Consider the following 72,089-nt stretch of genomic DNA (forward strand, 5'->3'; position numbering starts at 1 on the left):
AAGTAACGAAAGATGGCTCAAATTTTTGGTCCCCTGCTACTTACGTGGGAGACCAAAGGAGGATCTGGCTAAGGTCTTTTTTCTGGCCCAACCCTAGCTGCTTTGGTTTTTAGGGAGTGAAACAGTGGAGACAAACCTTTGTCTCCCTCTAACTTTGCCTTTCAAATATTTAAAATAAATCCTTAAAAAAAAGAAAATATAATTTAAATGAAATTAGCCTGCCAAGGGAAAATGAAGTTGGAAATGAGGCACCTGTGTGTCTTGGTTCTTCCTCTTTGAGGATGTAATGGGAATTTGCTTAGTTTTTAAAAATTATACAGAGAAGAGAGGGCAGGAGAGAGAGAGACAGAGAGAGAGAGAGAGAGGTATCTTTATCCACTGGTTCCCTTTTCAAGTGAATGGTCAAATCCAGGAGGAGCCATAGACTTCTTCGAGGTTTCCCACAGGACTTGATCCATCATCTGTTGATTTTACCAGACCGTTAGCAGGGAGCTGGATTTGAAGTGGAATGCCACGATAGACACTGATGACCCTATGGGATGCTGGTGCTGTAAATACTAGCATATGTGGTGTGCAGTGTGACAGTTTCAGGGCAAGACCAACCACTTTGAAATTCAGTAGTAATCTAGAATTTTGTAATTTGCTCTTAGTACATTTTGTAATTTTGGGGTAATTTATACACTAATTCTCAATGTTCATTTCCTCCTAGGTGTTCTTATTGATGCTATGAGACGGGGCTACTGGATTATTTTAGATGAATTAAATTTGGCGCCTACTGATGTGCTGGAGGCACTAAATAGACTGCTGGATGATAACTGGGAATATCTAATAACGGAAACACAAGAAGTTGTCACAGCACATCCTCAGTTCATGCTTTTTGCCACTCAGAACCCCCCAGGACCTTATGGGGGTAGAAAGGCATGTGGTGCTTGTTCTGTACCTCCCATTCAGGGTCATGTAGAATGAGAAATCCCTTTTATGTGGAGTGAGCCCTTTTTGCCTCTGTGTGGTGTCCAGCAGAGCCTCTGTTTTGGAAATTGGGTGAACAAGCACCATTTACCACATCCATTCTGTGTGTTTCCTAGGTGCTTTCTAGAGCCTTCAGGAATCAGTTTGTGGAACTACACTTTGATGAATTGCCCAGCTCTGAGTTGGAAACAATCTTGCACAAACGTTGTAGTCTGCCGCCCTCCTATTGCAGCAAATTGGTTAAAGTCATGCTGGATCTCCAGGTATTCTCTTTTCACTGAATTTAGCTGTGGATGGAAACTAATGGTTGGTTTTGGTGACCAAAATCTGGCATCTTCTATAAGTAGAAACAAGAGTCTTAATCATTTATTAATTGTTACAGAGTAATAATTTTAAAGATTATTTTATGTGTTTGAAAAACAGTTGACAGAAGGATCTTGTGTTGATTGGTTTACACTCATGAAGACTGTAGCAACCAGGCCTGGGCCAGGCCAAAGGCAGACAGACACCTGGAACTCCGTTCACATCTCACGTGTTTCTGTTGCCTTGCTAGGAGCATTAGCACGAAGCTACATTGAAAGCTGAGAAGCCGGATCTCTAAGCAGTGTTCACATAGGATGCCAGCAGAGCAGCAGTGACCCGGGCAGCAGTTTGACTTGCTACACCACACTGCTGGCCCTGGATCTTGTTTTTTTTAATTCAACTATTGATTTATTCAAGATTTAAACATGTTTCTTTGCTTCCCACCTCCTATCCCTTCGTTTTAAAAGACTGGTTAATCTGAGAGAAACACCTTCTTTATGCTGATTCACTCCCCAGATAGCCTCAGCGGCCATGATTGGCCAGGTTGGTGCCAGAAGCCAGGAGTTTTCTCCTGTTCTCCCATATAAACAGACAGAGGCTCAAGTACTTGTATCATCTTTCACAGTCTTCCCAGGCATTTTCAGGTAATTAAATAGAGCAGGACATGAGCTGGTATACATAAGGGATGTCTGCATTGCAGGGTGACATTTTCATGAGTTATGCCACAACTCTAGCCCCTGGAAATTTTTTTTTTAATTTTTTTAATATTTAGGGCCCGGCGGCATGGCCTAGCGGCTAATGTCCTTGCCTTGAAAGCCCCGGGATCCCATATGGGCGCCGGTTCTAATCCCAGCAGCTCCACTTCCCATCCAGTTCCCTGCTTGTGGCATGGGAAAGCAGTTGAGGAGAGCCCAATGCATTGGGATCCTGCACCCGCGTGGGAGACCCGGAAGAGGAAGAGGTTCCCAGCTTCGGATCGGCATGCATCGGCCTGTTGCAGCTCACTTGGGGAGTGAAACATCGGACGGAAGATCTTCCTCTCTGTCTCTCCTCCTCTGTGTATATCTGGCTGTAATAAAATGAATAAATCTTTAAAAAAAGTTTTTTTTAACATTTATTTATTTTAAAGATTTATTTTTATTGGAAAGGCAGATATACAGAGAGGAGTGGAGATAGGAAGATCTTCCATCCAATGATTCACTCGCCAAGTGGCTACAATGGCTGGAGCTACACTGATCCGAAGCCAGGAGCCAGAAGCCACTTCTGGGTCCTCCACTTGGATGCAGGGTCTGAAGGCTTTGGGCTGTCCTTGACTGCTTTCCCGGGCCACAAGCGGGGGACTTGATGGGAAGTGGGGTGGCCAGGATATGTGCTAGGTCCACCTCTAGACCTTTTAGTTTATGATGGAATTTGGCATAGGCAAACTACAGTTTTTGTTTTTCAGATATTTGAAATATTATGTCCATAATAGGCCACTCAGACATGCATAAAGATACCCATTATATGCCTCTCTCCCATGTCAGCTGCAAAGCTAGAGTTGGTTTTCAGAATATACCGTAGCTTGTAGAGGTAGAATTGTTCTATAGCAGGTGCTTAGTGATGATGCTTCATGTGTGCACATCAGCTGTGAGTCCATTCCTGTGTCTAGCTTCTGAACAGTGCACACCCCGGGAAGCATGAGATGTTGGCTCAGGTACTTGGATCCCTGCCATCTGTGTTGAAAATATGAATTGAGTTACTCGTTCATGGTTTCATGATAGTCCAGCACTAGATGCTGTTTGATTTGCTGTATTGCAAAGCCCACCCCTAAAAAAGTATTTCTTGCCGTAATTAAAGCATTTTCATACTGCTGTTTGAAAAGCTAACAATAATTAACACTCACTATTATGATATCATACTGTGGGCCTAATCTTTCTCTGTATTTTGGTTAACTTTTATTACAATTTATGAGATAGAATTGTGTATTTATATTGTAATACATGAACTTGAACTTTTTTCTTTCATTAATTATATTTTATTTAGGTTAAAGAAATAATCATTGGAATGAGAGCATGTCAATCAAAAATTTTATTTGTTAAGGATTTTTAGTTCAGTTGAATTGCATACCTCTGACAGTACTGTTAACCAGGCCCTGTTCCTTTGTTTGGTATCATGAACAGTCGTATCGCAGGAGTTCTTCTGTGTTTGCTGGAAAGCAGGGCTTCATCACTCTGTGAGATCTGTTCCGCTGGGCTGAACGCTACTGGCTGGCTGAGCAGACGGACAAGGAATGTGATTGGCTACAGCATTTAGCCAATGATGGTATGTTTCTGACCAGATACCCTTCCCTTCTGAAGTTATGACTGGTGTTGAGCATTTTGTTAAAATGGATGTCATCCTGTGTTGTGGCTGATACATACTGTTTACTTGGTATATTCCACAAACAGATCTTGTCTCCGTTCAGGCCTGATTTAGTTGGGAATTCCATTTCTGCAGTTCTGAGTTTAGTGAGGGCTCGCTGCTAAGGTTTGTTCTTTGCTTCTGATCGCTGTTTGTGTAGTCAGGATATGGGCATAACCCTGTGGAAGTTGAGATGTATGGGTGGGTACAGCTTACTGAGTAAGCTTTTATTTGCAGTATGGGGAGCACACAGAAAGCGCTGACTTCAGTTGAGTATCTTGTTTTGATCCATGAAAAATCTTTTTAGTTTATTATTTGTGGCAAAATAGGTAACATTTTGAAATCTTTCCATTTGAAAGTACTGCATGAGTCATGAATGAGGTAGTTAATAATTAAGGAGAGCAAATTGAATTAGCCTGTGATAAGAATATTTTACCTGTTTTTATCTGGTAAAGAATGGGAAGAATGTGCTATTATTAGAAAGTATTTTTGTTTACATAGTATATAGAATAAAATGTTTTTGCACATGCATGTTTGTGTACATTATTATTTCTACTTTTGTGAAAATGTAAAATATTTGTGGTGTCCAAGAAATTTCCACCAAGTTTCTTAGCAGAAATCACTACTCTGACTTCATCTAACTGAGGCCCTGGTGTATTTTCTCTTTTGAGTCTGAGTTTTCCATCCATCCTGACGTGAATTTTAGTCATGCTGTCGGCATATCAGGAGCCATTCATAGTTTTTTGTTGCCTTATGTCAACTCCCAGTTTGTTTTTCTGTTCTCTCACTGAGACCTTGGAATCAATTCTGAATTGCTCTGAGCAGTCCTAACTGTGTCTTGGTGCACACCTGCTCATTTGTGGTACTGCTGGGAACAAAGCAGATACATTCTTTGTTGTGATAGTGGTCCTTCTAGATTTCCCCAGTTTCTGTTCTAGCTATGGTAGCAGCAGAGAGCTGCTGTCCATTGTCTCAGAATTTCCTTAGTGTTTCCACCAGGAGCTTGATGATTTCTGTTCTTTTCTAGGCCTTATACTTCTGGCAGGTCGAGTCAGGAAGCAGGAAGAGGTTGATGCGATTCAGCGAATCCTTGAGAAACATTTCAAGAAAAAACTATGCCCCAAGTCACTTTTCTCCAAAGGAAATGTGCTGAGATTACTGGGTGAGTAGGTCTAAAAGCTAAGAGGACTATGAATGGAGTTTAAAAATACATATTCTGGGGCCCAGTGGCGTGGCCTAGTGGTTGAAGTCCTCGCCTTGAAAGCGCCGGGATCCCATATGGGCGCCAGTTCTAATCCCGGCAGCTCCACTTCCCATCCAGCTCCCTGCTTGTGGCCTGGGAAAGCAGTCGAGGACAGCCCAAAGCTTTGGGACCCTGCACCTGCGTGGGAGACCTGGAAGAGGTTCCTGGTCCCGGCATCGGATTGGCGCGTATCGGCCCGTTGCAGCTCACTGGGGGAGTGAATCATCGGACGTGAAGATCTTCCTCTGTCTCTCCTCCTCTCTGTATATCTGGCTTTCCAATAATAATAAAATCTTTTAAAAAAAATACATATTCTGGGGCCCGGCACGCTAGTGTATTGGTTGAGTTCCTCATATTGCACTCTCCAAGATCCCATATGGTCACCGGTTCTAATTCTGACGGCCCTGCTTTCCATCCAGCTCCCTCTTTGTGGCCTAGGAAAGCAGTTGAGGATGGCCCAAAGCCTTGGGACCCTGCACCCATATGGGAGATCCAGAGGAGCTCCTGGCTCCAGCTTTGGATTGGCTCAGCTCCAGCTGTTGCGGCCACTTGGCCAGTGAACCATCAGATGGAAGATCTTCCTCTCTGTCTCTCCTCTGTGTATACCTGCCTTTCCAATAAAAATAAATCTTAAAAAAAATAATAAAATGCATGTTCTTCCCTGGTTAGGTGAATTGTCTCCGCAGTTGTCCATGTTGGAATCTAAGTTCAGCCGTGTTGTGTGGACCACGGCCATGCGGAGATTGGCCATGCTGGTGGGATGGGCATTGGAATTTGGTGAACCAGTGCTGTTGGTTGGAGACACTGGGTAAGTTCTGTAACCCTCACCATTATTTGAGATATCTCTGAAGGGGCTGATTATTGGCACATTTTGTGATTTCTTTTTTATTTTCAAAGCCCTTATGTTTTGCTTCGTTTTGTTTTTAAAAGAAGCAAACAAGAGACCTGTGATTCACTTCTTTTGTCTTCAGATAGACTACTTGCTTATGGAAAAGAATGATAGCTTGCATCTTCATCACTGTGGGCTGTTTGGTCATTCTTGATGAAGGAGGTTCTTACCTTAGGTTTCCAGAGGGAAAAATGGATGAGTGAGTTAGTCTCTTGGAAAGTTTATATGAATTGGTTCCCACCCCTCCCTCAATAGCTGTGTATACTGCTAGAAAATGATGGGATTGAAATTTGTGTCTTTCTGGATCAGAGATGTGGGAGGGGACAGTGGGCCTAGGATGGATGTTTCTTGCTGCTTGTTCTGCTGCTGTGATGAGGTTGTCACTGTGGCTGCCCTCTATGCCGATGGGGTGTTTGGATGTTTATTGGGAACTCATGCTCCTTAATTAATTTGTTGTACATCTCTAATAGGTGTGGGAAGACTACGATCTGTCAGTTGTTTGCAGCTTTAGCAAATCAGAAATTATATTGTCAACTGCCACTTATACACATGGAGACCTCGGACTTCCTGGGGGGGGGGCTGCGACCAGTGAGGCAGAAGCAAAGTGACAAGGTGTGTCCAGTGACAAATATTAATGTGTGCATTCATTTGAAGAACTGCAGTTCACTGTGTCCATGTGGAATTTTGGTCGTGGTGGGGTTTGTGGATCCAAGTTTTGATTTAATTATGGAAGCATATGTATCTTAGCAGATTTCCACTAATCTGTAATTGGCTCAGACAATCATCCTGGTTCTATCTGTGTTTTTAAGCTGTTATTTCTTCTGGAATGACCAGTTCATCCAGAGAGACAACAGCTGGCTCCTTGTGTATTATCTGTATTTTAATTACCTCACTTTTCCATACCGTAGGAAGAAGTGGACACGTCAAAGCTTTTTGAATGGCATGATGGGCCTCTGTTATGGCCATGAAAGAGGATGGTGTTTTCCTCTTGGATGAGATCTCGCTAGCGGATGACTGTTCTTGAAAGACTCAATAGGTACATGGTGAGAGTTTTGCTCTGTGTATGTGTGTTTTTGTTGATCTGCCTTTGTTTCGGTATTTAGTCTTGTGCATTATAATGTAGCTCAAAGGAATGGTCTTTTTGGCTCAGTAGGTTCAGTTGCGAAAATGAGCTATTCAAATCCCATAGCAAAGTGCCAGTTAGAGTAGCAGTTATTTAGCTTCTGATGCAGCTTCTGCGAAAGCACTTGGGTCCTTGATACCGTACGGAGTGCTTAGATCCTGGTTTCAGCCTGGCCCAGCCATTGGCTGTTCTGGGTATTTGTGAAGTGAGCGAGCAGTTCAAACCTATAAATAAATAAATAAATAAATAAATAAATAAATAAACAAACAAACAAACAAACATCAGATGGAATCTTTCTAAATAAACTATAAAAGGAAGAGTTAATACTCTTCATATAGCTGGACAGTGTATGGTGGAAATTACTGATGATTTAGTTTCTACTTGACTGTAGCACTCATGTTTTCCTTTATAAGACCTAGTTTTTTTCCTTTCTTTTTTCCCCCACTTATAAAAGATGGAATTGTGTGATAACATGGCTAAAACCAGTGAGTCAATCTTTAAAATTCTTTGGTTAAGCCACGTTGTGCATCTACTGTGAATGTTTTTGGAAGAACTAATGTTAGAATCTTATATTAGGACTCTATGGCACCACATAATTTGTACTAAAGCAAGGAACAGCTCTTCTTTTTTTTTCTTTCCCTCTTTATTATTATATTATTTACATATCAGAAAATGTATCCATTTGAAATCTGCAATCTAATGACTTAGTCAAACTCTTAAATTTGGCTACTATTATAATCCAGCTTTACAACGTTTAAAGCAGTGAGCTCCCTCGTAAGCTTCATTGCTTCCACCTCTCGCTGTAATCATTAACGAATTCTTAATCCTCTAAACTGGTCTTTTAAATTTATTTATAAAAATTCTTTTTTGGGGGAGAGGGGTTAAAACTATTTTCTCAAATTTTTTTCCTATATCTGGGGTAACGGAGGAGATAAAGGGAGAAGCCCCACCCAGTCTCTCACCCATCCCAGGTCCCCGATGTGGGGCATGCACCGGGGGTCTTGCTCAAGTGGTTTTGATAGTTCAGTGGTTATGAATTACTGCCAGTCTCACCATTCCAAGCACGATGTGGTTGCTGAAGAATCTTCTGATTGACATAGTCCACCTTAGAATCTCCATTTGCCCTGTTTTTCACTGCCAGCATATGGCTGGGGTAAAAATTCTTTTTAAAAAGAGCAATTGCTTTCCATGTTTTTTTCTTCTTTATTCATTTATTGGAAAGGCATAAAGACAAAGGAAGAGACTTACAAGACAAGCCTGAAGAAGGAATAATAGAAAAGGGACTTTTTTCTTTTCTTATTACTTTATGTTGATGATCTTTACATAGTTGATTGGGGTGTGAAAGGTCAAGGGCTTCAGGAAAGTGGGTAAAACCATTATTTCCACATTTTCTGTTTTTTTCTTCCTGTGTCTGGAAAGAGGGGAAGACATAAAGGGAGAAGCCCCACCCAGCCTCCCACCCATCCCAGGGTCTCCGATGTGGGGCATGCTCTGAGGGCACTGATCAAGTGGTTTTGATAATTCAGCAGTTCTGAATTGCTGCCAATTTTGCCATTCTAAGCACAATGAAATCTCCAGACTCCACTGGCTGACATAGTCCACCTTAGAGGGAGTTTTTTCTTGACTGAAATATTCCTCTGATTAAATGTTGCAATACTGAGTCATTTTAAACTTATGATAGGAAGCCATTCAGGAAAGAGCTGGCTTAGCAGGGGAGGTGTTTCTTTAAAGACTGTCAGAGGGGTTAGTGCTAAGGTGTGGGTGTAAGTCACTGACTGCAACACCTGCATTTCACGTGGCCATGGGTGGTTCATATCCCGGCTACTCTACTTCTGTCCCCACTCCCTGTTATCGACCCTGGGAAAACAGCACAAGATGATTTGAGTTCATGGGCCTCTAACTCAGATGGGAGCCCTGGAAGAACTCTTGGTTATGGCCTGGCACAGCCTTGGCTGTTACGGCCATTTGAAGAGTGAACCAGTGAGTGAAAGATGTACCTGTGTCTTTCTCCACCTGTATGACACTGTCTTTCAAATAAAAATAAATGTTAAGAAAAGTTGTCAAAGACTGCAAAGTACATTGTGTAAACCTTGTCTGAATTTCTTTCAGCGTCCTTGAGGTGGAGAAGCCTCTGGTGTTAGCTGAGAAAGGGAGCTCAGAGGATAAGGATAATGAAGTGGAGCTGTTGACTGCTGGGAAAAAATCCCGTATCTTAACCACCATGAACCCTGGGGGTGACTTTGGAAAAAAAGAGGTAAAACTATGTTTCCTTAAATACAATTTATTATTGCCATGCATAAATATGACCTGAAGTGTTATGTGGAGTTAGAAACTGGGTAAGAGCAAAACTGTGAAAAGACACTTTAGATTTACTATTAAATTGCAAAAATAAGTTTGATATGCACTTTCTCATTTGATGACTATCCTTGTGCATGTTCCTGAAATACCCTCTTTTCTGAGATTGCACAGTGCTTAGTGCTTTTTCCATTATTCCGACAAGTGCTCTTAAGGGCTCTGCAAAACATTAATGTTTTTGATAAGAAAAGCTGGAACTGAAATTTAAGCTCAGGCACTGTCTGTAAAGTCTACTTTCCTAAATGCTGGTCTAAAACATTTCATGAGTGTTGAAGTGGCCAAAATAATCATAGGAGCCTCTTGTTGTTTTGCAGGTGGAGCTACACGTAGATTGTGTAGGGTCAGGGTCACCGTGGTCCCAAAGTGAAGGGCATGGGGGCAGTTACCTCTGTCTGTAAGGCTCTATTGAGACACAGCTAGGAGCCAGCCACCCTGTGACTTTCAGGTGTGCAAAGTCTCTCAGTGGAGAAAAGTCATCATTATGTGCTAGATTCCAGTTGTGCTCAAGTTAGAGAGCAGTATGGTATGGTAATAGGTCAGAAATGATGACAAGGAACGGGGGGAGTTGATCTTGAATGTAGGCAGTTAAGATTCTTGCTAACTTAGTTTGTGTTTGAAATGTGAGCATGGTATTTTACACCTACTTTTTCTCAGTAGCATAGGAAGAAGGATTATTACCTGCTTCAGTGTCTGAAGAGAAAATACAGTAAGTAAAAGAGAAGGGAGAGAATAAAATAAATTGTGTGGGGTGTTTGGCCTATTGACTGAGGTGTTGTTTGGAACACCTACATGCCATATCAGCTAATGTATGCCCTAGGAAGCAGCAAGTGAAGTGGCAAATCCCTTTCACCCATGTTGGGCATCTGGATTTAATTCTTATCTTTCTATTCCTAGCATTGCCTGGCGGAACACTAGATGTTGCAGGCATTTGGGGAATGAATGTGTGGATGGAAGTTCTTTCTTTGTCTTTTCTGAGCCTTTTAAGTTTTTTCTTTTTAAGCTCAAAGTGTTTTTATTTTAAAGTTTTTTTTTTACTTGAAAGTCAGATTTACAGAGAGAAGGAGATACAGAGAGAAAGATCTTCCATCCATTAGCTCTATCCCCAGGTGGCAGCTATGCTTGGTTTTGAGCTGATCTGAAGCCTGGAGCCAGGCGCTTTGCTCAAAGGCTTTGTTTGTTTGTTTGTTTGTTTCTCATTTTATGACACAGTTTCATAGGCTTAGGGATTCCCCAAACCTTCCCCCCATATTGAATTCCTCCACATTGTTACAGTAGTACAGATCATAAACAGTCCTGATTCATTCATTGCGGGCATGGACCATGCAGAGAGTCCAGCATCTTATTGTCCAGATAAATTCAAGTTTCATTGGGAGACCATTCCTGGTCTGAAAGTAGGGCTAGCAGAAAATCATTCCCTCCAGTGAAAGGCCCCCTACACAATTTCAACAACAGTTTACAACATCACGAAGTTAATTGACATGGTATTGAATGACCAGTATGTTAGAAAATGCAAGTTCTTAACCATTTCTGGTAACTACTTCATTGACATCTCAATTATAGTTTATACACAACTGGCTGCTATACACCTTTAAATAGTTATATGGTACTATCCAGCTGTCTTGTGCCTATTTTCGTTTTCATATTTAGCAGCTTAAAGTATTCAAGCGTGATTTCTACTGAACTACGTGAATTTTAGGATAGTGCAAACAGGCCTATACCTCAAACATGCCATATGTAGGTGCAGGGTCCAAAGGCTTTGGGCCATCTTGTACTGCTTTTCAGGCCACAAGCTGGAAGGACACTGAAATAGCCAGGCTATACACCGGTGCCCATATGGAATCCTGGTGCATTCAGGACTGGGCTTTAGCCGCTAGGCTACCGTACCAGGTCTTCAAGATTTTTTTTTTTTTTAAAGCTTCGCAGTTTCAGAATCAAAACATCAAATCTGTTTCTTGGCACATAGACAATACCGCAGAATGCTCTAGTTTCGGGGCTCTATATGTTAACTTGTCAGGTCAGCTTAAGTTTTCTTAGGCAACACTGAACAAGGTCTACTTAAAGGAAAGCAACATTTTGGTTTTGCATCATCAGCAGGCAGAACAAATGAGAGATGAAATGATTGCTAAGACCAAGCTGGTGATTGACCCGGTGCGATAGCGAAGCAGTTAAAGTCCTTGCCTTGAACATGCTGGAATCCCATATGGTCGCTGGTTCTAATCCCGGCAGCCCCACTTCCCATCCAGCTTCCCTGCTTGTGGCCTGGGAAAGCAGTAGAGGATGGCCCAGAGCTTTGGGACCCTGTACCTAGCTCCTGGCTCCTAACTTCGGATTGGCTCAGCTCCAGCTGTTGCGGCCACTTGGGGGATGAACCATCAGATGAAAGATCTTACTCTCTGTCTCTCCATCTCTCTGTATATCTGCCGTTCCAATAAAAATTAAAAATAAATATTAAATATTAAAAAAGAAAAATACTAAGTTGGTGATGAGGAGCACTTGCAGATTAACTGAATTGTGTTTATTGAGCTGCACCCACATGGAGGAGGTTGCTGGCTCCTGGTTTCGGATCGGCACAGCACCAGCTGTTGCAGTCACTCTGGGAGTAAGTCATAGGATGGAAGATATTTCTCTCTGTCTCTCCTCCTCTCTGTATATCTGACTTTGCAATAAAAATAAGCATCTGGTCCTTGATAGACCTGATAGATGATCACCAAGGAACAACGAAGTGATGACAAACTGATAATTTTGTGCATATGGCATGGTGGGTATTTGAATTTTGGGTAAGGGAAAGAGAAATCTGTGTAGGGCAAAGGCCATGAGAATGGAGGGTCTTAATGATTTTTGTTTGAAATGGTAAAAATATAAGCTTCCTTCATATAAGCTTCAGTAAACCCTTCTCTATGCGGAGATAGCCGTTTATTTTCTCTAGAGTATTACTGTGTGACTGAAAGTAAGATTGAAACCTCTGGCTGGAAGCAGGATCTTTATGTGCCCTGCAGTGTAAAGTCTCTGGGCTATGCATGTAGAGTGGGAGAAGATTGAAGATGCTGCTGGCACAGAGAACTGTGGTTTAGTGAGATGCTGTGTGTAGGGAGCCAAGGGAAAGTGAGCTTTAAGTAAATTGGTAACTAAGGTCATAAATGAGGCATCTAATATGTACCAGAGTCCTTACCAACCTTTGCAAGGGTATGTTTTCCTAACTTTCCTTATAGGTTTAAAATTCACTTTAGGATTTGTGTTCATTATAGTTGTCTCCTGCCTTGAGAAATCGGTTTATGGAAATATGGTGTCCTCAGAGTACAAGCCGTGAAGATTTGATTCAGATTATCAGTTGTAATCTTCATCCAGGATTGTCCCTGAGCAGAATGGATCATAAAGGTTAGTTGACAGGTGGCAGCAGTGTGGTTCACTGAGTCAAATGGAGGGGTGTGCTAGGAGTGTGTGTAACCATGTGTGTACATAGTGTTAAAGGAAATAGGATGTAGTGAAATGGAAACAACATAAACAGACACTCAGAATGTTTCATTTCATTTTAATTATTGCCTCTTGAGCAAGAGTTTATAGAGCTTAAACTGTGTTTTTGTCACCAACATTTTTTTTCCTTTCCCTTTATTAAAAAATCGGTTGAGCCCAGTGCAATGTCTAAGTGGCAAAATCCTCACCTTGCAAGTGTCAGGACCCCAGTTCATGAGCAAGCTGTTCCACTTCCCACCCAGCTCCCTGCTTGTGGCATGAGAAAGCAGCAGAGGATGGCCCTGTACCCATGTGGGAGACCTGGAAGAAGCTCTTGACTTCTGGCTTCCGATTGGCTCCAGCTGTTGTGGCCGTCTGGGGATGTGAACCAGCAGATGGAAGATCTTTCTCTTCATAAATCTGGTCTGCCTTTCCAATTTAAAAAAAAATACCTAAAAAATTATTATAAAATGTTGAAACATGAAGAAACTAGAATAGTATTAAAAATCTTTAAACAATTATTCAAATGCCCAGTAAGATTCAGGTTGTTTGTTATATGATGTATTTTTAGAAGTTATGTACTTAATGAATTTGCAAAGAGAAAAAGAGAGATTAGATCTGCCATTCACTAGTTTACTTCCCAGATACCTACAATAGCCAGGACTGTGTTTGCACTGTAGCCAGCAACAAGGAGCGCCATTACTTGTGCCTCACCAGGTGGCCACAAGAGCCAGAGCTGAGCCAAACCAAAGCCAGGAGCCAGGAGCTTCTTCCCGGTCTCCCATGGGTGTGCAGGGTCCCAAGGCTTTGAGCTGCGCTTGGCTGCTTTGCTTGGGCACAAGCAGGGAGCAGGTTGGGAAGTAGAGTAGCCTGGATACAATCTGGTGCCCATATGTGATCCTGATACATGCAAGGCTACCACACTGGGCCTGATTTTTTTTCTTTTTGATGATTTATTATTAATTTCTTTTAATTATTTATTTTGATAATCTTTACATAGTTGATTAGGGCATAAACGGACAAGAACTAAAGGAGAGTGGGTAAGACTATTGTTTCTACATTTTTTTTTCTTGTATCTGGGGGGAGGGGAGAGATAAAGGGAGAACCCACATGCAGCCTCCCACGCATCCCAGGATCCTCAAAGAGGGGCATATTTACAGAGAGAAGGTGAGACAAAGAGGAACATCTTCCATTTGCTGATTCACTCCCCAAGCAGTAGCAAATGTCTAAAGCTGAATTGATCAGAAGCCAGGAGCCAGGAGCTGCTTCTGGGTCTTTCGCTGGTGTAGGGAGGTAAGGCTTGGCCATGCCTTACTGGTTTCCCAGGGCACAAGCAGCTAGGGCATGATTTAATTCTAAGATTCAATACATAGGGTTTTTTAATTATTATTTTATTCTTAGAGAATATAAAAGATATTCATTCAATTTATAATCATGTCTGTTCAACTTATTAAAGCTTATTTCAAAAATAGATTGGATAGGGCCTGGCGTGACAGCTTAGCAGCTAAAGTCCTTGCCTTGCCTGCACCAGGATACCATATGGGCATGGGTTCTAATCCCAGCAGCCCCGCTTCCCATTTAGCTCCCTGCATGTGGTCCGTGAAAGCAGTTGAGGATGACCCAAAGCTTTGGAACGTTGCACCCACATAGGAGACCCCCAAGAGGTTCCTGGCTCTTGACTTCAGATTGGCACATCTCTGACTGTTCTGGCCGTCATATCCACCTGGGGAGTGAATCAATGGATGGAAGATTTTGCTTTCTGTCTCTCCTCTCTATATCGCTTACTTTCCATTAAGGAATAAAATTGGATAACGGCTGGTGCCATGAGAAGGGTAAGCTTCCTACTGTTGTGCTGGCATTATGTATGGCTACTGGTTCGAGTGCCAGCTGCTGCACCTCTGATTCAGGAGCTTATCCTGATGCCAGGAGCTTCTTCTGGGTTTCCCACATGGGTGCAGGGTCTCAGGCTTTTGACCGTCCTCCATTGCTCCCCCATTACCCAAACCAGGGAGCTGGATTACAAGCGTAACAACTAGAATACAGACTGGCATACATATTGGAAGCTGATGCTTGGAAGTGGAGGATTAGACAGTTGAGCCATCGTGCCCGCCCCTAAATTTACTGTTTTATGACATTTGTTGGCAGTTATACTTTTAAGGTAAAATGTTTTATATTGATTTAACAAGCTTTTATAAAAGGCTCTGCTCAATGTAAATGATACTGTTTCAATCTGTGAATTAGGTAAGGTGTATTTTTTTCAAGGCAGGTCTTTTATGGTACATAATTGTGAGCATTAGACTAGTCACTAAGCATGAAACGAAGTGTGTGAATCCACTAATTTGCTGAGTTGGATGATTCAGGGTAAAGAAGAAAACCTGAACTAAATGTCACTAAAAAGATGACATTCTTCATTATCATGAATGTAACAGAGATGTTCCTCAGTTTCTGTTGGTGATTCAAGTTGAAAATGCATTTAATCCCCAGAAACTACTGAGCATCAGCTTAGTGACAGTTCAAAACTCACTCTGAGATTTTTACCCTTCAGACTGGTGGACTGGGAGTTCTTTTTTTTTTTATTTTTTTTATTTTTAAAGATTTATTTTATTTTTATTACAAAGTCAGATATATTGAGAGGAGGATAGATAGAGAGGAAGTGGAGCTGCCAGGATTAGAACCAGCGGCCATATGGGATCAAGGCACAGACCTTAGCCACTAGGCCACACTGCCGAGCCCTGGACTGGGAGTTCTAGCTCCCGGCAATAGCTCAAGATAGTTGAAAGGATTGTCCCACATAGTACTAGCTGGTGTTAAGATGAAAATTATTATAATTTTCTCTGAATGCAAATACTTTTCCAGCACTGAGAGATCGAAAATTTGGGAGTAAAACCACTGATAAATCAGGAATCTCTTTATTGTGTTGTAGTGGACTAAACAGTACCCATCATGAATACTGATTCAGGCACACCTGAGTGCCCCACTTCTGATTCAGCTCCCTGGAATGTGCATGGGGTAACAGCAGAAGATGGCTGAAGGGCTTGTCCTCTTTACCCACATGAGAGACCCAGATTGAATTCCTGGCTCATGGCTTGGTTCTGGTCCTGTCCTCATTTTTGCAACCGTTTGAAAGTGAACTAGCAGATCAAAGGATACCACCTCTGCTTCACCACTGTATCTGTGCAATTCTTCCTTATAAATCAATCCACCATAAAGAATATAGATTGCTTTTTGGCCATTTGTACCCTCTTGGAATTTGCTACAAACCACAAATGCCTTTGTTTTCATTTGTCTTAGGGGTTGACATAGCTGAAGTGATGCTGGATTTCATTGATTGGCTGACCCGCCAGGAGTTTGGCCGAAAGTGCGTGGTCAGTATCAGAGATCTCCTCTCGTGGGTAAACTTCATGAACACAATGGTGGAAGAAGCTGATTCGAAAAGGCCAGACACCATCTCTACAGTCACATCTTTTGTTCATGTCACCTGCCTGGTGTACATAGATGGAATAGGTTCAGGTATGTTGTCTGTTAGCTGGAGGAGGCAAGGAACCAGGGTAGAATGGAATGTGGATAGGAGCAATATGTGACTGGATCCTTAAGTCTGAAACTTAGAATGATTTTCCTTTTCTTCATGTTTTTTGAAAGGTAGTTGATGTAAAAGGCTTACCACAGGCGTGAGATGATTATGATGATTAAGTTCTTGGAGCACTGAGTAATTCTTAATATGAGCAGATTTCTGTTAATGGGCTTTCATCATTTTGTTTTAAATTATCATAAAATTCAACATTAAAGTTACGGGCATTCAGCTGGGAAGATTAGAAATAAAACACGTGGCTGGTGTTGATGCATTGGTACTCTTGTCTTTTTGCTGATTGGTCACTGTATGGCTGGGACGCTTTACTGAATAAGCTGCTGGTTAATGGATCTGAAACAAGTGGGACGGTGTCAGTTTCTTCTTTCAAGTGCTCACATGAGGAGTTGCATGTGTGCTCTAGTTCTGCTGAGATCCATGCTCCCCAAGAGCATGGCTCGGGCTCTTGTAAGAGCTCTAGTGAAGCTTGGTGCTGTGTTGATTGACCTCCTGACCCTCTTATTGTAGGGGTAACTTCCTCTGGGTTGGGTACAGCTCTCTTGGCTCAAGAAGAATGCCTGAAATTTTATCAAGAGACTTTCCAAGATAGTCCAACTTACAGAATCAGGAAAATGAATTGAAGATTTATAGCATGCTCAAGGCCAAGGAATTCACTGGGATAGACAACCTTTGGGGAATTCATCCATTTTTTATTCCAAGGGGTAAGAATTTTTTTAAGAACTTAAAACTTTCTCATAGATCAAAGATTTTTACTTAATTCTTAGTATGTTGTATTCATGATTATTTTTGAACATTATCTGAATTGGAATCTCACTTGATAGAATTGTAATTGAATGGTTCAAAATATATACATGGTATTTAAAGCTAAAAGAAACTGCAAAGTATGAAGAGATTATTTTCTAGAAATACATTTGCTTATTAGTTTTTATCTACAGTAAGACACTTCTTGCAATAAAACTCTATGTCCCAGTTAAGCTGTCAGTAAAATATCTTGCACAGGGTTGTTTAGCCCTATATCTGAACTACATTACTGTCACTGCCTTTTACAAAAATAGGCTTGTGAACTGTTCAAGGCAGGTATTCTCTCATTCTACTGCTTATTCCTGGCGATTGTCCTTTTGCTGGTAGTCACAGGCGCTCAAAGTGTCTAGGCTGAGTAAGTGATTTAATAAATGGTTAAATGAGCAACCCAGTAGCCAAGAAGAAGTTTGGTTTGAGTTCTGATGCTTATTATCATTCAGGCTTGGTTGCCTCTCCAAGCATTTTATTGAGAGAAGTAAATGAGATGTCTCCTAATGAACCCTGTTTTTCTTGTGTGGTTGCTCCCACTGCAGGGTCATCTGCTCCTCTCCATTCTTCTCTTTCGCTGTTAATAATTGCTAATGTACAGAGGTTCATTGGTAAACAATTCCGTCCCAGAATTCTGACCAAATGGATCACATATCCTTTCCTCCTCCCTTCAAAGTCCTGTTACCTCTTAAAACATACTGTGTTGGGCCCAGCACAATAGTGTAGTGGTTAAGGTCCTTGCCGTGAACGTGCAAGGATCCCATATGGGTGCCGGTTCTAATCCCGGCAGCCCCACTTCCCATCCAGCTCCCTGCTTGTGGCCTGGGAAAGCAGTTGAGGATGGCCCAGAGCTTTGGGACCATGCACCCGCGTGGGAGACCCAGAGAAGCTCCTGGCTCCTGGCTTTGGATTGGCTCAGCTCCAGCTACTACGGCCGCTTGGGGAGTGAATCATCGGACGGAAGATTTCCCTCTCTCTCTCTCTCCTCCTCTCTGTATATCTGCCTTTCCAATAAAAATAAATCTTAAAAACAAACAAGCAAAAAACACATACTGTGTTTATCTTGATGGGCCTTGATGATGTAAGTGCTAAATCTCTTCCGAATCCACAGTGATAGTTTTCAGTGTTCTTATGTAGAATCTGTGTGCTCATATCTTGGTACTGGGCTAGTCTTTTGTTTGCACAGATGAGGAAACAAATGCTGTCTTAACCCTATCCTTCCTAATTCAAATACCAGAATTTCTGCTGAGAAATATAGTGGCACAAGTGTTAAGTCCTGTGAGATTGTAATTTTTATTTATGTGCTTCGGTTACCATATGAGTTAAGATAGGACGTATCATTAATTGTCTAGGTGACCTGAAAGCCTTGGAATTGCTTGGCTTTTAGTTATTACGAAAATTCAAGTACGAGTGTTTCTGATGACTTGAATTATAGATTGAAAGTCAGAGATATTTATTTGTAATTAGACCTATGTAAATGTGTATAGGGAGTTAGATCTGTAGAGCAGAGTTGATGATTGTATGCCACATTTTATGGATACCAGAGTAGGAAAAAGGTGAAATAGGGACCGTCACTACCAATCCAATGATGCATTCTTAGAATTTGGTGTTGACATGTATGTTTGAATTCGGTATGTCCAGCTTACATGTGCCTTTGCTTTTCTCCTTGAAGGTCCTGTCCTCTGCAGGAATAATATCACCGATTATGCACTCAATGCAGCCACTACTGCTATGAATGCCCAGAGGCTTTTACGAGCTATCAAACTGAACAAACCCATTCTTTTGGAAGGCTCACCCGGTGTTGGCAAGACCAGCTTGGTGGCAGCATTAGCAAAGGCTTCAGGACATACTCTCGTTCGAAATCGGAGCAGACAGTAAGCTTTATCATCTTGTAGTGGACGGGAAAAGTTATTGGTGGCATGTTCTATTTATAGAATTTCCTACGCTGAAGTTATTATGTAGTAGATATTAATTGTGTAGTGTCAGACATTTCATGTATTGATGTAAACCTCAATCTTGCAGCTAACTGTGCTCTGGGTTTGTTAGTAGCTGACACCTACAGTAATATTTTCAGTTAGATGCCGTATTGTAATCATCTTATGAGAAAGAATTACCTACTTTTGTATTTACTATAATTCTGTTAAGTTTTTCATTCTGAAAAATAACCAAATAGTAGAAATAAAGTGGCTTGTAAACAAACCTTTGTATCTTTTGTAATGGTGTCTAGGAAACAGGGCCTAGGAATTGCTATTAATGTTCTGGATTTTCTCTTTGTCCCTTTTTTTTTTAAGTTCACAAGTTAATGTTCAGCAAGCAAGAATGAGAACTTTTAACCTAGAGCACCAACTCAGATTGAGTGATACTCATGAGCATTGCAGTGAGAAGGTGCTTGGGGACCATGTGGGCTCCAGGAAGAAGGCAGGGTAAATGTTACAGATAAGGAGAAAGAGTAGGGTATAAAGCCCAAGTGCTTCTCATTTCAGGGTTCTGTTGGCTACCCTTGGGAATGGGGCACAGTGTTTGACCTTTCCTAGTCCATGTGATTTGTTCAAACCATTAGGAAAATTTCACCTTAAAAGTTATATATTTGAATTTGTAAACAGTGAGGTGAGAAAGCTGAGTAAAACTCCAGTATCACATCAGTTATTATGTGATATCTTATTCTTATTTCTTTTTGTAGAAGAATGTGTCTATGTTTATGTTTATTTGATTTTAACAACTGGTTTCTGCTACTTGACTAAATGAGGTACCTTATCCCTTGGAGTTTAAAAATTGGCTAGTATCTTTTAAGAGCACTTTATCATGAGCATTTTCAGTTGAAAGATTCACAGAATTTTTCAGTTTTAACACTTTTATACCTACCATCCAGTGTTTGGAAGCCACTGTATTTTGCACCTAGAAGAGTTTAGAAAGCTAAGTAAAAAAAAAATGCACATGTCTGTCTTTTTTCTTGAGTAGAATTCAAAAGAAATCCGTGTATTTTTAAGAGTTGTTGATTTTATGTAGGCTTTATTTGTCTATGTGAAAGGCAGAGTTACAGAAAGAGAGAGAACCAGAAACCAGAGAAAGAGATCTACCTACTGGTTCACTCCCCAAGTTGCCACAATGGCTAAGCTTGAGCCAAGTCAGAGCCTAGTATGTTTGCCTGGGTCTAGCTCTGGATCCCAAATACTTAGGCCAACTTCCGCTGCTTTCCAGGTGAATTATCAGGGAGCACCTGGGATCTGAATCGGCACCCATATGAGGTGCTGGTGCTGTAGGCAGTGGCTTCACTTACTGTACAACAGTGCAAGAACCAGATTTTACCTTACTTCATCCTAAGAGAAATGTCTATAACTAAAGATCATATGTATTGCTTAAACATTATTATTTAGTGTTAAAATTTTCAGGTAATAAGACAGGGATATCATTTCTAGTATGTTACAAAGAAAAATGATTACCTTTCTTTTGCTTTTTAATTTTAAAGGTTTTTGTGGATCCTCTTACAGTAATTGATATGGAATTTATTGCCAGTACTTTGTTTCCAGCCATTGACAAAACTATTGTGAAGAAAATGGTCGTTTTTAATAACCAAGTAGGTACCCACTTGTTTTAATTGTTCTTTATTGCCCTAGCTGTATATGACTATTTCCTCAACGTGGTGGTGCTCTACCAAATCAAAGTTTAATTGGAATAAATCACTTAGGATTCTATGAATTTCTTGTGGAAGGCAAGCTTCTCATTTGAATGATGCAAGAATTAATTTCTGTGTTGTAAATTTCATTAATAATGCTTATGGAGTATTTCTGGCTTCTGGCATTTGGAAATCTTATGTGGAAGAAAGTAATCTGAGTGAAGCCTGTTGACTCTGACCCAGATTACATACCCTGTAGTACATTGGGAACACTGACTGTGGTACCTGGCAGCAGGACATGTTTCCCTTATTTTCCCATATTTTCTTTGCAGATTGATCACGAAGTGACTGTTGAGAAGAAATGGGGCCAAAAAGGAGGACCCTGGGAGTTCAGCCTCCGGGATCTTTTCCGCTGGTGTCAGTTGATGTTCGTCGACCAGTCCCTTGGTTATTACGATCCTGGCCAGCATGGGTTTTTGGTCTATGGGAAGAGGATGAGACCCCGGGAAGACAAAGAAAAGGTGAGTTTCTCCCTTGATCTTTGGGTTTCTTTCCATATTAAAGTTGACTTCTTCCTAAAGAAGAGAATGGGCATACCACGCCGAATGTTCCCCTATCTATTTTCTCACAGTATAAAGTAGTTTACTTTGGAGGACGCAGTTAGCGTATTTATCTATATCTACATACTCATAAACCTTCTTTAAAACAGTAGGGCTCCATAGTGATAAACAACTAGGTCTTCATCATCTGGCCAGGCACAGAGGTAAGAAAGTGCTGGGAAGTCAGGAGACTCAGTGGCTTTTTACCCTCTTAGTAGCTGTTATCTTTGGCTTTTTTTTTTTTTGAAGTTTTATTTTTATTAGAAAGTGAGACATACATAGAGGAGGAGAAACAGAGAGGAGGAAGATACTGTTTTCCCTGATTTCACTCCCCAAGTGGTTGTAATGGCCGGAGCTGAGCCAATCCAAAGCCAGCAGCCTCTAGCTTCTTCCCGGTCTCCCACGCTGATGCAGGGTCCTAAGGCTCTGGACCATCCTTGACTGTTTTCCCATGCTACAAGCAGGGAGCTGGATGGGAAGTGGGGGTGCTGGAATACAACTGGTGCCCACATGGGATCCTGGCATGTGCAATGCTAGGACTTTGCCACTAGGCTACTGCACTGAGACCTGTAGCTGGTATCTTAAAACATGAAAGCACAGCCCCTTTGTCTCTGGTATCTTGTGTTTCCACTGGATTCTCAAAATGGTTTTGTATTATGTGGCTATTCTTTTCTTGAACTCAGAATGTTATGCATGTAGCCTTCCTTTTTCTTAAGATTTATTTTGTCAGAAAGAGAATTACAGAGAGAGTGAAAAAGACATAGAGATCTTGATTCATTTTACGAACAGCTGCAGTGGGCACAGCTGGACTCGTCTGAACCAGAGAGCCAGGAGCTTCTTCCAGATCTCTCCTGTGGGTGCAAGGGCCCAAGGACTTTGGCTGTCCTTGATATTTTCCCAAGCCATTAGCAGGGAACTAGATTGGAAGTGCAGCTGACACCTGAACTGGTGCCTATATTGGATGCTGGCACTGCAGGTGGAAGCTTAGCTGGGTATGCCATGGCAATGGCATATTCAGTCTATCTTTATAATAGATGGCTGCAAGAGGTAAAGGAATTATGATTTTTGTTATATAGTGAATCTCTAAAAGCATAAGGAAAAAATGAAAAGAAAAAAGATACAAATAAGATACAGTGAGTCTCATCACTTTGCTTGTTTCCTTCAGAAACGTTTGAATGGTTTGGTGGTGTGGGGCTGATGTTGTGGTAGAGCAGGATGAATAGTTGGTATGAACTTGGCTGCTCCTCTTTCCAGCAAGCTCTATTAATAATGTGGGAAGGCAGCAGATACTGGCTCACGTGCTTGGGCCTCTGCCACTCAGGTGAGGGACCAGGTTGGAATTCTTGGTTCCCAGCATTGCCTTGGCTTAGACCTGGCTGTTTTAGCCATTTGGGAGGGAACCAGCAGATGGAAGATTTTGCTTGTGTTTGTGTGTGTGTGTGTGTGTGTGTGTGTGTGTATGAAAACCTTTTAAATAAAGAAGCTTTATTTAAAATGCAATTTGTGGAGTGATTTTTTTGTCTTTGATTTTATCATTTTTCTTTAGGTCATTGGTGTATTCAAGGATGTATTTGGTTCAAATTCTACTCCATACCTGGGGCCAGACTGTTTCATATCACTCCCTATGATGTTCAGATGAGGAGAGTAGTGTAACCCTCTACTTAACTGAAAAATTTCTGTTGCTTATTCTGCCTGCCATTCTCAAGTATGTTCATGAGTTCTCACTGCTTTTGTTTTTTCAGCTGAGCTACTCAGTTCTTTCCCGGGGCACCTATGTCCCTCACCCATCACGCAGACCCCTGTCACTCCTGCATCAGTCATTCCAGTCATTGGAGCCGATCATGAAGTGTGTACAGATGAGCTGGATGGTCATCCTTGTGGGGCCAGCCTCGGTGGGCAAGACCAGCCTGGTCCAGCTTCTTGCACACCTGACTGGTTACCCACTAAAGATCATGGCTATGAACAGTGCAGTCTACACCACAGAGCTTCTGGGTGGATTTGAGCAGGTAACATTCTGTCTTTACCTTTTTTAGGCAAAAAAGCACCACCCCATGATCAATAGAGGGTCTTCTGTGTCCAATAGCTAAATTATGTGCTCCCCAAATTGTAGGTTGATCTTAGGCGACCTTGGAAGCAGCTGCTGGAGAAGGTGGAAGACACAGTGAGGGCACTGCTGCGGGACAGCTTCCTGGTCAGTACTGATGATGCTGAGGTCGTGCTGCGAGCCTGGAGTCGCTTCCTCCTGACATACAAGCCTCAGTGTTTTGAAGATGATGGCAAAGGCATCACAATGGAGAGTGTCAATAAACTGGAAGCAGTGTTACTGCTCATGCAGCAGCTTATCAATAAGATCAACTCTTACTCCAAGACAGGTGTGTATATTTGAAGTATGTCTCACTTTTTGTTATTAACAGGTACAAGTTAAGTATACATCTTGTAGTCCCTCATAGCCAGAAACAGTTGCCCAGTGAATTTTACTTGTGATGTGGAAAGGGTCATACAACAATTCTAACACAAAGGACTCAATGAAAAATCTCTAGCCAAAGGCTATATGCACCATCAATTACAAAGCATTTGACAAATCCCAGTTGTTAATGACAGTTGCATGATGTAGCCAGTGTAAAAGAAACCTACTTTAATGCACTAACTACATTGTGCCAGCAGAGTGCATTCCTTTTTTATTTTATTTTTTACAAAATATTTGGTGCTGGGATAATGTCATAGCAAGCCATTCTTCTGCCTGTGGTGCTGACATCCCCTATGAGCTGCTCTGTTTCCGATCTAACCCCATGCTAATGGCCTGGGAAAGCAGCAGAGCTTGGGCATGTGCCCCCGTGTGGGAGACCCAGAAGAAGCTCTTGGTTCCCAGCTTTGGCCCAGTCCAGGTCAGGCTGTTGAGGCCATTGGGGAGTGAAATAACAGATGAAACATCTCTCTGCCACCCAGTTTCTTCATAACTGTGTCATTTGAGTTAAAAAAAATAGATCTTTAAAAATAAAATATTTATTTATTCGAGAAAGGTAGGGATGAATTGAGAGGAGAAAACTTCCTTCTGCTGGTTCACTCCTTGGAAATGATCTCAGCAGCTGGGGGTTGGGCTGAGCTGAAACCAGTGGCCAGAAGCTTCGTTGGGGTCTCCCATGTGGGTACAGGGACCTGTCTACTTGGACGAGCTTCTGTAATTTATGCGGGTAACCAGACAGCTTGATTGGAAATGGACTCAAATAGGTGCCTATATATGATATTGCTGTTGTGGGTGGTTTCTTGACTAGCTGTGCTACAACACCAGACCCTGAGTACATTTTTCATGTGATAGAAGAAATCCAACAACAGGTGGGAGATGTCTTTGTGCTTCTGTTACGGTTTCTTAAATTGTAACAGAAATATCTTCATTGTTTCACCCTAGCATCAATCCAGGAGCTTTTAGCCATCAATTTAGAAAGTAAGAAGTATTTTTTTGTCCAAAGCATTTTTGTTAATCTGTGATTAAACAGGAACCTCCCCTCTTTCCCCTAAGATCCTCATATTTATTCTGTGTTGTACCTCACAAAATTGAACTGCAGTTCTTTCAATCAAAGTTTTTTAAATTGTATTGCTTTTTAATAAGTGCTATGGATTTTTATTTTGTCTGTGATATTTCAGAGTTTGCCAAGCTTGTGGAAGACTCCCGAAGTTTTAGGGTGAAGCTTATGCAGTCAGCCAGTGGCTGTAGCCAGGGCACTTTTGAATGGGTAGACAGCATGTTGGTGCAGGCCCTGAAGTCTGGAGACTGGCTACTGCTGGACAACGTTAACTTCTGCAAGTGAGAATCTTACGCTTCATTGCAAATGGGCCTGTTTGAAATTTGTGGTTATCAATATCTTGTCAAAGTAGAAACCCAGGTCGAAGCACCATCCTTTTTTTCCTGTGTCTTTTCATTTCTATTTGTCTTTATTTTATTTAAAAGGCAAAGAGAGAGCTTTATCATCTGGGATTCATTTCCCTTATGGCTACAGTAGCCAGGTGTGGGCCAGGCAGAAAACAGGAACCTGGATCTTAATTCAGGTCTCTGAGGTGCATGGCAGTGACCCAGCTCTGTGAGCCAACACCTGTGAGCCATCACCTGTTGCTTTGGAAGCAGAGATGGGACTCAAATCCAGGCATTCCTGTCTGAGCAGACATTTGCTAAATGTGCCTCAGTGATGATGACATTTTGTTGGGTAGGTCACTTTTGATTCTGTGTAATGTAAAATCCTATATGGGATCCCAGTGCATGCAAGCTAGGGACTTTAGCCGCTAGGCTACCATGAAGGTCCTGGAACTTTTTTTTATCTGGAGTATTTGACTTAGAAGTCTAGCTATATTCTTTTTCTTTTCTTTTAAAGTTCACCACTTTTTTTTAAAGATTTATTTATTTTTACTGGAAAGTCAGATACAAAGAGAAGAGGAGAGACAGAGAAGATCTTCTGTCTGCTGATTCACTCCCTAAGCACCTGGAATGGCTGGAGCTGAGCTGATCCAGTGCCAGGAGTCCAGAGCATCTTCAAGGTGTCCCACACAGGTGCAGGGTCCCAAGGCTTTGGGCCGTCCTCAGCTGCTTTCCCAGGCCACAAGCAGGGAGCTGGATGGGAAGCAGGGCTGTCAGGTTTAGAATCAGCACCCATATGGGATCCTGGGCGCGTTCAAGGAATTTAACTGCTAGGCCATGCACCGGACACTCTAGCTACTTTGTAAAAGACTTAATAACATTAGAAGTTGGGGGCGAGGATTGAGGAAGGAAAGGACTGTAACTGAGTGAATTTCCTATCATTTGGCTTTGTTTCACTTATATCAGCAAATATTTCCTGTACTTACAATGTGAAATGCATTAGGTTGGCAGTGTGCTTTGAGGAGTGAGGAAACTAGTGTGGACATCTCTTGCAAGAGATCACAATTCTTAATGGGGCAAATGGTCCTTATTGAGAGAAAGAAGAGGGTCAGAAGTAGGTGGGTGGGGCCCGGCAGCGTAGCCTAGTGGCTAAAGTCCTTGCCTTGAACGCACCGGGATCCCATATGGGCACCAGTTCTGATCCCGGCAGCTCCGCTTCCCATCCACCTCCCTGCTTGTGGCCTGGGAAAGCAGTCGAGGTCAGTCCAAAGCCTTGGCACCCTGCACCCACGTGGGAGTCCCGGAAGAGGTTACTGGTTCCCGGCTTTGGATCGGCACAGCACCAGCCGTTGCGGCTCACTTGGGGAGTGAATCATCAGACGGAAGATCTTCCTCTCTGTCTCTCCTCCTCTCTGTATATCCAGCTTTCCAATACAAATGAATAAAATCTTTAAAAAAAAAAGGTAGGTGGGTGCCTGTGTGAGAGACTGTAGTATCAAAGCGATGTGCCAGCGTGTTCATCTTTTGAATTCTGTCTGTGCAGCCCATCAGTGCTGGATCATTTGAATGCGTTGCTTGAGCCTGGAGGTGTCCTCACTGTTAGTGAGAGAGGAATGGTAGATGGATCTATTCCCATGATAACATCACATCCCAATTTCAGGTATTCGTAACTTTTGTGTTTCTGCCAAAGTACCTGACAATGGACATGTAGTAGTACCTCTGTGTACCTATTACTCATCTGTGGAGCCGTGCGTTGTTTGCCTCATTAACTCAGGTAACAGGTATATACTGAGACTGTAGTATTTGCCAGACACTGTTAGGCTATGAGGATGAAATAGGAAACAAGAGCAGTGAAATTTCTCCTTGGTTTGGTGCTGTAGAGTAGCCAGGAGTTGTTTCCTGTGGACCATGAAAGAGATAATGACAGTGTAGACTTGTGGTGAAATAGACAGGACAGCTTGATGGTCCTGTGGTTGAATCATTGCATGAGAAGTGGAACCAGTTACTGAGAAAGGTAGACTGGCAGAGGAAGCAGGGCTGGCATGGGGAGTGTCAGCAAGAAATAAGTGTTCAATAGTAGACAGGTATGTAAGTTGTCAGGTGGATAGATATGGATAGATAGTGGTGTGAATAGGCATTGGATACATGAGACTAGTGTTTGCGGAATACGCTACTCCTTTTCTGCCTTCTGCAAATTAGAATTATGAATTAGAACTGGCCCCAATTTGAGAACTTTGAAAGTGAGATTTTTAACATTCTCAAATAGCAGTACATCCAATACATAGCCCTGGGGAAGTAGGATTACAGACTGATGGATAGGGCTGATGCTGCTGGGAAGCAGGAAGAAGGAGGCAGCTGACTGCAGCACCTTGGGAACTGATGTAGCCTGTCTTGGTGAGCTCCCTTAGCTAAGAACGTAGAACAGGGGCTTCGTTAGTAAGAAACCTTAATTTCAGTAATGGGGGAATTTATAGACACTTACTCTGTAAATGCTTCAGCACCATTTTATTTTGTGTTTCCACTGTTATAATGGTTACTGAGGGAATTCTTTGCAGAGATCTGTGACCTAGCATTATTCTGAAAGACACACAAAAAATTTAAGGGCAAAGGCTGTTCTTACGTGTATCGTAATAGCAACTTCTGTTCCCATGTAATACTAAGGTATTTCAAATTCTCATCACTAAAATTTGTAAGGAAAGTGTATGCAATTCTGTTACATTATGTTAATTTTTATTATCCACAGTTTTTGCATAACTATTCTGCTTGGAGAATATGTTGTATGTGATGTGTTTTCACATATTCTAATCTGGATACCACTGCTCAAAGTAATCACACTTATTTTCTTTATTTTCTTTGCACTTTTTTCATTCTGAGAGTAGGAGAAGGCAATAGTAATATTGTCTGGCTTTTAAAGTAAAGGGATGTGGCCCGGCGCCATGGCCTAGCAGCTGAAGTCCTTGCTTTGAATGCGCCATGATCCCATATGGGCACCAGTTCTAATGCCAGCAGCTCCACTTCCCATCCAGCTCCCTGCTTGTGGCCCGGGAAAGCAGTCGAGGACAGCCCAAAGTTTTGGGACCGGGACCCTGCACCCGCGTGGGAGACCCAGAAGAGCTCCTACTTTGGATTGGCTCAGCACCAGCCGTTGTGGTTACCTGGGGAGTGAATGATGGGATGGAAGATATTTCTCTGTCTCTCCTCCTCTCTCTATATATCTGACTTTCCAGTAAAAATAAATAAATAAATAAAATAAAGGGATGAAATCCTTCCTTTTTTTCCCCGTAAGATGTATTTATTTTTATTGCAAAGTCAGATATATGGAGAGAAGGAGGAAACAGAGAGGAAAATCTTCTGTCCTTTGATTCACTCCCCAAGTGGCCACAGTGACCAGTCCTGCACCTAAAGCCAGGAGCCAGGAGCTTCCTCTAGGTTTCACATGCGGGTGCAGGCTCCCAAGGCTTTGGGCTGTTTTCAACTGCTTCGCCAGGCCACAGGCAGGGAGCTGAATGGGAAGCGGGGCTACTGGGATTAGAACTGGCACCCATATGGGTTTCCGGCATGTTCATGGCAAGGACTTTAGCTGCTAGGCCACCTGCAGGGCCCAGGTTGAAATACTTTGTCAGAATACTTTGTTGAGTAAAAAAGTAGTTGAGTTCACGTTGTCTTTTTTTTTTTACATGTATTTATTTAATCAGAGTTATAGCATGAGGGAGACACCATAAACACACTCATACACAACGCTTCCATTGTTGGTTTACCCCATAGAAGTTTGAAATGAAATGACCAGCCCTTGGCCAGGCTGAAGCCAGGAACCCAGAGCTTCGTCCTAGTGTGCCAAACAGGTGACTTGTGGCATATAAGCAGCAGCGATATTTTCTGATGATTTCCAGACCAAAAGCAGATTGTTGTTTGGAAGTAGAACATCCAGAACACAAACTTACCCTTTTGGGGTGCTGGCATTGTAGGCAGTGGCTTAACCTGCATGTCACAATGCTGTGTCCTGCATTAACTGGCTTTTCTAATCTGTGAGAACGTTCGTGTGAATCAGTGAAGGTGTGTCTATGATATAAAATTTGTATACTTGTTGATACATTTATTTTAGAGGAGGATAGAGAGCACACCCTCATCTGTTGGTTTACTTTACAAATAGAAGGGCTGGGGTGTCAGAGCTAAGAGCCATGAATTCAGTCCAAGTCTTCCGCAAGTAGGGGAACCTGCCTGCTTGAGCTACCACGCCTAGCTCCTGGAGTCTGCATTAGCAGGAAGGCTGAGAGGTTCTGTGATGTGGAATGCTGGCTTCCCACATTGTATGTGCCCATCCTGGTTAAATAGTTTTATTTGCATTGTTCTGAATATAATATAAATATGTATTTATAGTAAATAAATTAGTGGCTGGGTATAGCCACTATGTACTGAGAGCTATTAGCATGAATGAATGTGTGTTTTATATTAAGCTATATGATTGAGTCCTTTTGCCACATCAGCCACTTTTCAAAATTCTCACATGTGAGTCAAGGCTATTTGGATAGTACAGCTGTAGAACAACTTCATCTTTGCTGTAAGTTCAATTTCACCCAGCTGCTAGAGTCAAATGTTTATTGCTCCATCCTCCATAGAAGCAGTGCAGATTCATCTGGAAGCCAGTGCCACATGTCTGAGAAATTTTTACTCCAATTCTCTCTCATCTGGGATCAGCAATATCTTCAAAATATTACAGCTAAATCTAACAGGTAGGCACTTGATTTTGATTTCTGGGTCTCATCAGTGTTTTGGAAACTTGTCCATTGATTTTATGGGGAAATAGCATCAGAGTTCTGAACATAAAAATACTTCTTACAAGTTTGAGATTATCCCAGATGCAAATTAATTTTCTTTATGTGAAATTGTTCATTAGCTTGTAGTTTGAAAGAGGCTAAGGAGTACAATGTAGTGTAAAGAACCCAGGAGTTTCTGCCAGTTGATGCTGTGGCTAAGCCCAAACATCCCTCACCTACTCTAATTTATGCTTGCGCCAGCAGGAATAATCCGTCTAGCCTGGCTTTTCCCTGATCTAGTCCACGTGCAGCGCACACGTGTTGCAACCTTGCTTAGTCTAGTCTGTCCTCATCCCAGCTCAAGCTCCCCAGTGGGAGTAGCTATCTGGCGAGGGGACCAGTCCCTTTATCCCCCCGCCAGCTCTGCCCCTCCCTTCCTGGATCTCACGTGTGCTGGTTTGGTGCTGCAGTCAAATCCAGTACAGGCAACCTCACCCTAGCGTTCCATAGTGTGCACTGGTTTTGTCGCGACCAGTCCCAGCCCGACCAACACTCTGTTCTGGTGTTCGGATTTACCAGTGTACACAGAACCACCCAAAGAGTGCATAAACCGGGACTGAGAGAGACCTAGGAGGGAAATAGTGGGTTCCTCCCTCTTGGGTCACTAGTCCCGCGGGAGGGCATGAAAACTAGAATGGGGACTGAGGTGGCTAGACAGAGAGGCACTCAACAACATCCGTGTGGGCTGGAGAGTTGAGTGGGTTAGATGGAACTAAGCTTTAATACCCACTGACAAGTACAAGAGCCAAATGGGATGTGGGACAGACTGGACTAGTCTGCTATACATACCGGCAAACCAGGGTAGGGGGCGGGCCTGGTGGGGGTTATTGTGGGTCGCCCCGACTAGGCTGCAGCTCTCACTGGTTGATGCAAGGGCCAAGTATGTGCAGAACCAGGCTGGATTGCAACACCCATTGGTTCCAGTACAAGTCAGGACTGAAAACAGAACCAACCCAGCAATTGAAACCATAAGCTGATCATGGTGATGGACTGTGCCGGGCCCTGTGCTTGCTAGAACATACAAGAATCTGGTCTGGAAATACCTCAAAGTTTCTTTGGAGATCTCCCCAGTCGAACTGCTGGACTCAGAACCCTAGCCAAGAAAAGACAGAGGACAGAGCAAGTCAATCAAGCACCTCAGCTATATGTTGACAGCAAAATACTGGGCAAATGAAGACTCTGATGGACTGTGTCAATCAGTGGATGACCTCATCGAGTGAAACTGGCAGCGATTCATAACTGGAGAACTATTGAAACCATTTGAGCAAGGATCTCAGAGCATGCCCCACATCCGGGACTTGTGGTGGGTGGGAAACTGGGTGGGGCTTCTCCGTCAATATTCCCCTTTACCTCAGATACATGATGGAAACAATATGGACATAATACTATTACCCACTTCCCTATACCCGCTGAACCTTTTTTTTAAACCGTAATTAACTATGTAAAGATTGTCAACAAAAATACAATTTTAAAAAATCATTAAAAAAAAAAAAAAAAGAACCCAGGAGTTAGGATCTCTCGTCCCAACTTTGCCACAGATTAAGTTGGCAGTGTTTCAGTTCATAATTTATACTTGTATTTGAAAACTAGGGGAATTGAGTTCTTACTGCTCTGATGTTGCTTCCACTATTAACAGGTAGAGTTTTAAATTTGACTGCCTGAAGGGTAAGTTACACAGAAGAGAGAGAAAGAGATATATTCTATCTGCTGATTCACTTCCCTAATGGTCACAATGGCTAATACTGGGCTGGCCTGCAGCCAGGAGCTTCATCTAGGTCTCTTACTGGGGGGACATGGGATCCAGACATTTTGGCCACCTTTTGGTGCTTGCCATGGCTATTAGCAGGGAGCTGAATTGGAACTAGAGCAGCTGGGACTTGAACCCATCTGGGATGCTGATGTATCAGGCAGTGGCTTTACCTACTAGGCCACAGCACTGGACCCAATGAAGAAGTTCTAAAAAATGAAAAAAATAGATTGTCTAGGCAAACAAAAGTTTCTTTTCTTAATAAAGAGAGCAAAAGTTATTTAATGAAGCAATAATAAGCAATAATGAGGGTAATGGAGCATTTCACAAAGATTTTTGTCACCCCTTCATCCCTCCATTTTCTTTTGATGTTATTCAGAATGTGCAGATAACAAGTATTTCTGTTGGAAAAATACATGCATTATTCTAAATTAATTGCTGTTTGTACTCTAAAGGTACCAACGATACTAAAGGTAGTGAAGTGAATGGGAAGAAACCCAGCAATAGAGTAGACTACTATGATAGTTGGGCTATTGCAGAACTCAATCCTGGCTTTACAAGGAGAAGGATAGATGCAGAGTGGCAGATGCTGCTTGTCCTCTTTGGGAAGACATGAGGTCTAACTGCATTTTCTTTTTCAGTTAAATAGTGTTGTCTGTTAATTGAGCTTTAGAATACGTATTCTTTTAAAAAAAAAAGGAAAAAAAAAACAAAATTCAAAAAGAATATGTGTTCTTTGCTTATAAGTACGTTTCTCTTCACAGTCCTTCCTTGGTAGGCTACAGTATGGTGGATGCTTTGAAACTTGAATGCTCTACAGAACCCTCCTGCTCAACCACCTTCATCTAGATGCTCCCAGGGTTCTTGTGTACCTTACAGAGGACATGTCCAGCATGAGCCAAAGGAACACGAGACAGCAGCCTTTACAGCTGATGCTGTCACAGTAGTTGTAGAGATACTGTCTTTAAGAGAAACACATTTGAACTTTTTTTTAGTAGATTTATCGTTATTTTCATTTGAAATGCAGAGTTACAGAGAGAAAACAGAGACAGAGGCCCTCCATCTATTGGTTCACTCCCTAACTACCTGCAATGGCCAGAGCTGAGCTGATTAGAAGCCTGAAAGTTCCTTTAGTGCCCCCATGGGAGTACAGGTCTCAAGAACTTGAGCCATCCTCTGCTTCTCTCCCAGGCCATCCGTAGAGAGCTGGATTGAAAGTGGAGCAGCTAAGACACAAACCAGTGTCCAGAGGCCATGGTACTGGCCCCTGAGTTGCATTTATTATTGAAAGTGAACACTGAGGTGTTATTCATTTTGCCATGTAAATTTTTTCATGGCCAATGGTGGTGGGTTCAGTAATTGTACCCACGCATTCTTTTCAGAAGTGTTTTGAGGTTGTGAAGAAATGAATTCATTGATTGGAGCTATTTTACATTTGGAAAGGAAGCTGAAAGATGTGCCTTCCTGCATTTCTCATATCCTAGGATGAAACCCATAGCATTTCCCTGTCCATCCCTGAGCCAGCATGAAATGATGAAAGCACTGAGCTGAAAATTAGCAGGGAACAAGTTTTAAGCTCCAAAATTCTCCTGTTCTTTTTGTTTTTTTTTTTTTTTTTTTTGGAAACTAGATGAGTTTGTGGTTCCTCTGGACCCCCGATGGAATATGCAGGCTTTGGACATCATTAAAAATTCAATGGACTTTGACCCACAGAAGGAACCGCAGCTGTTAACCTTTTTAGAATCTGAGGCAAACAAGTAGGTGGCAGCTTTCCTTGGATCCTGTTGGCTTTATAGATTCTACCTTTCCTAAGACTGTCAAATGCAGCTTGTGTGTGTTCACTGTATGTCAATACCAAGAAGCTCAAGGGTATTAAAAATGAGTGCCTTCAATCTTGCTAATTGTTATTATCTGAAAGTCATCCTTTATCAAAAGATTATTCTTTCTTGTGGTCTTCCGTAACCTCCCACTGTGAGAAGTCCCTCATTGTGTTCTCACATGTCCTTTGCTCAGCTATCTGTTATTTCTCAGCCATTTTCTACCCTCACTTGTCGGAGACATTCCTAACTTACACTCGTATGTAGATGCAGATAATTGTCAGAATGATCCTTCCTCATTTTAGTGGCTGGTTGATGTTTCAAAATTGGCTGTTGGTATAACTAGGTTTAAAAATTATTTTAAAATTGGAATATAGAGTACATTATCAGGAGACACACTATTAATAATTATGTAAATGATTGCAGTGAGTTTTCAGAAAGCGACCCCGGGAGTGTGGTGCAAACTCTCACCTGAGGCTGCTTTACTTTCCCCTTAGTCTCCTCCCCAGGTAACTTCCAACATCAGAGATGAATTTGGTCATGGCTGGTTTGAAGAACTCTCAGGTCAGTTTGTAACATCAAGGCAGAGCCAAGGAGTGAGGCCTGGAAGCCTATGTAGACCTAGCTTTGTCTCTCCGTCCTTCCTCTTCTCCCACTTCAGCAGCCATTGTCTGCACTTCGTAGAGGCAGGAGGAATGGCAGGATGGAAGTAGACGTTCTCAGCTTCCCCAAGATCCAGCTCCTAAAGGAAATCATTGAAGGTGTTCCCAGCCAGTCACTAACCTTGCTTTTAAATCTTCTTCCAGGACCATCATATATCTTTATCGGGAGAAACGGATATTTACTGAAGCCAACTTAGTTTCTGTTGGTGTTAAAAAGCTAAATAGTGTTTTGAGAATGTCTTTTGAATTCCATAAAGGTAAGAACATTGGTGCTTATGTTCTTTAGTTAAGCATAGCATGGCATAATGCTGCTGACATGCAGCAGCTGCTACTGTTTATTGATTCTTGTTGATCTGCTGGCCTTTATGTAAACATATGGGCTTCCTTGTTGTGGCTGCCAACCACTGCCCAAGCCTGGACTCGGTGCAGAGCCTCAGCTGAATGTATCTCAGGTGTCCCACCTCTCTTGCAGCACCCTGTGAGATAGATGCTTATGTCAGCAGTGAGGGAAGGGAGACTCGCAGGTGCTCAGTCACAGCGAAGCCAGAACTTCCCAACTAGCCCTACTGGGCCTGGTGCACATGCAGAAGCATTTGATTATAGGAAAGAACAGTTTCTCATCTTTTATATTTGTTTCAAGAAAAAGATATCTGCTTGTCAAAGTTCCAAGTTATAGAAGCATAACCTCAATTTTATAGAAGCTACTGTTAGTTTCATTGTCTTTTTATCTTTTTAACTAACCACCCATATGCATTTATGCTTGATTTTCTCTTTGTGTTCAAATACTTAAATATGTATTTTCATTTCATAATTTGAATTTTTCATAAATGTTGTATCTATAGGTATACTTGGATTATTTAAACTTAGTAATAGCAAGCATACATTCTTTTTCAGTTCCACTTTTGAAACTTGACCTTTGTGTTGATAATGATGTTAAGTTCCAGGCTTAATTTATTCTGAAAATGTCACGAAATTAATCTTAACCGATGGCACGCCTTTTATTTTATTTATTTTAAGATCCAGAGAGCTATCACAGCCTGCCTCATGAGATTGTGGTCAATCTTGCTGCCTTTTTAAAACTCTTTGATGCACTAGTCCTGCTGTGGGTACAGTCCTCCCAAGGGGTGGTGTCTGATGCCTGTGTCAGTGAGGTAGGAAATGTGCTTGTTTTTCTTTCGTTTATATACTTTGCTTACTTGCAAGACTGATAAAGAGAAGAACACTTCCTTCCCAGTCAGTGCTTCACTCCCCAACCATGTGACAGCTGGGGAAGGTTGAAGGTAGCAGCCTGGAACTCGGCACAGCTCTGTGCGAATGACCCCAGCTACTCAGCCCATCATCACCTGCTGCCACCCTTCGTACATGTTTACTAGCAGCTACAGTCTCAGGAGTACAGCCACATTTCCAGTTGGGGCGTACACTATGGGATGCAAGTGTCCCCAAGCTTCCTCTTAAGCTCTTAGACCAAACATCCACCCGTTACTATTTTAAGATTGTTTTAGTACAAAACAAGACTAACTCCAGTGTCTCATTTGTCCAGTATTATTTGATAAATTGTATTGTTGTTAACATTAGAAACAACGATTTATGTATTTCTTTGAAAGAATTACATGCAGGAAGAGACATGGTGTTCTTCAATCAGTTTTACTCCCCCCAGTGGTTACAACAGCTGGAGTTGGGCCAAGCTGAAGCCAGGAATATGGAGCTTCTTGTAGATCTCCCTTGTAGGTAAAGGGGCACAAGTATTTGTGCCATCTTCTGCTGCTTTCTCAGGCCATTGTCAGGGAGGTAGATCAGAGATAGAGCAGCCTTGTGTGTTAGCTAAGAGTTAGAATGGAAGTGGAATTGCAGGGACTCAGATTGGCACCCATATGGGATGCTGGCACAGCAAGGGGAAGTTTCACGTGATATGCCACAATACTGGCCCTGGAGAAAATCTTTGTACTCTTAAGGGTAGGCAAAGGTTTTTTAGTGTTTTTAGCAGTGGGAAAAAGTAAGAAAAATTAAACCTGCTGTTATTTTTATGGATACCTGTAAGAAAGAAGCAAAGAAGAAACTGCTTGTAAGATAATGTAAACTGAAAAATAATCAGGAGATTTGAAAAAATCTTCCATGTTAGACATAGATATCCAGGAAGAATTAGCAAAATGGCAACATCTTCAGTTATCCAGGAAGTAGGAATTAAAACCATTTGGTCAAATAGCTAGAATTCAAATCACTGATATTAGGTATTGGCAAATAAATACAGCAATTAGGACATTTTTTTACATCTGCTGTTTGGAATACAGAATAATGCAGCTCCTTTTTATACTTAGGGTATGATCCAACAGTTTCATTTTCTATAAATAAACTTTGTACTTCAGGTACTAAGGGAATAAGACCTTCACTTTCTCCATGTACCTGAACGTTACTTCAGATATCCTTCTGTAACAAAACTTTTTTGTGCATATTGAGTGTTGGTTAATTGTTGAAGTCCAGGTCATTTGAGATGTTAATAAGCAGCCTTGATTTACTGTGTTTTTAGATCTTAGGCTCTGTGCAGTGGCGGGACCGGCTTTGGATGGTGGCTGACACAGTCAAAGTGGATGCTCCAGGTCTGGCCCTGCTTGCTCTCCATTGGCACTGGGTTTCAAAGCATTTGGTCCGTCAGATCCCCCAACTTCTACTGCATCATGAAGAGAAGTAAGCCTCATATTTGGAGTAATAACATTGAAATGTATTGTACAGTTCATTTTGAACACAAGCTGATTTGAAATTGAAACTGATTCATTTTGCGTGCTTTGCTTTATTCTGTTTATTGATGACTGTAAATGAAATGAGAGAAGTAATTGACTTTTCTTGCTATTTGCCCCTTATTTCTCTCCTGTCTCTTTTCTCCATTAAAGGTATTACAGAGAGCTTCAGACAGTCTCAGAACATATTCAGAGTTGTTTGAGGAGCCCAACTGGTGGCTTCCCTGGTGTAAAGAAGTTGCAGAAGTTCCTGGGACGACCAGTTCAATTTAAGGTACATGTGAAAACACGTAGTAAGTGAAACGGAAATTGACCTCTGAGGTTCCCCTGGACCCTAGGAGCTAACATTCAACTTTACTTACCTTTCTCTAAAAAGTCTACCTCCCAAACATCCTGACAGCATTAATTGGTTTTCAGAGTTTTAACTATTGTTGTAAAAAGCGCTTGAGCATGAAGAATAGGCACAACTATTTTTCTAGAAGCATGAAGAAATATCTTAAATGTTTTCTTAGCCAAATAAACTGTTATGAAAAACCCCTGCTCTGTACTAAGCTGTCCTGTGTTTTATTGTTTTAGAACAAGCTGCTGGTGGATTGTTTTATGCAATTGAAAGTCCTTCACAAAGCCCTTGCAGTCAGGGTGCGGACACCCACCTTTGGGGAGAGTGGATGGCAGGAAGAAATTAATCATCTCCAAGTGGTTGCTTCTGAGTGGACAGTAAAAGCAAGCCTCTTGCAGGCCTGGGCTAATATTCTAGAAGATGTCAAGCTAGGTAATGTACTGTAGCACTTGATACCCTTTTTTTATTTTATTTTTATTAATATTTAGCATTATGTGACAGTTTCATAGGCTCTGGGAATCCCCCCACCCCTCCCCCTTCTCAAGCCCCTCCCCCCTGGTGGATTCCTCCACCTTGATGCAGCATTACAGTTCAAATTCAATCAAGATTCTTTCCTTGCAAACATATACTAAGCATAGAGTCCAGCTACTTATTGTCCAGATGGTTTGAACAGTTTCTTGGGGAGACCATTTCTGGTCCGAAGTCAGAGCTGGTAGAATATCCTCACTGTCAATTAAGAGTCCCAATATGACATCAACAGCAATTTGCAATTTTATGGAATTGACATGGTTGTGAGTAACCAGTATTTGATACCCTTTTTTTTTTTTTAAAGATTTATTTATTTTATTGGAAAGGCAGATATACAGAGAGGAGAAGAGAGACGGGGAAAGATCTTCAGTCTGATGATTCACTCCCCAAGTGACCACAACAGCCGGTGCTGCACCAATTCAAAGCCAGGAGCCTGGAACTTCCTTCTGGGTCTCTCATGTGGGTGCAGGGTCCTCAACTGCTTTCCCAGGCCACAAGCAGGGAGCTGGATGGGAAGTGGAGCTGCCGGGATTAGAACCGGTCCCCATATGGGATCCTGGCGTGTTCAAGGCAAGGACTTTAGCTACTAGGTCATGCTGCCGGGCCCACTTGAGAATTTATTCGCTCTTGCTGCCAACACATTCTTCCTCATTCTGGGGTATAAATCTCATTAAATATGTGTCATTGTATTGAGCTAAGCTTTATAGTCAAACATTTAATTCCAGCACTAGATTCATGTAGGTATTAATAACATTATTTAACAGATGGAAAACTCAAAGCTCAGGTTAAGAAACCTAATGGTGCTAACTCAGATTATGTGCATTCTTGTAACTGGTTATTGGAAGTACAAACCCTGAACTCCTGCCTGCTATGCTTTAATGTAACTCTTCTTTCTTTTGTCCAGATCAATTGAAGAGTCTTGTGAATGTCCAGTGTTTAGAATTAAAAGCCAAAGGGCTTCCACTTGAATTTATGGAGAAAAACAATGTGAAATGTCCTCCCCAGCCCAGCCAGGCATTGCCTGCTTACCTCGACTTACTTGGAGTGTTCAGTTGTGGCCTGCCATGGAGTACCTGGCTATGCTTTGGCAGTACAAAATGGTAGCAGATATCATGACATGGGCTTTTCTGAGAGGGTCAGCCATTATTTCAGTTACTTTTTTTGTGTGAACTTATTTTCTTGCTCAGTCATTGTGTGATCTTGTACGGTAAAGCACAGACTTGTCTGCGGACGGAATGGTGGCGGAAGCAGAGGAAGGGCAGTTGCTACTTTGAAAAGCTGAAGCTTTCTCAGAGTTCGTGGCCTGTGTCTCTTCTGTCTCTGCAAGTCACTAAGTCTTTTTTTTCCAAAATGGTTGCTTGCTTTAAAATGAATGTACTGCATCTGTGTGTTCTGTCTTATGTAGTTTTCTAGATGCTCATTGATAATCCACTTCCTCTCCTCTTGGTATTCATTTTTCTAACAGGTCCAGCAAAACTTGGCAACCCCAGATGGATGAGATAATTCATCACATCACGTTTTGTCTTAAGTATACACCAACCACTACTCAGGAACTTCAAGACTTGTGGTCCTTGCTACATTATCAGAAGGTAAAAATCATGAGGCAGGGACAATGCAAGCTTGGGGTAGACAAAGGCATGCAGCCTTCCGGGTCATGTAGCTGAAGCTTAAGTGAGGAACTAGAAAAGCACAAAAATATCCAAGTTCCTAAGCTGGTCAATACTGATGGAACATATCTCAGATTATGTGAATTTTTAGTACATGAAGTACATAGGGAGGATTAGCACAGACTTAACAGTGTTTGAATTCTGACAAAATTAAGACATCCATATCAGGAATTGAGGCTTTCTGCGGGCAACATAGAAGTAATATACATCTGTCGTGATCAGCCCTGATAAAATTCATCTTGGGAGTGGCAGACATTTTCATTTTAGTATCAAACTCTCAGAAATGTTCATTTAAAAATTATATGAGGTCTTTTTTTATTAATTATTATGCATTATGTGACAGTTTCATAGGCTCTGGGAATCCCCCCACCCCTCCTCAAGCCCCTCCCCCCTGGTGGATTCCTCCACCTTGGTGCATTATTACAGTTCAAATTCAATTCAGATTCTTTCCTTGCAAACATATACTAAGCATAGAGTCCAGCTACTTATTGTCCAGATGGGTTGAACAGTTTCTTGGGGAGACCATTTCTGGTCCGAAGTTAGAGCTGGTAGAATATCATCCCAGTCAATTAAGAGTCCCAATATAACATGAACAGCAATTTGTAACATTATGGAATTGACATGAGGTCTTTAGAGTCATTTAACTCTCTCTTCCTTGCTACTCCCATCAAGAATTTCATTACCAACCCACTTTTATTTCAACAAATTTGGGAATTATTTTAGTCACACATGTATCTGTTTAAGCTTTCATTGTCATTTTATCCACTGCCACAGTATGAGTTTATTTATTGTCTCTCAATTCCAACTCCACTTTTTGTTGCCATCTTTTGTGATGCTGACACTGGATCCTATACAATTTCTCCATCGCCAGCTGACATTTATAGTGCTGAACTGTGTCAGGAAGACACAAGGGGGTCACTGCAGGATGGAGGGGCACCTCTCGGTTCTTGTGTTCCCATTCTTGCCGTCTCAGTTCTCCAGTTGGGGACAGCCAGCAGTGTGTGTGCGTCTGACTACAGCTTGTCCAGGCTCTCTGATGGAAGCCAGCCTACCCACCGTTCTTCGCTCAGAATCCCCTGTTCTCTGACCCTTCCTGTTGCATTTCCTTCCATCTGAAGTCTATTCTCTTCTCATCCTTAGGATTTATTAATGGGAATTTTTTTTCTTTTGTTTTTTCCTTTAGAGCTTGGTTTCAATGATGACCATGTCTTTCCCTTGACTCAGTTTTGAATGTCTGTACTTGTGGTTATGGAACCTTTGAGTTGTTTTGTCTCAGCATTTTGAAGATTTCTCACTGTGGTTAGTCTATTTTTTTTTAATTCTGCCTTGAATTATTTCATAAATCATTTATTTTCTTCTTCTGTCTTTCCTATCTCTTTGTTTTATTGCTTTGCAATTTCACTCCGTTTTGTCCAGATTTTAATTTCTTAGGTTTTCTGCTATGCACTCTATATTCTAGGATTGGTGATTTGAAGAAAAACCCATTCATCATCTCTTTTTGTACTTCCTCTTCTTATTTCTGCAGTTTCTCCTTCTGGTACTCTTTGTAGGCGTGTATTGAATGTTTAAATTGTGTTGTATATATCCTTACCCTTTTCAGCTCCCTCCTTTTCTGCTCTTTCTTATAGTAATTTTTTCTGTTTTATTTGAAATATAGCTATGGAGCGATAGCTGTACAAACACAGATCTCTCATCCATTGGTTCTAATTCTCAAATATCTGCTATAATACAGTGTAGGGCCTGGTCCAAGTCAAGAGATCGGACCTCCATCTGTCTCTCTCGCACAGGTGGCATGGATCCTGGTGCTTGAGCCATTGTTTGCTGCCTTCCAATATATGCCTTTGGAGAATGTGGGTATTAGCTAGCCAGGACTCAAGACAGCTATTCCAGAATTTGATCTTTGCTTCTCTGGTAGAGATTAAGCTAATAGGCCAAACTTGCCCCGCCCTCTTTCAGCTGTCCTTTAAAAGCTTCCTCATTTGCATCCTCTTGTTGTCCTTTAATTGCATATACTGTCAGAATTCTGAACTCTGAGATCTGTTTATTCCTATAATCTGCTTTTTCATTCAAATATTAGAAAGTGGTATCTTGAACTCGATGCTGTTTGTTGGATTTTTTACTTCAATGGCTGTTTTTCATTCTGTTGGGCTTTTTCTTTTTTCCTCTTTATGTCTGCCTTCTGTTCTCTACTATGTTCTGCTTGGTTTAGAAATTTGAGTCTTATTTTATGCCATAAATTGTATAAAATTGTTGCTTCGTATTAATTTCCTGTCTGTGCTTTGTAAATCTGAACTCTATTCAAATTCACTGCCCTATCCTTTTCCACCGGCGGTGACACTTGAAAAAGCAAGTCCAGTGGGAGAAGAAAATTTCCAGAATTGCTCTACTCTACTTTGTGGAAACTTCGCAGTTGGGGTTAAGACAGCATCACTTCCCTTCATTACTGGAGCAAAAATAGCTACATGTATTAAGACAATTAGCATTGTTTCATTCAGGAAGCCACTTTGTGAGGAAGGGTCAGTGATTGTCTCTATGTCTTTATTGCACAAGTGTTCATGGCAGTGAGAGTTCATGTTGCAGAATGGGCCAGGAATATAGTTATCTCCTACATATTTTTTTTTCATAATGTGTATTTTAATGGACAACCCCAACAAAGTATGCACACTTTTTTTAGAGCTTTATTTGTTTTTATTGGAAAGACACATATACAGAGAGGATAAGAGACAGAGAAGACCTTCCATCTGATGATTCACTCCCAAGTAACTGCAATGGCTGGTGCTGAGCCAGTCTGAAGCCAGTAGCCCAGATCTTCTTCCAGGGTACATGGTCCCAAGGTCTTGGGCCATCTTTTGACTGCTTTCCCAGGCCACAAGCAGGGAGCTGGAGGGGAAGTGGAGCTGCTGGGATTAGAACCTGTGCCCATATGGGATCACGGCATGTTCAAGGTGAGGACTTTAACCACTAGGCCAGCACACTGGGCCCAGCACAATGTTTTAAAAACCTTATTAGTGATGCAGTGCAGTTTGTTTGTGAATCTGATTTGGAGTAATGTTGTGAAGAGTGAGAGCGATGGCATGGTAGCCAAGTGTAGGATGTTAGGAGGAGTCCTTATTTATCAAGATGGTGACAGCACCTCCTGTTATACTCCAGGAACCACCACCTGCATGGACAAAGTCAGGGGTTTGTAAGCTCCCTTTAACATGCAGCAGCTAGGGATTTCCAACCAACTCAGGTAGTGTGGATTACAAATCAATCAGTTTGCATCTTAGGACAATTAGGTACAGAGGCAGATAGTTGCGATTAACCATGAGAGAAACCCAGTATGCCTTGGGGTGCCATTAGCCAACTGCACCCAACCACAGTGATAATAGCTCAGCAGCCCATTGGCAATCGCCAGCCATTAGAAAGAGACCCCCGCTTCTTAGCAAGCTCCCCAAATGGCTGCAACAGCCAGAGCTTAGCCATTCTGAAGTCAGGAGTCGTGAGCTTCTTCCAGGTCTCACACTTTAGTGCAGAACGCAAAGGATTTGGGCAATCCTGTCATGATTTTTCATGCCACAGAGGGGAGATTGAAAGGAAGTGAAGCAGCTGGGGCATAAACCAGCACCCATATGGGATCCTTGTGATTGTAAAGTGAGGATTTAGCCACTGAACCATCATCTTGGGTCCATTTTTGTGCTTAGAACACCTAGCCAGCCCCCACTGAATAGGAGGGAAGTGTGAGGTAGAGGCTGCTGTCCTCATCTTCTACGACCTAACCTTGTTTTCATTCTTCTGATTTGGCACTACTGTAACGATCATGTTTTTGGCAACAGTCTATATGCCCCACCTCCCTTTTTCTGGCCACAATTATCCCATTGCTTGTCCTCCACAGCCTGCCCAGGAGAATTCCCTCTCTTGTCTCTCAATCCCCACACTAATGAAATGGACATAGCAGCTCTGATTACATTGTGCTTGTGCAGATATGTGATGTGAAGGGGCTTTGAAAATACAGTAAACAAGGGGACCGGTTTCTTTCCCATTTGCCAATACACCAGAACTGTCTTAGGTTCTAACCTTTTAGTGCTATCCATGACCTTTGCCCACTCTGCCTATCAGTAGATAGGCACAACTCCTTTTCACCTCCAAGAACAAGGACTGTTATTACAGACCCATACATGTGATGTCCCGTTTCCCATGATTACCCTTAAACCTATTCCACAGAACCATTGCCCTGCTGGGTGTGGCCTACTCACTGCCCAGAGGGGTGTGTGTGTCCATGTCATAATGAACAATGTCATAGGTTGACATAGGGTATAAAAGCAGCAGTAGGCCCAGGCACATGCCAGTCACATTTGACAGCTAGAGTATTCAGCTGAAAATGTCAGATAAGCCCTATTTTTTATTTGCTTTTCTATGCCACCTTCTCCCTTACCCTCAACCTTCATGCCAGCCTTACCCTCCTAGTCCTAAACCCCAGCGTCACCCCTCTGAACCTCTACTCCAAGCTGGCCCTTCTGTTGCCATATCTGAGCCTTATCATCCTGCTGCTCTGCCCTGACCTCACCCTCTTCGTGGCTCTCCAACCCAGCCCCACCAATGTTATTTTCCTTCTGTCACTGCACACCCACCACCGCCTGCTAATCCTCCGGCTGTGACCCCTCCATCCTTCTAGTACCCTACTGCAGTCCCACTTTCCTGGTCTTCTACCCCAACCTGAGACTCCTCCTGGTCCTATATTTAAGTCTTTTCCTGGTCCTGCTCCTCCTTTAGCTCAATCTCTATCTGCCTCTCCAACCCAGCCTAATCTGGCAGCTGCTCCTCCATTCCAGCCTCACTCTCCTGCTCACCCCCACAAGCCTCACCAAAATAATTCCTCACTCAGTCTACATCTGCTTTCACATCTTAAGCACAAGCTTTGCCCATCTCCTGTTCCTGAAGAAAAACCTCATCCTCCTCCTTGTCCTAAACACCAGTCTCACCCCACTCCTAGTCCCAAACACGAACCCCCTCCTTCTCCTCCTCCCACACATGAGCCCCATCCTCCTCCTGGTCCCAAACACAAACCCCACCCTCCTCCTTACCCTAAACACAAACCCCACCCTCCTCCTGACCCTGCACTCCAATTCCACTTCCCTTGTGGCCACGAGTACTGAGAGTGCCTCCTACCTTTCCTTGCAAAACAGCCTCACCTCATTGCCAACCCTATCAACCTCACTTCTTCTATTCTGCGCAAGCTTAATGCTCCTGTTCCTTCTTAACAGCATTACTTTCTTGCTCATCTGCTCTAGCCCGACCCACCCCTTCCTAGTCCCCTACTCAGACCTCAATATCCCTCTGGTGCTCCACTCATGCCTCAGCCTCCTCCTGCACCCCTGCCCCAGCCTCCTCCTCCTCTGTCCTAACCCCAGCTTCCTCCTCCTCCTCTGTCCCAGCCTCCTCCTGCACCCTTGCCTCAGCCACAGCCTCCTCCTCTTCTGCCCCAGCCTCAGCCTCCTCTTCCTCTGCCCCAGCCTTAGCCTCCTCCTGCAGCCCTGCCTCAACCCCAGCTTCCTCCTCCTCTGCTCCAGCCTCAGCCTCCTTCTCCTCTGCCCCAGCCTCAGCCTCCACCTTCAGCCTTGCCCCAGCCTCCTCTGTCCCACCCTCAGCCTCCTCCTCCTCTGTCCCTCCCCCAGCCTCCTCCTGCACCTCTGCCTCAGCTTCCTCCTCCTCCAGCACTCAGCCTCCTCCTGCACCTCTGTCATAGCCTCAGCCTCCTGCACCTCAGTACCAGCTTCAGCGTCCTGCTGGTCCTCCTAAGCCTCACCCTCTTTTTTGCTCTCTTTGCTGTCCCTTTGCTATTTTTGTTCCTCAGTTTCGGCCTGCTCCTACTCCTTCTTTCTCCCAGGCTCAGCTTCATTCTGAACAGCTGCCTAGCCTCCGCCTGCTCAGGTGTCCCCGTCCCAGCTTCAACCTCAACCTCCTTCTGGCCCTCCACCCAAGACTCAGCCTCCTCCTGCTCCTCTGTTGCAGGCTCTTCCTCATCCTAGTCCTGCTCCTTACCTCACCCTCCTATACATTCTCCTTGCTGTCTTTTTTCTCGATCTGTTCCTCAGCCTCAACATCCCTCTGTTCCACACTCCAGTGTGATGTACATTCTGGTCCTTCATTGTAGCCTTGCCTTCATTGTCCGCCCAACCTCATCATCCTACTCTTCCAACTCTGTTGCCCGTTCCTTCACTCTATCCCTTGTCACTGGTCCCAGCCTTCTGCTCATCTGCCCCAGCCTAGCCTTCTGTCTGGTTCCCCACTCCAGCCCCACCTTCCTTCTGGTCTTTCATCCCAGCCTTATCCTCCTAGACTTCCACAGTAACCTCAGCCTTCTGTTGCTATATCCTGATCCCTACTTGTCTCCCAGACCAGGATGATCCTCCACAAAGTTTTCACTCTCCTTATCACCCATCCCCAAAGTCTTTCACTCCTTCAAACCCAATGGGTTGTAATCCACTTTCCTCCTGCTTCATTAGCCCTGAATCAGCCTCCTTCGGATCTGTCTACCCCACCTTTTTCCTGTGCTGATGAAGAAAGCCCTTTCCCACTACCTCATCTTAATTCCACCCAGGCCTGGTTCTTCTGTTCCCATCACACCACCTACTTATTGCCCTGTGTTATCTTAGCCTTTTCTGTCCTGCCTCTATCTTGTATAGAACTGCTTCTAACAGTGCTACTTAAAAGTCTTCTATATTTTAATCCATCCATCCACTGATAAACCAGGTATCCCCTCCACACTTCATGATTCACAAATAAAATCAGGAATGTGCTTCTACTGGGACAGTTCTGGTGAAACACAGTTAAAACGCCGGATTCCCAGAAATCTGATGATGAGTATAGGGAGTGTGGGATGATACCAAATCACCCCTAAGCTCAAGTGATACTTGGTTCGTTCCAGGACCCCTTTCCATGAGCAAATCCTGGTGATGTTTCTAAGGCTCTATATGTTGTCTCTGCCCCATCCTGTTTGCTGTCTTCATATGCTAGAATACCTTTAGCAATTTTCTTTTCTCCAGGCATGCAGTTAGGTTCTGCTTCTGCCTGGTCAATGTGCCTGCATCAGACTCTGCCCTAAACTTCATTGTAACACAGCAAAATTCAAGTGGTGATAGAGAAGTTGAAGAGGTGGGATCATGTCCTCTGTTCTCCAAAAGGGCAAGTCTTGTTGATCTGCCCTGGGCTAAAGTGAGTGCAAGTAATGATGAGCCCTGAAAACTCACACACAACTATGACGATCCCAATGTAGGCAGACGGGTGACTTGTGTGGTACTTCTTTGTTTGAGATTTTATTGGTTGATTATAGCTGATCTGATCTGGATATATTTAAATTCCATTGTTCCTTTTTTTTTTTAATTTCATAGTATGGTTCCACAGGCACAGGTTCCTTCCCCTCCCCAGTCCTCTCCCAGCTGTTTTCTCCTATACTATAACAATGATTTGCTCTTTCAACAGCAGTCACTAGTTCAGTATTCAGCACTTAAGTGTTCCATGCATTGTAGGTATAGATAATGGTATTCCATTGTCGAGATACATTCAGTAGTTTTATTGGGAGGTCTCCCTTAATTCAAGGCTAGAGATGCATAGTGCAGCATATTTTTGCTTCTAGTCTCCATTATATAGTTCATCTATGAGAATATATTGCTACATGAACTCCATGGAATACTACTCAGGAAATTCTGCCATTTGCAATTAAATGGTCCTAGCTAGAGACCATTATGCTCAGTAAATAAGCCAATTCCAAAAGCTCAAATATCACATGTTTCTCAGATATAAAGCAACCTCCATGCAAAATACAAGATCATTATATATGTAAATGGATATATATATATATAGGTATTATTCCTTTTTTTAATTCTCCAAATGTTTTGTTTCAAAGTATAGAACAGAGTTCACAGACTGCTTGCCAATCATCTCCAATGCACACATTGCTGAAAAGAGCACTGTCCATAATATGACCCCTTTAATAACTTTAATCTCCTTGTAATTCCAGAAAAACAGTAGGCATGGAGTGGAGACAAAAAATCACTGCTTAGCTGCTGAACAATGACGTCATTGTCTTCCATGATTCAAATACATGTCAGTGGATTACAGCCCTCCCCCCCCCCGCCCCAGTGATGTGGCTCAAATGAGTGCAGAGACCAGGCGGACAGACAGGTATGAACAGCTGTAGACAATCCTCTTCCTTCCAGTCCCTATGTCACTTTCTTGTCTTTAGCTCTTTAGTTCATTTTTGCAGGAAAATCTAGCCTTTCTTTTACGGACTATGAAGTCCATGTCCCTTGGCTTAGTCTTAGCTCAAGCATAGGTTTTGTGTTTTCACTGTAATTGAATCAGAAAAGTACTATCTGATTTAACTGTTTTGAAGTTTACTGAAAGTTTTGTTCTGGCATCTTTATCCAAGAACTAACAAGTCAAATCATACTGTTGCAAGGGTGCTATGAGCAAGATGGAATATAATTCTACTTGCTCTTCTAGTGTTGGTTCCATTGGATACATGACATTTAGAGATAAAGTTTTGGGAAGGGTTTGCAGGATTGATACTGTTGTGATGGATTTTGAGATCCCCAGAAAATAATCGAGCCTGCAGTCGGTGCCAACACATAAAGGCAGTTTATTCAGATTAACTTAGGTCTCCAGCCACCACCACCCCCCCACCGCCCAGCCCTGCCCTGCAGCAGGAACAGCAGGGCAGGAAAAGAATAAGAGCAAGGTTGAACAGCAGCACAGGGTCCTTATACATTTCAGGAAAATTCCATATAATTATACAGTCATGATTGGTCAGTTTAACTGTTAACTTTCCAAAAGAGCAAGTTGGCAGGCTTCTGTTGGTGGGTTTGAAGCAAGTAACTTTCAAAAGGTACAAATTGATGAGCTAGAGGGCGTGAATCTTATCAAACACCAGGGACCTCCTTCCTGAGGAGTGGTCTGCCTATGTGACGTGACAGGTGTCCTGCTGGTTGTCACATAGACTGTCAGGCCTGGAGTTCACACAGCTCCCAGCCAAGCAATTAAGGCAGAAATCACAAAAGCAGAAAACATCTTGGTTCTTTAATATGCTGAATAGTAACTCTTCCCTCAGGATGTCTGAAGGTAAAACCAGTTGACCTGCTATGTTTGTCTGAAAAATAGACACACATCAGCGAGTGCTGATGTTACAGTGGAGATTCTATTCCCCTGAATTCAGAGGTTGATTCTCTAACTGATAGACAATCAGCCCCTCTCCACACTTGCTATCATGGCCATTAAAAAAATCATTCAGGGTTGTACAATATAATAGGATTTGTTGAACAGATATTCCAGAACTTGAGAAACTCATCCAAGCTCACCACACAACTACAGTTTGGGTCTTTGTTGCCTTTTGGCAGGAGCATCATACTATGTAATGTGTAGTGCTTAATTGCTATTGAGGTCCTTAATTTTGGATGCTTTATCACCAGATGATGTAAACACATTGATCATTCCTGTAGACATAGCACAGAACCAGTGTACATCAGTTGAATCTTTGGTCTGGTAATGTCCATTCTGGAACTGTCTAGAACTTATGAGCAGTGAATATCATTTCCCATGAGCCATCAATTTAGAAAATTCCCAGGAAATAGGAATGTTAGTGGCCCGAAAGATAGAAAACCAATGCTGCCATCATAAGGTGCTACCTCAACTCTCTTTATTAGGCTTTGGTTATCTATAGTTGTGTTGCCAAATGTGATGTTCCTACCAATTTCCAAGCCTAAGGTTGTTCCTGCCACTCCTGTTGGAACTGAGAGCCCTGTAAGGAAGCACCAGAAGCTGGGAGCCTGCATATCTCTCTGCTGGAGAGTGAGATGGTGTGGACCTAACCTGACACACTTCCTGTGTCCCTTTTCTTTATCTAGATACATGCCAAGGACTTTCTGTCTTCCAGAATGGGGCAAAGGCAAACCTCCATTAGGTTCTCGTGCATATTCTGTGAAGTGAGCCTATCTTCTGTCTTTATCAGAGAAAGCAAGAGGTAAGATAGTCTATATGACTCACACTGAAAGAAATAAGATAATCCTTCTAAATTATATTCTTACTAAAACTTATATTATGTGCATTTTACCATAATATAAATTGGCAAATGGTGATACTTTCACATCGGTGAAATGGGACACATTGTACTTGAAACAAAAATGGCTTTGATTGTGTGCATCTGCTTTAATTCAAGGAAAAGATTCTGACTCCCTCCTACCACCTCTTACAGGCAAACATTTCTCCAGGTGAGATACGTCCACTGCTCCTGGGTCTACCAGATGGCAACAGGGATCTTGACTTTAGATGCACCCAGATAAGCTTGGGAAGGTGAGTTAGTGTTTGGATGGGGCAGAATAAGAAACAGAATCCGGACTATTGACTGACTGCGGGGTTCAAATGGCACAACATGAACAAGGGTTTGGAGTTTGAGAGTAGAGAATGGTTTTTGAAAGGTGTTGTGTGAGCTTATCTAAACATTTCATAGCTACTCAGACAAAAAAGAAGTAACAACCTTGTAGGCCTTGGAGTAGTAAGTACTGAGGGGGGAAAGAACTTGCAGAAATGTGCACACAACTAGCTTGTCGAACTTGTTTAGTGCTTTCTGTTCCAGTGTAAACATCCTGAGACACATGTGATTTGAATGAATCAGTGTAGTTTCTAGGGGTACGGGATGACATTTTTCACTGCAAGATAGACACACCTGGGTGCCTGATTTCCTTAGCAGCTTTTCTGGGATCCAGCCCTGGCTCTGCTCCCCATGCCAGTGTCTGCTGATGGGCATTCTTGGAAGCAAAAGATGATGGCTCAAGGATTTGTGTCCCTGCCATCATCAGAGAGCTGTGTTGAGTTGCTGACCTAATTGTGGCCCAGCTTCAGCTTCTACGTTATTTGAGTAAGCAGTGAGTGAGATTCATTCATTCTGCTTCTGTCTCTCGCTTTCTCTCTCTTTCTCTCTCTCTCTTTCTCTCCACTCGACCTCCCCCTGTTCTGCTTTAAATATATGCAAATAAGGTGCTTAAGATACTTGTAAATTATATGGTGGGCAAGAATGCAGGCTTTTGAGTCAGCGTCTGTTGCTTACAAAAACCAGGACTGGTCACAAGTCCGTACTAGGCCTAGTTTGCTCCTTTCAAATAAGCTCTATTACTTAAGACATTATATGGTTCAGTGTGACAGAAACAGGAAACAGAATACTGATTGCCAGGATCTTACAAGGAAGAGGGAATGAAAAATAGGTTAATACTTAGTGAAAAGTTCTGGAGACTGCATACAGTAAGAGTATATTTAACCATTCAACCATCCTTAAAATGACTTAAGATGTGGAATTTTACTTTGTGCTTTATCCCAAATAAGGACTTTAAAAATGACTCACTAATGTGTGACATCATCATGTTATTTAGATTAGGGAAAGTGTCGCTGTCCTGCAGTGATGGACTTGGTGGACAGAGCCTGTCATAACGCATGTGGACTCTGATTGATGCTCAATAGTTGCCATTTATTAGGGGCATCAGACTTTATAGACAGAGGGTCACATAAGAGGGGGGAGATAAGAGGGGGGAGGTATTGAGGTATTGAGCTTATCTGCAGAACCTATCAATTGTCTCTATACCCTTGTTCGGAACTCTTTTGTTTTGTGTACCCCACCAAGTGTTCTCATTCACATGCCATCCACTCAGTTGTTCTCAGACAAATGATGTCCAATCAGTTATACAAAAGGTATCCATCTAGTTGTTTTCATACCAATATTATCATATCAATTGTGATCCTGTGCTTGCTGACTTTCTAGGGTCACAATGTCCTTCTACAGAAAAGTAGGAACAAGATTATTCTGTGTTACTGCATTAACTACATTGATCTGAATCATTGCTCATGTATGAAATACATGGAGTACTCTCTCTGTAATGGAGTCAGAAAAAGAATAATGATTCTATGCTTTTAACAAAGTGGGAGTAGCTACCGATTCTGTTTTTTAAAAAGATTTATTTATTTATTATAAATTCAGATATACAGAGAGGAGAGACAGAGAGGAAGATCTTCCATGCTTAGATTCACTCCCCAAGCAGCTGCAACAGCTGGAGCTGCGCTGATTCAAAGCCAGGAGCTGAAGCCTCTTCAAGGTCTCTGATGTGGGTGCAGAGTTGTCCTAGACTACTTTTCCAGGCCACAATTAGTGAGCTAAATGGAAAGTGGGGCTGCCAGGACATGAACTGGTGCCCATATAGGATCCCAGCATGTGCAGTGAAGACTTTAGCCACTAGGCGGCCACACTGGGCCCCTTACTCCTTTTAAAATGCATTTTTTTTAACAGATGACTTGCCCAGGCCTAGTAACTTGGCCCTTGTATCCTGAGTCTGCCATGTGCAAGATGCCTTTGCTACAGCATCCAAATGAATCAAGTCTCCATGATGAAAATAACATGGACAGGTGAGTCCAGTACTATAATGACACCAGTCACAAAATAAGGTCACAACAGGTCATATACCACTAGGGTTACTGAGGACTTGGAAAAGAAACTGAAAAGGAGGTAAATAAAGATGGAGACAGGAAAAAAGAGAGATCATCCAGCTGCTGGTTTACTCCCTCAAAGTGCAATAGCTAGGACTAGGTCAGGCTGGGCCAGAGCCTGGAACTCCATATGAGTGTCCAAAATGCGTTACAGTGATTTACATCAGAAGATGAGCCAGAAGTGACTTGGTTGCACATGAACATGTGAACTATTGGGTGGATATTCTCAGGAAGAAAAGAAGAACATCATACCAACGACTAGAAGCAAAGAAAGGGATTGTCAAGTAGTTGTTCCAGACAAATAGTGTGTTCAACACTGCTTCTCCCACATGGAAAAGACATGTGGAAACTCACAGCTCCAGCATGACTCAGTGAGGAAAAGAGTTAGCGCAGTACACAATGAGGCAGAAGTGCAGGCTGAGGACAGTGTTTAAGGGCCTCCTGCAACTTGGTGTGGTTCCTATGCCAAGCAGTCCTAGTAATCTTTCCTTCAGCAAACATGCATGAAACATAGTACACAGATCAGCAAAGTTCACACAAATACAAAAATGGAATGTTGAGTCATTGGGTGAAAATCACCAAAGTGAGAAAGACCTGGAAGATTCTGGAAGATACAGGTGTTACTGCTGACACAGAAATCCTTTAGGTGGTGGGAGGACAGGTATTCTGTGCTTCTATCCGTGTGCCAGGCTAAAGAATACAAAGTTAGGACTGAGAACTGATAGCAAGGCAGGCAATTATGTGAAGAACAGTATGAGTACTATTGTGTCAGCAACAAGTTTCAGAAGGTTTCATGTGAGCTCATGTAGAAGACATTGGGAAGGTATTCTCAAAAACATGCAAATAGGATCCAGGCCCGTGGAGCAGTGCCAAAACCACAGAATTTGTGAGTTTTTCCATATAAGGAATGTGCTTAATTGCATTCCTCCTGATGTAAGGGCATACTGGAATACACTTGTTTGGCACAAGTGAGAATGGCAGAGTAAAGTACATAGTGAGGAAGGAAACAGATGTTGAGTCAACGTTAAAGGGTTTAATAAAGCCAGAGCTGGGCCTGGCACAGTAGCCTAATGGCTAAAGTCCTTGCCTTGCACATGCCAGGATCTCATATGGGTGCTTGTTCATATCCTGGCAGCTCCACTTCCCATCCACTCCCTGCTTGTGGCCTGGGAAAGCAGTTGAGGACGGCCCAAAGCCTTGGAATCCTGAGCCCATGTGGGAGACCCAGAAGGAAGCTTCTTGCTCTTGGCTTTGGATCGGCTCAGCTCTGGCCATTTTGGCCACTTGGAGAATGAATCATTAGACAGAAGATATTCCTCTCTCTATCTTCTCCTCTCTGTATATCTGACTATCCAGTAAAAAAAAAAAAAATTAAATCTTTTTTTTTTTTTTTTAAAGAAGCATGTACTAAACCCTAAAGGAGCTTCCACATATATCTACCGCAAGCCAGAGAAATTACTAGGGGCCCCAAACAGGGTCCCAAACTCCCATGGCCAGGCTAGTGCAGGCCTGTTTGGACACCCCAAAAGAGGCCCTAAAGGTGCCTCTCCCTAGGCTTTGCCAAGGAGAACCCTTGCTACAGACCATAAATGAAGGCCCTGAACTCTCTCTGCTGTCCTAGAGGAAGGCCTGTTTTAGCACCCACACAGGGCCCTATGCAGACCTCACACCAGGCTGTGCCAAGGGGAGCAGTTGGTATGGGCCCCAGAAAGGGCCCCAAACTCCTCCAGCTTGGTAGAGGCAAGTCTGCCACAGTACCCCAAAATTGGCCTAAAGATGGTGTTTCCACAGTCATGGCCAAGTGGAGGAATTAGCAAATTCAAAAAGGGGCCCCAAACTACCCCTCTGTGCTAGCAACAGGCCTGCTTCAGCACCCAGAGGAGCCACAGGCAGGCCTCACACCAGGCCAGGTCAACAGGAGGAATTGCTAGGGGTATGTGCAAGAAGGCCCCAGAATCCGTTGGCCAGCATGGGATTGGCATATCTGGACACCACCAGAAAAAGACCATATATGGGCTCCATACCAGGCCAGTCTGAGTGGAGGAATAGCTGGGGGCAAAAATAGAAGTCCCCAAATGCTCATGGCCAGGCTGGGGCAGGCCTGCCTGGGCACCCAAAGTGGGGCCCACATGGTACTCATCCCAGGCCAGACAGGGGAGGAATTGCTAGGAGCCCCAAAAGAGAGCCCCAAACTAACCTAACTCTGCTAGTGGCAGGCCCACTTGTACACCTAGGGGCCCTAAATATGCCTCACCCTAGGACAAGTTGAGGGGAGGAATTTCTAGATGTATTACAAAAGGACCCCAGACTCTCCCAGCTGTTCTAGGGGGAGGCCTGTCTCTCCACCACAAAAGGGGCCTTAAAATGGGTCTTACCCCAGGCCTTGCCGAGGGCAGATATTGCTAAAGGTCCTGTAAATATGCCCCAAACTCTCCTGGCTGTACCAGGGCTAGACCTGCCTAGGCACCCCAAATGAGCCTTAAGCTGGGATTACCTGGCATGACTAAGGTGAGGAACTGTTAGGGCGCTCTGCAAGTAGGCCCCAAACTCCCTTGGCTAGCCTGGGACAGGACTGCCTGGGCACCCCGGAAGTGGCTCGTGGCAGGGCTCATCCCAGGCCAGGTCAGTGCTTGTCACCACCCAGCCCTGGGTTCACTTTCAGTAGGGGGACCAAGTCAGTATGAACTATTTAAATCTGAGGCTTAAATTTTTTTTAGCTTAAAAAGCAGGTTTCTGGCTTCCTGTGAGTGGCTTGTCACTAAGGGGGACCTCACTGAGAATCTAGAGCATCTCTTGAATAGCTTCAGTGAAGGAAATCTCAGCTCTGTTCATGAGGTCAGGGTCACAGGTCCACAGGGACAAATAAAAGATCTTAGTGAAAGAAGTCACTGGATGCAGATCTACAGCAGTTATGTGGTAACTATGTAACATACAAGGAGAGAACTTTGCTCTAGGGCTGGATAGTTACAGCTTGGGGCAAAACACATCCAATTATAGAGATAGCTATTGAAAGAGATTTCTGCTAACTGGGGTAATAACCAGGAGTCTATACTAATAGTATAAAATGTAGCATTATTAGCAACATGAGGGCAATCAAAATCTGTTTCATTATATATTTATGAATATATTATATTCATAAGTGTGAATATTATGACATATTAATGAAATATATATTTCATTATATATTTCATTGTTGCCAGCAGGTAACAATGGCATTAAAAAGGCTATGTTAAGAGGAATGTCCACACATTTTAAAATATCATGTATGGTTTCTATGATTCAAGCTAACACCATGGGAGATATCTTCACATTAGCAGGAGATCTATAAGAGATTAAAAGATGGTACATCTTTTTTTATTTTAAAAAGATTTTATTGATTTTTATTGGAAAGTCAGATGTACTGAGAGGAGGAAAGGCAGAAAGGATATCTTCTGTCTGCTGATTTACTCCTCAAGTCATTGCAATGGAAGGAACTGAGCCAATCCAACGCCAGGAGCCAGGAGATTCTTTCAGATCTCCTGTGCCGGTGGCTTTGGGCCATCCTCAACTGCTTTCCTAGGCCATAGGCAGGGAGCTGCACTCGCTAGGGGGACCAAGATAAACCTCCTGGTTCATTTTGGCCATCTGGGGAGTGAACAAGTGAATAGACACTTTTATCTCCCCCATCCTATATTCCAATTTGCCTTTGCAATAAAAATAAATAAATCTGTTTTTTTTTTTCTTAACAATAGTTGGAGCAGCTTGGACGTCCATCAAGACACCCAGGGGAGGTGGTGCTGCTGGTGGTGAGGGGGGAGCCCTCCTCTCTGGAAGCACAACCTCTGCTCCCTGGGGTCCTCCACAGTCTCCCGTGCATCTCTGCCCTCATGCTCCAGGGCCCGGCACAGCAAGGAGCCCCAGGCCCCATCCGGCCATGCTGAACCTCCCCGGGCAAGGAGAGGAAGCACAGCCAGCACCATGGGGTCAGGGAGGAGGAAGAAAAGGGTCCCTGACAGTGGAGGAATCCTGCGTGTTGCTGCTGTGGAGAGATTGGCTGCACAGTCACTTCCTGTGAGGTGCAGCGGCCATGCACCCTTAGTCAGCAAAGAAGAAGGCAAGGAAGAGGACGCGTCCCTGGACTCTCCTGAGTGGAACAGTTCTGGTGACAGAAGATGCGCTGCGGGCCTCGTGAGTGGACATGACAGGGCTCGTGGACTCCAGCTAGCCCTCGTCCCACCTGCTGTCCACCTGCACCCCACCTGGGGAGGGCCTCGTGGTGGCTGCCATGGTGGATGTGGGGCCTGTGGTGCATGAGGTGGAGTTTTTGCCACCCCCAAGTGCCTGGTCTTTAAGCCTGCTGGGAGGAGTCCACAAACCCAAAAGGACATCTACAAGGTAAGACCCCCCAAGGTACAGGGGTCCGGGAAGGGGAGGCAGCAGCTTGGCCCTAGTGCGTGTCTGGGAGCGCAGGTGGCGGCTTGTCCTTGGGTGCAGGTTCAGCTGGGGAGGCAGCAGCTTGGCCATCAGCAGGGGTGGAGGAGGGGAGGTGGCAGCTTGTACTCCTGTGGGGTTTAGGAGGTTGGGCCACGACTTAGCCATGATTGTGGGTTCCTGCAGGCCAGGTGGCGGCTTGGTCCTCAGCATGGGGCAGAAGGGGAGGCAGTGGCTTGGCCATCAGCACGGGGTCCAGGAGGGGAGGTGGCGGCTTGCTTTCTGTGCGTGGTCCAGGAGGCTGGCCTCAGCTTGGCCCTTGGCGTTGGGTCCAGGAAGGCATCCAGTGGCTTGGTCATCAGCACGGGGTCCTTGAGAACAGGCGATGTCTTGGTCATTGGTGTCTGTGAGCACAGGCCTTGCCTTGGGCCTCCATTGGGGTTGTTAATGGCAGCTGGCGGTTTGCCATCTTCTTGAGGTCCCCGAGGGCACGGGTAGTTTGGCCATCTCATGGATTCAGGAGGGGAGGTGGCCACTTGCCTTTATGTGGGGTTTACTAGGGCGGGCCATGGCTTAGCACTCAGTGAAGGTTCCAGGAAGCGAGGTTGCAGCTTGGCCATCTGCGTGGGGTCTAGGAGGGCAGGCGGTGGCTTGTCCCTAGGTGCAGGGTCCAGGAGGCAGGTGGTGGCTTGGTACTTGGTGAGTGTTCCTGGAGGGCAGGCCATGTCTTGACCCTTTGTGTGTTGTCTGGGAGGGCCATTGGCAGCTTGGTCATTGACGTGGTCCATGAACGGCATGAGTTGGCTTGGCCCTAGGCGTGGGTTCCAGGAGGGCAGGTGGCAGCTTGATCCTCTGTTTGGGATAGGGAAGCGCAGGTGGTGGCTTCGCCCTTGGTGTGGGGGCCACGAGGGCAGGCAGTGTCTTGGCCCTTTGTGTGTTGTTGTCTGGGATGGCTGGAGTCCTTGGTACAGGGATGAGAGGGAAGGCTGAGGCTTGGCACTCAGTGTGGTCTCTGGGTATACTGGGCAGAGGTGCCTTGGGTTCACGCTGTCCTGCAAGGCCTGCTCCATTTATGTCCTCAGGGCTGGTGATCTTCCTTCCTTCCTTCATTCCTCTCGTAATGCTAGTACATGTTGGTGGGGTACAGGGTGGTGTTTGTATGCAGTGTGAGCTGGCCGATGCTCTGGCCTCTCCCCCAAGGCCAGGCTTTGGTGGAAGGTTGAGCTGCAGCTTTTCTGCTCGTGATGGTGTCTGTACTGACTGCTGCCACCCTGAAGAATTCTTCCCTGGGAATGAGAAAAGGAGCCCCAGTTTTAAAATTTTTATCTATCTATCTATCAAAGGAGCCCCAGTTTTAAAATTTTTATCTATCTATCTATCTATCTATCTATCTATCTATCTATCTATTATAGTTTAGGAAGTATTATTTAATAATGAAATGAAAAAACACACCATTGAATTCCTTGTATAAAAACCAGAGGATGGCAGGTTTCAGAATTGGGATGATAGCAGAGAACTGGGTTTTTCAAAGTTAATTGTGATTGTAAACTTTTTAACACACATGTCCCTAATTCTTAAGGTAAGGGAATGAGATTCTCTTTTTTTTTAATATTCATTTATTCATTAATTACATTGCATTACATGACACAATTTCATAGGTACTGGGATTCCCCCCTCCTTCACCCCAAACCCTTCCCCCATCATGAATTCCTTCACCTTGATGCATAACCACAGCTCAAGTTCCCTTGAGATTCCCTAATTAAAAGTTTACACCATACAGAGTCCAGCATCCCACTTGTCCAGTTCAAGTTCAACGGCCTCTTAGGGAGGCCCTCTCAGGTTTGAAAGCAGAGCCAGCAGAGCGTCACCTCGATCAATTAGAAGCTCCAACATATCATCAGCAACAGTCCAGGTATGATGAGGCTGATGCAGAGTCCACTGATTGCCATAGTCCATCTTAGGGTTTCCCCTTGTCCAGTTTTCCGCTGGAAGCATAAAGCTGAGGTGGTTGATTCATCTACTCCATTTTCCATCTTTTCTTGGTTAATGCTTTGATTCCTCCATTTTCTTCAGGGGAATCCCCCTAAAAAAAAAAACCTTGAGGCATTCCCAGTCCAGACTCCTACATGTACTACTAGTAAGCACAGTGCTCGTCACCGTCCATCACTCCAATCAGCTGATGGTTTTAACCCCTGGGTTGGTTCTCTTCTGAGCCCCGACCTCTATTGGAACCAATGAGTATCACATCTCTCCCCGGCTCTGCCCATCACACTCTCATCCCTCACCTAAGCCAGTGGGAGGAGTGCTGGTCGGGTGTTGCATTCCCTACTGGCACAAGCCTCCTTCTCGGGGAGGAAGGTTGGGGGGTGGTTAATGGTCAACAAGGTTGAGTGACTTGATCACAGTCCAAAGTGTTTTTCTTGCCCTCTGTACCAGTGCTTTCAAATGATGCTGCTGTGCCAGGGAAGGCTCATTCAAGTTCAGAACCCCTAGGCCTCTGTAAAGGAGTTGAATCAGCTTCTGGCTGTGGGAATTTAGGAATCTCTTTTCTAGCCAGTAGCCTTAATGCAGATTCCAAGACAGGCAAAGAGGGAGGACAAGGAGGAGCTATTTCAGCACCTCTGTAGGATTTTGTTTCCTATTTGCTGAGTTTGAGTTGCAAAGGATGAGCAAGTCAGTGAGGACCGGGTTACCATGTTCTTAGGAGCCATCCCTTGACTCTTCCTCCCCAAATCAGCTCCTGTGGACCAGATGTGAAGTGTTGAGGTTTTTCCTAAACTATAGTTCCCTCTGCAGTGTTGGATTTATCCAGTTAGAGATTCACTTCAGTGATCTTTGGTTATTATGTCTTTATTGTTTTGAAAAGACAAATGTACACTTTTTGTTACATTACATTCTGTAGAACTCTGTTTGAAATATACTTAATTTTTGTGCCACAATCTGGAAAATGTTTTGTGGATTTTTTTAAGATTTGGGTGCCTAGAAGCTGGCATTTGCACATTGGTTAACATAGACCATGAAGTACCCTATACAACACACAAATAAACATGTTGCTTATAATTCCCTAAATTTTTGATCTTTAATTTTATCCTTTTGTCTGCTCCCACTCCTCACCCGTTTTCCCTTTTACATTTGATATACTTAGCATGTGACTAGAGATTGTTCTGTGGTACATGGACTTGTGGCATCCCACTTGAGGAACTTGGAAAAGCATAATTGTGGGGTGCGGATAGTGGGACTGGAGAGGTTTTTGCAGACTTGTTTCTTTAATATTTTTAAATAACAGAATTCTGGAATACTACCATTTGTCTTGCCAAAATAAACATTTCTAAGTTAATTTGTTGGCACCATGACTTGTGGGAACTCATTCTAAGGGAATGGCAACACCACTATTTTTTAAAATATTTATTTTTATTTAGGATTGGCAGCCTCCATTTGCATATGAAGTTAAAAGCTTTCACTTCACTCCAAGAGTCCAGCACCTAAATGAACTAGAGGTGAGTGTTACTTCCTCATTCTTACCTAAATTTATTCTGGGTGTTAGGACTGTAGGCTGACAACCTGGAGCAGCTCATATCACAGGTTCCAGAATTTGTGTGAATTGAGATTGTAGAACTAGTTACTCAAGGTTCAGAGGAAGTATCTGAGTTTTTGCAAGTTATTTAAAGTGGTTACTATGGTTTTTCTACTTAGCATGTTATAACAACTGTATAGCTCTTTTTTTCATGGTTGAAAGATTCAGTAACAAAGAGATTTAAATTTCACCTTGTCAGTGTTTATTGTTTTTTAAAGATTTGTTTATTTTTACTCGAAAAGGAGATTTATAGAAAGAGAAAGATCTTTCATCTGCTGGGTCACTCTCCAAATGGCCACAAGTGCTGGAGCAGAGCCAAGCTCAAGTCAGGAACCAGGAGCTTCTTCCAGGTGTCCCACACAGGTGCAGGGTCCCAGGGTTGCTTTCCCAGGCCACAAGCAGGGAGCTGGATGAGAAGTGGAGCAGCAGGGACATTAACTGATGCCAGTTTGTTTTCCCAATGCTTGTGAGGCGAGGATTTAGCCACTGAGCCATCCTGCCAGGCCCAACTGAAGTCTATTTAAGTGTTGCTGTTTTTCCCCCAATCTGCCACAGTGTGATATAAAAACTACTGGAGAGGTTGCAGTACCATACCATAGTGGCTAAAGTCCTCACCTTGCATGCACCAGGATCCCATATGGGTGCCATTTCCAATCCTGGCAGACCCTCTTCCCATCCAGCTCCCTGCTTGTGACCTGGGAAAGCAGTCAAGGAAGGCCCAAAGCCTTGGGACCCTGCTCCCATGTGGGAGAACTGGAGGAAGTTCCTGGCTCCTGGCTTCGGATCTGTGCAGCTCTGGCCACTGGGAGGTCACTTGGGGAGTGTAGAAGGACATTCAGAATCTTTGGTGTTTTTGGAGACAATAGCCAGGTCAATCTCCCCTGAAGGCACCAGGAAGAATTGGTATAGAGAAGAATGAGCAGGATACAAGCTGGGTCACAGGTTTAGATAAAGAACCTGCTAGATTTGGGGAAGGGCACTTTGCTGTTAAGATGTAAATGGCTTGGCCCGGATCCAGTTCTAATCCCGGCAGCTCCACTTCCCATCCAGCTCCCTGCTTGTGGCCTGGGAAAGCAGTGAAGGACGGCCCAAAGCTTTGGGACCCTGCACCCGTGTGTGGGAGACCTGGAAGAGGTTCCTGGTTCCCAGCATCGGATCGGCGCGCACCGGCCCATTGCGGCTCACTTGGGGAGTGAATCATCGGATGGAAGATCTTCCTCTCTGTCTCTCCTCCTCTGTGTATATCTGGCTGTAATAAAATGAATAAATCTTTAAAAAAAAACATGTAAGTGGCTCAAGCCCCTCCTCCCTGGATGCCTGTGTGACAACCTTCCTTTAAAAGTCTGGTCCTGTTAATAAGCTTTGGCTATTCACCATCAGTCAGCAGTCCACACGTGTTATTATCGTCTCTGTGTACAAAGTCCATCGCTGCAGCACAGCAACATGGAGTGAATCAATGGATGGAAGATCTTCTCTGTCACTTCTCTTTGTCTATCTGACTTTGCAACAAAATATATAAACCTTAAAAAACAAACACACACTACTCAGCTATTAAAAAAAAACAAAATGCAGTTCTTTGTGGCCAAATGGCCTCAACTGGAAGCCATTATGCTGAGGGAAATGAGCCAATCCCAAAAGGTTAGATACCACATATTTGCCTTAATTTAAGATGATATAATGTCAATATGAAAAACAGTATATGTAAAATGTAGTACTATAATGAAAATAGATATGAGCCACCTGAGTGGTAGCCTACGGCCATTTTAAGGTGTATAGAACCCGGCCATGTATAAACCAAAGTTGAAGTGTCGGAGAAGGAGTTACAGTATGTGGTAAAGAACTTGCATTTTTTTTTAACATATTGGTTGCTCAATAGTATGTCAATTAATTCCATGACATTGTAAATTGTTGCTGATGTTATGTCGGGGCTTTTAATTGATAGGGATGGTGCTCTGCCGGCTCTACCTTCAGACCAGAGATGGTCTCCCCAACAAGCCATTGAATTTGGGCAATGAGATGCTAGACTCTGTGTTTGGTATATGTTTGCAATGAAAGACTCTCAACTGATTTTGAACTGTGGTAATGCAGCAAGGTGGAGGAATCCACCATGGGGGGGGAGAGTTTAGGGAGGAGTGGGGGCAATCCCAGTGCCTATGGGACTGTGTCACATAATGTAATGTAATGTAATAAACAAACAAACAACAACAACAACCCCCTTGAGAGGGACCAACATGGTGGCTCAGTGACTAAAGGCTCACCTGGAAGTGCCAGGATCCCTTGTGGTTGAGTGTGTGTCCTGGCGGCTCCACTTCCCACACAGTTCCCCGCTTATGGTCTGAGAAAGAGGAAGAGGGTGGCTCAAAACTTTGGGACCTTATCCCCCTTGTGGTAGACTCAGAAGAAACTTCTGGCTCACCTCAGCTGTGGCCATTATGGCCATTTGGGTAAAGAAGCAGTGGATGAAAATCTTTTTTGCCTCTTTCTCTCTGTAAATCTGATCTGATTTTCCAATAAAAAAATTTTTTTAAATTAATTTACTCTTTTGGAAAATCAGATATACAGAGGGAAGGAGAGACAGAGAGAAAGATCTTCTGTCTGCTGGTTCACTCCCCAAGTGGCTAAAACGGCCAGAACTGAGCCATTCTGAAGCCAGGAGGGAACTTATTAAAGATCTCCCACTTGGGTGCAGGGTCCCAAGGGTTTGGGCCATCTTTGACTGCTTTCCCAGGGCACAAGCAGGGAGCTGGATGGGATGTGGAGCAGCCAGGACGTGAACCCAGTGCTCATATAGAATCCTGGCATATGCAAGTCTAGCAGTTTGGTGACTAGGCTATTGCACTGGGCCCAAAAAATAGACATCTTTTTTTAAAAGATGTCTTTATTTTTATTGTAAAATCAGATATGCACAGAGGAGGAGAGACAGAGAATATCTTCTGTCCGATGATTCACTCCCAAGTGACTTGCAAAGCATGGTACTGCGTGATCTGAAGCCAGGAGCCAGGAGCCTTGAGCCTGTTCCAGGTCTCCCGCGTGGGTGCAAGATCCGAAGGCTTTGGGCCGTCCTTGACTGCTTTCCCAGGCCACAATCAGGGAACTCGATGGGAAGCAGGGCTGCCAGGATATGAAAATGCACCCCTCTGGCATCACAGCTCGTTCAAGATGAGAACTTTAGCCACTAGGCCACTGTGCTGGGCCCAATAAATAACTCTTAAGAACAACAACCTAGAAGCTTCAATTTTTTTATTTTTTAATTTAATTTTTGATTTTTTTTGTTTTCCTGCAAATATTACAGATGTCACTGTTGTCATTTATTTGTTGAAATCTAAAATTGCAGCCCAGAGTAATTTATGTGTTTAGCAGAGAATGCTTGCCTCTACTTAACTAATAATTTTTACTTTTTAAAAATTCAGATTGTTGCCAGCAAAGGAGGTTTTGAAATGTTCATAAAAGAAAAGAAGTGGTCTAAAGTGTATAGCCACTGGGATTTCTTCCAGGAAAAGAAACTGGGTCTCTTGAAGTCGCACTATGAAAGAATTCCCTACCCATATGAGCTGTTCCAGTCTGGTGTCAGTCTCATGGTGAGTTACAACATTATTCTTAGAAGTGGATAAATTGGGCCTGGCTTAGCCTATTAGCCAAAATCCCCACTTTGCATGTGCCAGGATCCCATTTGGGCTCTGGTTTGTATCCCGGCTGCTCCACTTTCTTTCCAGCTCCCTGCCTGTGGCCTGGGAAAGCAGTGGAGGATGGCTCAAAGCCTTGGGATCCTGCACCCACATGGGAGACCAGGAAGGAACTCCTGCTTTCTGGCAGCTCAGATGCAGCTGTTGTGGCCACTTGAGGGGTGAAGTAGTGGATGAAAAAAATCTTTCTCTCTGTAAATCTGCCTTTCCAATAAAAATAAAATTTGGGGGGAGAATATTTAAATTTTTATTGCAAAAGGCAAGTTTAGAGAAAAAGAAAAAGATCTTATGTCTACTGGTTCACTCCACAAGTGGCTGCAATGTCCAGAGCTGAGGCAGTCTGAAGCCAGAAGCAAGGAGCAGCTACTGGGTCTCGCACGTGAGTGTAGGGTCCCAAGGCTTTGGGCCCTCCTTGACTGCTTTGCCAGGCACAAGAATGGAGCTGGGTGGGAAGCTGGAGCAGCTAGGGCCTGAATGGTGCCCATATGGGATCCTGGAGCATGCCAGTTGAGGATGTAACCACTAGACTACTGTGCTGGGCCCGACTTCATTTGTTTTTATTGGTGAAAATACCCCATTGTATTTATGTACCTTTTTACTGTTTACTAGTTGAAGAGTGGATTGTTGGAGTTTTTGGCTGTTAGGAATAATAATATATCTGTTTAGGTATAATACTTCGTGCGGACATATGTGTTCATTTCTCTTAATAGAGTGAAATTGCTAGGTGTTGTATTACATTTATATTCATTTTTTAAAAACTGTCAGAATGTTTTTCAAAGCGGTTGAACAATTTTACATCCCCCCCCCCCAGTAATGTAGAGGCTTGTGGTGTTTCCATGTCCTCACAAACACATGTTGTCTCTTGTTTTGATTATGGCCATTTTATTAGGTATGTACTGGTATTTCCTTGTAGTTTTCATCTGCTTTTTCCTAAAGGCTACTGATGGTTTGCATTGTTTTATGTTCATTTTAGCCATTTGTGTATCTTCCTCAATGAAGTGTTTGTTGGGTTGGCTTTGTATACTTGTAAGAGCTTGTTATACTAAATGCAAATCCTTAATCAGACACATGATTCACAAAAACTTTATTCTTTTTTTTATTTTATGTTTTCATTTTTCTGATAGCATCCGCTTAAAGAATGGTTTGCAGATTCCTGTTTTCCTTTGATGAATTTTAGTTTTAGTTTTCATATAATTTAGGAAGTCTTTTCCTTATTCGTGGCTGTAGTCATTTTTTTTTTCTCCATGTAGAAGTTCTGTGGTTTTAGCTTTTGTTACAGATCATTTCCTTTTGAGTTCCCTTATTCCATTATTTTCATTTTATTTAAAGAGAGGAGAGAAAACTTCCATCTGCAGGTTCACTCCCAGCCAGGATAAAGGCAGGAACTCAATCCAGATATCTCTTGTGGTTGGCAAAGATTCAAATACTTACATGGTCATATGTTGTGTGTCAGGCAGGAAGCTGAGTTAGGAATGGTGCTGGGACTTGAACTCAGGCACTCCCGTGTGGGATGTGGGTCTCACAAGTGGGGTTGTAACTATTGGCTTTTACATTGAGGTTCATGTGCATATTGAACTGTTTATTTTTGTGTGTGTATAACATATGAGGTACATACGCAGGTTATTTGGGATTGAGGTCTTAGGAATATTCAATTGTGATGAGCACTGTTTGTTTAAAACAGTATTGTTCAATTGATTTAACTAGGCTACCTGTATTGAGAATCGGTTGAGCATAACTGTACAGTGTTATTTCTGAACTGTTTTGTTGGATTGGATTGCAATGGTCTTCCCCTAATTCCGATCCTAAGTCAGTCCATGGTTTCATACATTTTTCTGTGGTTTTGATTACCTACAGCCAATTTCATTAGAATATTGCATGGAAAATTCCATTATTAAGCAGTTCATAAGTTTTTAGTTTTGTGGTATTCTGATTAGTGTGATGAAATCTTACTTGTGTGGCCCTCCATCCTGTCTGGAATGGGATTTATTTTTTTGCCCCTGTTTAATATCCATCTTAATTATGGGACTGGCTGTCACGGCATTCCAATGCTGGTAACCAGATATGATTTTCTTCCTTTTTTTTAAGATTTTTATTTTTATAGGAAAGGCAGAGTAGTAGAGATGCAGAGAAACATCTATTGTTCGCGGGTTCACTTCCTAAGTGGCCACAATGGCTGCAGCTGAACTGATCCAAAGCCCAGAGGCAGAAGCCTCTTCCAGGTCTCCCGCATGGGTGCAGGTCCCAAGGCTTTGTCAGGTTGCAAACAGGGAGCTGGATGGGAAGTGAAGCAAATGGGACATAAACTGGTGTCCACATGGGCTCCTGACACATGCAGAGCGAGGATTTAGCCACTGAACCATCGCATCAGACCCCAAGATACAACAGTAGTGATGTTGGCAATTTGAATATGCTCAAGAGATGTCATAAAGTGTTTTCTCTCATAGGAAAAGGGAGATTAAAAGGAGATTTTTTTCAGATCAATGGCTATATTCACCTAACTCTTACCATAGTATGTTATTGTGATTATTTTATTTCATTATTTGTAATCTCATACTCTGCTTAATGTGTAAATCAAATTTTTGTAGAAAAAAAAACTGTCTTCTATTTCAAATATGCATTGGTGTTTTTGGAATACCTACTGTGTGTTGTGGTTCCACGATATGTGTCTGTGCAAATCTCAGGAGCACACTAATTTGAGTACTGTAGCTTTAAAGTAACTATGGTATCTGTTAGTAGAAGTCCTTTTTTTGGTGGTTGTTTTGTTTTTTCAAATTTCCCAGCCATTTATGTTTCCACATGAAATTTAGAATGATGTTTGAATTTCTACCACATCAATTCTGAAATTTTGATAGGGATTGCCTTTTGTCTGTAGATAAATTTGTAGTGGAATTGTCATCTGGTTTCATGAAGTTTTAGGAGCTTTATTGGAAATGTGTTGTTCTCCACTGTTTGTCAAACCTAATTTTTTCTCAGGGAACTTTCTTTGCTCTGGTCTTTTAGGGTGTGCAGATGCCTAATTTATATCTTAAGGAAAAAGTGGAACCTGACGTTCTTCTCACTGATATCCAAACTTCCCCAGATGCTGGCGCCAGGATGAATTATTGACCGAAGAGAACAAGACGCATAAAATCTCAGGTATCAATGCCCATAAGCCATTTTTCCCGAGAATTTTGGTTTCATTGACTCTTGGAGAACAGTTGACTAGTTATGGAAGGCCATTCGTGCAGTGTTTGAAACTTTAAGCGATAATATCTTTTCTTTGAGATGAGTTGAAGAAGAAATTGTGAAAATCCTTCTAATCTGATTTAGAAGGCTTTATGAGTTCTGAAATGGGCTGAGTGGGAGAACCTGGGAAACTCTCCTAGTGGGTCATAACTCTCACTGATGATCACATGTTCCAGGCCTAGGGCTCGGGCAAGCTGGCAAAGTAGCTCCAACTGTTGGCTAATGTTTGGATTGGTTATGGAAAGGGGTGGATTGGGCAGGGCCGAGCAAGCCTTTGCTCACCAGCAAGAATGGAAGTGAGGCTGGAGCACAGGTCATGCCAAGCTGCCAAGCTAGACTCTTACATCAACTGGTTTGCATGATCCAGGGATGCCAGGCTACAGCATGTAAAGCAAAGGCCAAGACAGGTGAGAGGCTTTGCCAAGCTGGGTCAGAGCAACTGCTTGCATGAGCGCAATCTATGGCCAGGAACAGGCATGTTTGGGAAGCTAAGAGGACACTGAGGCTGGGATGAGGCTCCCATTGGTGTGTGCCCGAGCCGAAGTGGGGGCTGTGTTGTTGTTTGGATATGGCTTCAGTGTCTCTTGGCACAAGTGTGGACTGGGGCTGGCTGCACTGAGCCAAGGTAGACTCCAGCACCAACTGGTGCTCTGGAGGACCAGGGTGGGCTGGAGGACCAGGATGGGCTATGCTAGGTCTCTGCCACTACTGAGCCATGTGTGAGCTGTGTCTGAGTGAGGATGAACCTTGGCTGGGCTAAAACATCCAACACTAACAACCAGAACTGGTTGAAGACCAGTTAAGAAAGGCCACTGTTCCTGCTAGGACAGGAAGTGGGCTAAGTAGAGCTGGCCCATGAATCCACTGGTGTGTGTGAGGTCTGGCACTAGGAGAAGTTCTGATGGAGGAGCCTAGGAAACTCCTCTGTCAGAACAGAGTCCCTGCAGGTGAGGGCAAGAACCATGATAGGGAGCAGCCCAGAGCAGGCAGGCAGGGAAAAGTACCCAGTGGCATACATTTAGCATAGGTTGGGGGCAGACAAAGCTGAACCAGTTCATATCACCCGCTGGCGAATCAGAGCACTGGAATAGATTGTGGTTGGGACTGGGTTCAGTTGCAACACATACCAGTATGCATAAGGGCTAGGACTGGGTACCGTCTGGGCTGGGCTAGGCTGCAAACCCCGCCAGTGTGAGCTGGAATTGGCGTGAGTCAGGCTGGGCCAAGCTACAACATCTGCTGCCAAATGCTGAGGTGAGGCAGTCCATGCCACACTGAGCTGTAGCATTCAAATAGTAATCATGAGAAATGGGGGGCAGGGGACAAAGCTGGTAGGGGGAATGTGGGCTGGACCACCACTCCCACTGGAGAGCATGATCAGACCAGGCAGGGCTACAGCATCTGCCGGCTTCATGTGAGCTAGATCAGGGAAAAACCAGGGTAGGCTGACTGTTCCTACTGGTGCATGCATAAACCAGAGTTGGTGAGTGTTGGTTCGGCTTTGTCGCAGCATCAGCTAGCAGAGGCTGCCACTGGGGGCTAATTCTGTCAAGTCAGACTGCAAAGCTCTTGGAGAGTGCATGATCTGGTAGTGAGAGTGAGCCCAGTATGGAAATAGTGGACACCTCCCTCTTCGGTTACCACTCCCACTGGAGAGCATGAAAACCAGGACTGTGGCAGATGTGACTGGACAGAATAGCACCCACAAGAATGTGTGTGGGCTGGATAGTGGGGCTGGTTGGGTTCAACTAGGTTTCAATGCCCATTAATATGTATGAGAGCTGAATGGGATATGTCAGACTGGACCAGTCTACTGTACATACTGGCAAGCACGGGCACCAGGGCAGGGGCTAGGCCTGGTGGGGGTCATTGCACATTGTTCAGACTAGGCTGCAGGTCCCACCAGTCTGTGTGGAGGCCAAGTGTGTGTTGGGCAGGATCAGGCTGGACTTCAACACCCATTGTATCTTGTGGATGACAGGGCTGGAAACAGAACTGACCCAGCAGTTGCAAACACCAGCATGTGCGTAAGCTGATTGGGGTGATGGACTGTGCTGGACACTGTACTGGCATGCAGACACAAAAGTCAGGTCTGGGATCACCTCCTGATGTACTTAGTTTGTTTAGGGCATTGGTGGAGGATGGATAGATTTTCTGGTCTTTACCAAGATGTTAAACCCCCAAACCCCAGAATTTGTGTGAATAAGTTGGTATAATGTCAGTCACATTGGCAGCCAACAGCATTTTTCTCTTTGGTTAGAAGGAATGTGACTCCTCTGTTGTGTCTTAAGGTGGCCACCTGCCCATGTGAAGTGTAACATGGTTCTGTAATATATAGAAGGAAGTATTTTATTCCCTTATTGAAAGTCCCTGATCTTATATGGCCGTTGTCAAAGATGCTGGGCATGTTTAAGTGGTGTCCTGTTGTTTAAGTCTCACAGGAGCATGATCAGTTCTTAGTGGAGGCTCCAGTCCACACTGTTGAGGCTTGGAGTTGAGTCTCCATTTGTCCAGGGTAGGTTTGCTGGAGTGCTGGCTGGCTTGGCAGGACGTCCCCAGGCAAGTGGCCACCTAAGTCAGTTGTTGTCACAGCAGAGTAGATGTGCTTTCTTTGTGAGTGCTCCCACCCCACCTCATAACCTTCAAAGTAAAGGACAGTAGAGCAAGCCCCGGGGCCACCATTACCCAACCTTTTCCAGTTTGCAGTGCTGAACTTTTAAACAAACTTTCATTAACACCTCCTGAATGGTTGAGAAGCTATGAAGAAGTCTTGTTTACTGCCATGGTGCTTTCCTCTGGTCAGTTTCTTCTTGTAAGCAAAATCTCTTCTTTTTGTGTCCATTGTTTCCGTAACAATAATTCTAAGGCCACTTGATTTGCTTGACAGAAAATGTGTTAAATTAATAGACCTTCTTCAATAAATCCTTCATCTCCATCATTTTCTGTGTGTTTCCTTTTCTGAAAGAAGTTTTCTGGGGAATTATTTGTAGCAGTGTTCTGGAGTTCTTTTGGGGAGCAAAAACTGAAGAAAGGTGATTTAAAGAAAAATCTCACCTTCCTCATTAAAAGATTTACTGGCATAGTCACGAACTGACGAACTCAATTCTTTGAGTAAGTATCTGTATTATTTCCTCAAAGACTTACCTTTTGTCCTTTTACTAGGGGATGGGAGAGGCAGATCAGATGTACAGGACTTACAGAGACTTACATTTGGTTCCCTCCCCAGATGGCCCCAACAGCCAGAGCTGCACCAATCCAAAGCCAGGAGCCAGGAGCCTGTTTCAGGTCTTCCACGCAGGTACAGTGTCCCAAGGCTTAAGGCTGTCCTCCACCACTTTCCCAGGCCACAAGCAGGGAGCTGGATGGGAAGTGTGGCTGCCAGTTCCAAGCCTGGGATCCTGGTGCTTGCGAGGTGAGGACTTGAGCTGTTAGACTGCGGCACTGGGGCAAAAGCAAATGTTTAAAATACTATCTATTTAAAAGGCAGAAAGGCAGCCAGCTAGATGATCCACTGGTTCAGTCCCCTGTAGGTTTGCAGCAACCAGGGCTGGAGTAGCCAGAACCCAGCAGTCCAAATACTTGAGCTATCAGCTCCTTCCTCCCAGGAGGTAAACCCACACAACTCATGGGATTCAGGTTTTCAAACAGTGTGGCTACACTGAGCAAATGCTTGCCCAGGAGAGAAAGAGGAATGTTTGTTTTTAAAGAAATTTTATTATTTGAGAAGCAGAGCAATGGAGTAATGACAATGGAGTAAATGACAGGGAGAGGAACCTTCCATCCACTGATTTATTCCCACTGAGTTATTCCCCAAATGGCTGTTAAAGCCAGGGCTGGGTCAGGTTGACGCCAGGAACTCCATCTGGGTCACCCCAGTGTGTGGCAGGGGCCCAGGTATTTGGGTGCTGTCTTCCCAGAAACAATAGAAGAAAATTGGATGGGAAGCAAGAATATCGAAGGAGGCAAAGTGGCACTCCCGTATGGACTGCTGAGTGTCCTGAGTGGTAACTGGACTGGCTCTACCACAAAACCGGGCCCTCTGCAACATTTCTGAAAAGGAAAATAAAATCTCCCAATCAGCAGTTTCCCTTCTGTTACTGTTATCACTGTTAAGATTGCAGAAAGATGTGATTAAGTCAGTATTTTCCCACTGTCCCGAGCAATTAATCCGTTATGGAGCGATGATGGTGCAAAACCCAGATGACACACCACACCGGCGACAGAAGCCAGGCTCACTGGTGTTGACCTTTTTTACTTTAGACAGTGGGGAAACAGTTTTAGAGGAAGAATTGGCAGTTTATTTTATTGTTGTTGTTTTTAATGGGCATAGGGAGAGTGGCATCATCCTTGGATCGGTGATAAGGGCAGCATTTCAGAACTATCCAAACCATTTGGACAGAACCCTCGGAATATGTACACATGGAGGCTCTGGGTTGATGTGAGGTGGCAATTCTTCATCCCTGGGTACTGGGATGTGTGGAAAGGCATGAGTGGTTCCCCCATTTGGCTCTCCCTTTCTCCCAGGAACAACAAGAAGAAATAGCAAATTTGGAATCAGTGAATTCACCCAATTTCCCATAAACCTAACTCCTTCACACCATGATCAACCTGTAATCATTATTAAAAAAATAAAATTAAAAAAGAGATTTATTTATTTGGGCCCAGCGCAGTAGCCTAGTGTCTAAAGTCTTTGCTTGAAGGTGCCGGGATCCCATATGTGAATCAGTTTGTTCCTGGCAGTCCTGATTCCCATCCAGCATCCTGGCTGTGGTCTGGGAAAGCAGTCCTGTACAGCCCAAAGTCTTGGAACCCTTCACCCACATGCGAGACCCAGAGAAGGTTCCTGGCTTCAGATCAGCTCAGTTCTGGCCATTGCGACCACTTGGGGAGTGACTCAGCAAACAGAAGACCTTTCTCTGTCTTTCCATCTCTCTGTATGTCTGACTTTCCAATAAAAATAAATAATTTTATAAAAATAAATAAATTTTATAAAAGATTTATTTATTATTTGAAAGGCAGAATTACCAGAGAGGAGTAGAGACAGAGAGAGACAAAGATCTTCCATCCAGTCGTTCACTTTCCAGATGTCAACATCCAGATTTGGGCTGGTCTGAAACTGGGACCTGGAGCTTCTTCTAGGTCTTGGGCCACCCTCTTCTGCTTTTTCCAGGCTACATTGGAGCAACCAGGACTCCAGGTGATGCCACAGATGGAGGCTTAGCCTGTCCACTATGGTGCTGG

The 72,089-nt window shown here is 43.4% G+C and overlaps 1 protein-coding gene across 1 annotated transcript; it reads left to right on the plus strand.

Annotated features, from left to right (window-relative positions):
- The first annotated feature begins 29,766 nt into the window (after positions 1–29,766).
- On the plus strand, positions 29,767–38,698 carry LOC131479376 (midasin-like). Its single transcript, XM_058659920.1, has 8 exons — positions 29,767–29,875; positions 33,337–33,463; positions 34,330–34,442; positions 35,203–35,336; positions 36,710–36,867; positions 37,071–37,191; positions 37,494–37,634; positions 38,690–38,698. The coding sequence occupies exons 2-8, from the start codon at positions 33,372–33,374 to the stop codon at positions 38,696–38,698; spliced, it is 768 nt and encodes a 255-aa protein (XP_058515903.1). The 5' UTR covers positions 29,767–29,875; positions 33,337–33,371.
- The last annotated feature ends 33,391 nt before the right edge of the window (positions 38,699–72,089 follow it).

Source organism: Ochotona princeps, unplaced genomic scaffold, assembly GCF_030435755.1.
Source record: "Ochotona princeps isolate mOchPri1 unplaced genomic scaffold, mOchPri1.hap1 HAP1_SCAFFOLD_104, whole genome shotgun sequence".
Taxonomy (NCBI): domain Eukaryota; kingdom Metazoa; phylum Chordata; class Mammalia; order Lagomorpha; family Ochotonidae; genus Ochotona; species Ochotona princeps.

Bases quoted from the DNA above. Each gene is read 5' to 3' on its own strand.
- LOC131479376 (XM_058659920.1), top strand. From the start codon at position 33,372: ATGCAGGCTTTGGACATCATTAAAAATTCAATGGACTTTGACCCACAG. The intron at 34,443-35,202 runs GTAAGAACATTG...ATTTATTTTAAG, and splicing joins GTCTTTTGAATTCCATAAAG to ATCCAGAGAGCTATCACAGC. The intron at 35,337-36,709 runs GTAGGAAATGTG...CTGTGTTTTTAG, and splicing joins CTGATGCCTGTGTCAGTGAG to ATCTTAGGCTCTGTGCAGTG.